General features: G+C 40.1%; 2 protein-coding genes across 2 annotated transcripts; one reads left to right on the top strand and one right to left on the bottom strand.

Moving 5' to 3' along the window:
- The first annotated feature begins 2,468 nt into the window (after positions 1-2,468).
- Positions 2,469-9,878, top strand: NOPCHAP1 (NOP protein chaperone 1). The gene is made up of 4 exons (XM_058568524.1): positions 2,469-2,612; positions 4,523-4,609; positions 8,220-8,356; positions 9,275-9,878. Exons 1-4 carry the CDS (start codon positions 2,498-2,500, stop codon positions 9,500-9,502), a joined length of 567 nt encoding a protein of 188 aa, XP_058424507.1. The 5' UTR covers positions 2,469-2,497; the 3' UTR covers positions 9,503-9,878.
- A 7,284-nt stretch (positions 9,879-17,162) lies between these two features.
- Positions 17,163-70,485, bottom strand: ALDH1L2 (aldehyde dehydrogenase 1 family member L2). Its single transcript, XM_058568521.1, has 23 exons — positions 70,434-70,485; positions 59,849-59,993; positions 56,317-56,551; positions 54,530-54,695; positions 52,729-52,830; positions 52,425-52,514; positions 50,656-50,790; positions 49,411-49,536; positions 48,752-48,843; positions 46,802-46,949; positions 41,897-42,016; positions 41,185-41,312; positions 39,342-39,492; positions 37,022-37,092; positions 36,830-36,935; positions 30,475-30,562; positions 29,435-29,528; positions 27,904-28,003; positions 27,192-27,290; positions 25,207-25,372; positions 23,456-23,561; positions 20,639-20,838; positions 17,163-18,371 (listed from the first exon to the last, which is right to left on the bottom strand). The coding sequence occupies exons 1-23, from the start codon at positions 70,479-70,481 to the stop codon at positions 18,316-18,318; spliced, it is 2,772 nt and encodes a 923-aa protein (XP_058424504.1). The 5' UTR covers positions 70,482-70,485; the 3' UTR covers positions 17,163-18,315.
- Between the last annotated feature and the right edge of the window lie 1,604 nt (positions 70,486-72,089).

Here is a 72,089-nt window from a genome sequence, read left to right as displayed (position 1 = left end):
CTGCTACTTCGTTGTTAGTGTACAGAAATGCAACTGATTTTTGTATGTTGATTTTGTATCCTGCAACTTTACCATATTCGTTTATTACTTCTAAAAGTTTTCTGGTGGATTCTTTAGGGTTTTCTATATATAAAATCATGTCATCTGCAAATAGTGACAGTTTCACTTCTTCCTTTCCAATTTGGATCCCTTTTATTTCTTTCTCTTGCCTGAGTGCTCTGGCTAGGACTTCCAGTACTATGTTAAATAGGAGTGGTGACAGTGGGCATCCTTGTCTGGTTCCTGTTCTTAGAGGGATAGCTTTCAGTTTTTCACCATTGAGGATGATATTAGCTGTGGGTTTCTCATATATGGTCTTTATTATGTTGAGGTACTTTCCTTCTATACCCATTTTATTCAGAGTTTTTATCATAAATGGATGCTGTATCTTGTCAAATGCTTTCTCTGCATCTATTGAGATGATCATGTGATTTTTATTCTTCATTTTATTAATGTGGTGTATTACATTGATTGATTTGCGAATGTTAAACCATCCCTGCATACCTGGAATAAATCCCACTTGATCATGGTGTATAATCTTTTTAACATATTGTTGTATGCGATTTGCTAGTATTTTGTTGAGGATTTTTGCATTGATGTTCATCAGTGATATTGGCCTGTAATTTTCTTTTTTTTGTGTTGTCCTTGTCTGGTTTTGGTATCAGGGTAATGTCAGCTTCGTAGAATGAGTTAGGGAGCTTCCCCCCCTCCTCAATTTTTTGGAAGAGTTTGAGAAGGATAGGTATTAAGTCTTCTTTGAATGTTTGGTAGAATTCACCAGGGAAGCCATCTGGTCCTGGACTTTTATTTTTGGGGAGGTTTGTGATTACTGTTTAATCGTCGTCTTCTTTTATCCCTTAAGACAATCCTGTGAAATACTGTTACCCTGGTTTTACAGAGGGGGAAATTGAGGTTCAGAGATTGATCTGCCCAAAGTCACAGCTACTCCATGAGCGATTTGGGACTGGATTTAATCCAGGGGTGGCTGAGTCTGGAGCACCTGTTCAGTTAGAAACAAGCAGAAAAAGGTTGGTCCAAGATTTCTGCTTCTGCTTGGAATCCCGCAGCAGAGGGGTCTGGGCATACTGCAGGTGGTGGATAAATACTGTTAAAAGAGTGAAGAGGAAAGGAAACAATCATTGAATTTTTCAATCAGTGAAAGAGTGAAAAGGCAACCTACAGAATGGGAGAAAATATTTGCAAATCATATATCTGATAAGCGGTTGATATCCAGAATATGTAAATTACTCCTACAACTCAACACCAACATAACAAATAATCTGATTAAAAAATGGGCAATGAACTTGAATAGACAGTTCTCCAAAGTAGATATACAAATGAACAAAAAGCACAGGAAAAGATGCTCAACATCACTAATCATTAGAGAAATGCAAATCAAAACTACAATGAGGTATCACCTCACACCCATTTGGATGGCCACTATAAAAAGAATAAATAAAATAACAAATGTTGGTGAGGATATGGAGAAATTGGAACCCTTATGTACTGCTGATAGGAATGTTAAGATAGTGCAGCTGCTATGGAAACCAGTATGGAGGTTCTTCAAAAATTAAAAAATAGCATTACCATATGATTCAGTAATCAAACTTTTGGATATAAATCCAAAAGAACTGAATGCAGGATCTTGAAGAGATATTTGTATACTCATGTTCACTGCAACATTATTCATAACAGATGAAAGGTGGAAGCAGCCCAAATACCTATCAAGGGATGAATGGATAAAGAAAATATGGTATATGCATAGAATGGAATATTATTCAGCCTTAAAAAAGAAGAGAATTCAGTCACATGCTACAACATGGATAAACTTTGAGGACGTTATACTAAGTGAAATACATCAGTTACAAAAAGACAAGTACTTTATGATTGCCCTTATATGAAGTATCTGAAGTAGTCAAACTCATAGAAACAGAAATTAGAATGGTGGTTTCCAGAGGCTGGGGGGAGGGGAAAATGGGAGGTTGTTCTATGGATATAGAGGTTCAGCTTTGCAAGAAGAAAAAATTCTAGAGATCTCTTACATAACAATGTGATTAGAGTTAACACTTCTGAACTGAGCTCTTAAAAACAGTTGAGATGGTAGATTTTACGTTACGTGTTTTTTTTACCAAAATTAAAAAAATTAAAAGAAAAAATAAATTAAGAGGAGGGCAATCTCATGGTGTGCTGTTCAGGGCAGGATTTGTTTAGCTAAAATCCAACGTCGCCAGCTCTTTCATCCAATGACAGGGCCTCCAGAGTCCCAACCTTCCTTTTCCCACGATAGGAATGGCCTCGTGGCTCCGCCAGGTGTCGCCCTCGCTGGGGCCGCCCTCACCCCGCCCCTCTCCCCGCCCACCTCCGAGTTTCCTCCAATCGCGGCCCTGGCCACGCCCCCTGCCGGAGCCTCTTTCCTGCATCCGGGCCTGGGTGGGCTGGCTCTGAAGCCAGGAGAGGCATGGAGGTCCACGGCGAGCCACAGTCCAGCCCGAGCTCTACGTCGTCCCCCACGGACGGCTCCGGGGCCTCGGTCTCCAAGGAGCTACTGGCGGCGGGGAGCGGCGGCCGCGGAGGTGACCGGCGGGTGGCGGCGGCTTGGGGCGCGCACGTGCGGCGGGGGGCGGGCCGCTCCCTGCCCAGGACCCGCACCCCTGGGAGCAGCCCCCGGCGTGTCCGCAGGGCTCCAGCGTGCCCTCCGCCGTGTGTGTGTGTGTGTGTGTGTGTGTGTGTGTGTGTGTGTGGAGGGGGGGCGGGGGTAGGCAGGGGTGGTGGATAGGATGGAGGGGTCGGGGGCAGGCGCCCGGCCGCGGGCCCGGGGGTGGTGGTTCTATTCTGCACGGTGGTGGGCGCCCACTTTGCCGAGCTCCGCTGCACGACGCCTCTCCCAAAGGGAAGGCCTTAGGGTCGGCGGTCTGGGTCCAAGCAGTTGGCCAGTAGAGGGGGGCGAATGTTATGGATTAACTCCCCTCCCCCCCAACTGCGCACAGAACCAGTGGCCCTTAGTGTAGCTTCCTTGTAGAGGGAGACATGGGTCCAGGAAATCCATATAGGATTTCAGACACTATAATAGAGAATTTAAAAGCATCGGTTCGAATCCCAGCTCCACAAGTAATTAGCTGTGGGCCTTTGGGAGAGTTGTTTACCTTCTCAAAGCCTCAGTGTTCACATGTGGAAAATGGAGCTGGTAGTACCTATAGAATTTTTGTGAGAAGGAGAATGCACCTAAGGGCTTGGGCATATTCTCAGTGAGTGTTCGCTTGAAGAAAAGGTTCTGTGAGAGCCCAGAGCATCCAAAGGAGTTATGATAATAATAGCCAGAGCTTGTGTAGTGCTTCATATGCCCCAGGAATTAACTAATTTAATCCTCACAATAACCCTGTGCAGAAGGTTTGTGTTATCTCCATTTTATAGATGAGGAAACTGAGTCATGGTGTATCATACAGATAAGTGACTTGCCTGAGATCATGTGGCTGGGAAGTGGCAAAAGTGGGATTTGAATCCCATCAGTCTGGCTCCAGAGTCCATGCTCTTTACAGTAATCCAATTGCTAGGCCTCAAGTCGTAAGAAACGAATGTTTGTTGAGCTCTGCTTTGGGAGTGGACAGGATTTTTGTACCAGAGTGAAAAGATTTTGCAAGTTTTGGAAAGGAGATGTGCAAAGCTTTGAGTTTTGAAAGACGGGTCTTGTTCTCTGAATTCTGATGGGCTGGAGAGTTGGATTGATTTGAGGAGGAGTGAATGATGAGTCTGAAAAGGTGGAGTTGGGGGACAGAATTTCTCCAAAGGGCTGTTGGACATCTTTGCTGAAGGGGAACTAACCAGGCAGGCATGTTCTAGAGATGAAGAAACGAATGCTCAAAGAGGTTAGGTAATTTGCCCAATATAATGCAGGTGGTAACCATTTCAGTCACTTAACCGTTATCGTATTCTGTACTGCTTCCTCTGCTCTGTCATTGCAGACCTGCATTTGTCACTGTTGGGTTTCCAATCTAGATCCGAAGGTGCAGTTTAGTGCGTTGGTGACACACAGATGTATGAGACAGGCTTAAGAAAGGGGAGATGGGGGGCCGGCCTGGTGGGGTAGTGGTTAAGTGTGCGCCCTCCGCTGCAGCGGCCCAGTGCCCGGGCCCCAGGCACAAGCCGATGCACCGCTCGTCAAGCCATGCTGTGGCGGCGTCCCATATAAAGTAGAGGAAGATGGGCACAGATGTTAGCCCAGGGCCAATCTTCCTCAGCAAAAAGAGGAGGATTGGCAACAGATGTTAGCTCAGGGCTACTCTCCCTCACAAGAAAAAAAAAAGAATGGGGAGATGGATGTACATAAAGAGCTAAAATGTTCTAATGGAACTTGGAGTGCTTCTTTTTCTCAAAGCCTTTTGGGAAGTGAGGAATGGTCAAGAGTTGAGAGTGGTCATGGAAGGCTTGCTGTGATGGGCTCCTGTTTCTTTATGCTATAGTAAATTAAATGTGTTTGTGTTTTCAGGTATATGGGACAGGTTGCTCATCAACTCCAAGACTAATTCCAAGAAGAATCCCACTCTTCAAACAGTTCGGATAGAGAGGAGTCCCTGTAAGTACCCTTCTCTTGCTCTCTCTTTCTCTCTTTCTCTCAAGAACCCTCTCTGATGTTCACTTCTACCTAATTAGTTATTTGATGGGACAGTCTCTGCCTTCACAGTCAGATGTCAAACCACAGAGTGTCCGGCAGAGCAGGTCTTACTTGGGATTTACACTGTTAGGTCAGTACACAAGGATAGAATTTCTTACATTATTTCCCTGCTTTAAGAGGGTAACTTTTCCCAGAAAAACTCGTGGGATGAATTTTTGGAAATCAAAAACAATTATTGTTAATCTCTATGGGAAATTTTTTTAGAGGTTGCTGAGCCCCAAATTTACTAGACAAATATGGAAAAACACCAGCACATCCCATTAAATTGGACACAATTTCTTAAATGATAAATGTTACTTATACTACTAAATCATAGAGCCAGTTCTCTTCATTAATTACTCTATAATATTGCTGTACTGCACAATCATAAATATGTACCACACTCAGACTTTGTTCATATAGCATTCATGTAATACTCACCATCTGTGTAATTCACTCTTTATGTTTAAAAAAAAGAATAAAGACAAGAACTCAGTGAAAACAATGTAAATGATGCATGAGGTTCTGTGAGTAGACTAAGAAATCATGAGTATTCTGAGAGGGGAACTTAACCTTAGGATGCAGTAAATTGGCAACAGGTGAAATGGCCGCATGGTGGCTTTCCATTCAAATACAAGTTTTTGTGTGGATATAGGTTTTCATTTTGGTGGGGTACATACCTAAGAGTGGGATTGCTAGGTCTTTTTTTTTTTTATAATTTTATTTATTTAGTTTTTCCCCCCAAAGCCCCAGCAGATAGTTGTAGGTCATAGCTGCACATGCTTCTAGTTGCTGTTTGTGGGACGCGGCCTCAGCTTGGCCGGAGAAGTGGCGCATCGGTGCACGCCCGGGATCCGAATCTGGGCCGCCAGCAGCGGAGCACGCGCACTTAACCACCAAGCCACGGGGCTGGCCCATGGGATTGCTAGGTCTTATGGAAAGTATTTTATAAAGATGAAATTGCCAAACTATTTTCCAAAGTTGGGTATACCATTTTGCATTCCCATCAGCCAGGTACCACACATGGTGTGGTGTTTTTAATTTTAGCTATTCTAGTGTGTATGTAGTGGTATTGCATTGTGATCTTAATTTGTTTTTCCGTAATGACTAATGATGTTGGACATCTTTTCACGTGCTTATTCACCGTTTATGTGTCTTTGGTGAAGTGTCTGTTTAAATCTTTAGCCCATTTTAAAAATCAGATTGTTTGTCTTGTTAAAAACAACATTTTTTGTACTGCAGGCCTGCTGGTGATGAATTCACCAGCCTTTATATGTCTGAGAAAGTATTTATTTTGTTTTGGGTTTTGAAAGATGTTTTCCATGGATATATAGTTCTAGGTTGACAGGTTTTAAAATTTTTTTAATCTTTCAGTACTTTAAAGATGTTGCTCTGCTGCCTTCCAACTTGCATTGTTTCTGATGAGAAGTCTGATGTCATTCTTATGTTTGTCATGTATGTAATATTTCCTTTTTTCTCTGGCTTCTTTAAGATTTTTTTTTTTTTTTTTTTTTTTTTTGTGAGGAAGCTTGGCCCTGAGCTAACATCTGCCAATCCTCCTCTTTTTGCTGAGGAAGACTGGCCCTGGGCTAACATCCTTGCCCACCTTCCTCTACTTTATGTGGGATGCCACCACAGCATGGCTTGACAACTGGTGCATTGATGCGTGCTGGGGATCTGACCTGGCGAACCCCAGGCTGCCACAGTGGAGCACGTGCACTTAACCGCTTGCGCCACTGGGCTGGCCCCCCTTTAAGATTTTCTTTATCACTGTTTTTCACCAATTCGATGGTGATGTGTTGTAGTTTTCTTTGTGGTTCCTGAGCTTGGAGTTTGTTGAATTTCTTAGATCTGTGGGCTTATAGTTTTCATCAACTTTGGGAAATTTTTGGTCATTTTTTTCTTGAGACGTCTTTTTCTGTCTACTCTTATGTTGTTGTGTGCTGGATATTGTTTTATTCTGTTTAGAAGAACTACAGCTGGCCTGGCTTCAGGGTTTAGCATGTACTCTTCTAGAGGACCACAGAAATATCTGGCTTCCCAGAATCGTGGTTCCTGCCACACATGTGGGTACTTGTTTTGCTCCACATGATTCGTTAAAAACCAAAGCAGAACGAAATCGCCTGATCTCCGTCTGTGGTAATAGATTTAAATCTACAGACACAGAAATACCTTTATTTTTATCAGTAATTTCTCTTCACATGTATCTGAAAGGGCACGAGAGCTAACATTGACTCACTATTTAGTATGTGCCAGATGTCGTGTGGGACTTTGTTAGTACGTGACCTCCTGTAATCCTTCTAGGAGCGCTATTTTACAATTAAAGGCCATTTTTTTACTTTTACCATCATTTTCTTTTCTTCCTCCATACTCTGGACATTTTAGTCATCTGTTGTGTAGCTGTGTCAGTGACTTAACAAGTTTTGAGAACTCATCATGTGCATAGTTAGGTGCTGGGCCTCTTTTGAGAGACAAGGGGATTAGCTATCCCTTGTTTGTTGACTCCCCTGTACTAAGCGTAGTGCCTGGCAATTATCACCCCTGGTTTACAAATGAGTAAACTGAGATTTCAAATGATTAAATTAAATGTATTAGTTAGGATTCTGGTGATTGAAAATGACTGAAATCCAGCTCAGATTGCCTTAAGCAAAAAAAAAAAGAAATTATGTTGGCTCATTTTATTGGGGGAAAAAGTGATTTCAGATACATCTGCATCCATGTGCTCAGTGTCATCAGGAGTCTGCTGCTCTGTGCCCCTTAGCTCTGCTTTCCTAGGTATTGGCTTAATGTAGAGCAGGCTTTTCCCCCATGTGTGGCACGTTGGCCAGTTTATCAGCAGCACCAGACTTACATACAGCAGCTCAGTCAGTCAGTCATCACTCAGAAAGAAGGTTCTCTTTCTTAACAGTCAAACCATGTCCCAGGGTGATCTCGCATTGGCCCGACTAGATCATGGTGTCACTGTGTATGCCACTGAACCGAATCGTGGTGGCCAAGGTTGTGGAACATATAGGCACACATGGGGTGAGGGGCAGGAGTGACTGAGAGTGACAGAGCCTAAAAGGAAAGTCAGGGTTATGTTATCAGAAGAGAGGAGAATGGATGTTAGGCAGGTAAAAACAACCACTACTTAATTAACATGCCCAAGGTGATTCAGACAGAGTAAGAGGTGGAACTGAGATTCTATTAATAACCTTGTCAGGCTGCCCCCAAAGCCTGGTGCACTTAACTATTAAGTCACACTACCTCCTTATTCAGTTACTGTTTGTTGGATGCCAGCCTTCTAGGAGGTTACAGATCTGGGGATATATGACAAACAAATAAAACATTGGGAAACAATTAATTGCTGAATTGTGAGGTCCTATGGATGGAGGTTTTTCAAATGGAAAACATTAGAAAGATTTTTCATTATAATTGTTATTATTATTACTATTAGATTCAGAAGTGTTTTACAGGAAATTCTGGATTTTAAAATTTGAAGTTTGACCAAATACTAACATAAATCTTGATAAACTGTATTTTCTCTCGTTAGTATTGGACCAAGTACAGTCCTTTCTCCCACAGATGGCCCAGGCAAATGAAAAGCTGAGAAAAGAAATCGCAGCTGCACCACCTGGTCGTTTCAATATTGAAAATATTGATGAGACTCTTGGAGAAGTTATACAAATGGTAATTCGGCTTTGTTTTCATTTCATGAAGTAAAATTACCAGTGTGCCGTGTCACCAAAAAAAGAGAGAACATTTCCATTTTAATTCCGAGTGTTACTTTCCTTCCTTCCTAGAAGGTCAGCTCATGTTTCCAGTTCAGCGTAGGTACTTGGTCATTTTATGATTAAGGATCTTATTGATCAGTAAGCTTCCCTGGGTGAAGTTGAAGGATTTAGTAATACAGAATCTTAGGAGGGCTTTTTCAAATCAAATATTACATTTGTTATCTTGAAGTGTTCATTGACTAACTGAGTTTTTTTCTACCACTTAAAAATATAAAAACCATTCTTAGCTCATGAGCTAAACCAAAACAGGCAGCAGGCTGGTTTGGGGCTACAGGCCGTAATTTGCCAACGCCTGCTCAGAAACGTAAGGATTCTGTTGCTGTTGTTGCTGAGTCTCTAGGACGCAGTATGATGCCTGGCTCGCATTAATATTTGTTGAGTGAATGTTGACTGTATTCAGGATATAGAGAATTGGGTTGTGGGGGACTTTTTAGATGTGTAGTAAATGTAAATCATTAGAGTGGGCTCTGGTAACTGGAACAATACAAGTGCCACATTGTATTAAAAACATTTCTGAGGCAGCCCCGGTGGCCTGGTGGTTAAAGTTCTGTGCTTTACGCCTCAGCGGCCCAGGTTCGTTTTCTGGTTGCCGAACCACACCACCCGTCTGTCAGTAGCCATGCTGTGGCGGCAGCTCACATAGAAGAACCAGAAGGACTTACCACTAGGATATACAACCGTGCACTGGGGCTTTGGGGGAGGAAAAAAAAATTCTTGTCCTTTGTGCTTCAATATTTGTGCTAAATGTTGTTCGTTCCCAATGTTGTTTTTACAACTTTTTAGAAATAAATTTCCCATGTGGTGCTTTTTGCAGGATGTGGCCTTGTTTGAGATGAATCAATCTGATTCAAAAGAAGAGGACAGTTCAGAAGAGAGTTCACAAGACAGTTCAGCGGACGGTTCAGAATCTGAGGACGAAGATGACAGCAGCGATTCTGAAGTCACCATAGACAACATTAAGCTTCCTCATTCAGAAGATGGAAAAGGCAAGATAGAGGTTTTGGACAGTCCTGCCAGTGAAAGAAAAGAAATAGTGAAATAAATGGTCTAAGAATCAGGTGACCTAGGCCTGCTAATTCTGTGAAAAAGAATGTGGTTCGCGGGTTGTTTTGCATTTCAGCTACCTATGGTGCTTTTATGGAATATTGGATGTATCTTGTTTCTCGGAGAAACAGAAGCTGGCTTTTAAAGAGTTGGATAGGATATTTGGGAATCTCTAAGAGTAGCCTGTCTTTGATCTCATGCTAAAGAGATTTGGTTTAGAAAGCTTAACTTTATGTATGGTGATGAGTGAATTTGTTGGCATCTTCTTTCTTCAGCATAGACTTCAGAAATATCAAACTTATGTTAAGGTAAAAATACAAATCACCTGTTTGTTTCTGCTTTAAATTATCCTCTTGGATAAAACAACCTAGGGTTTTTTATTTAGGTTATCATCAATTCAAATTTATTTGTTACCATCAAAATGGGTTCAATGAGGAAGAAATTTTTCACAAAGAAAAGAATCACTTATATTTAGCTGTCCTCAGGCAGATCTACTTTGATTTAAAAAAAATATTCCTTTGCAGTTTGAGCTGGAAAACTTGTGCTCTGTGGTTTAATCACTGCTGGTGACTCTGCAGCCATTAAATGCATGTAGAATTTACTGGTTGGAAAAATTTGTGGGTTTTTTCTTTTCTTTTTTTCATAAAGCAAATTTTTTTTTGTTTCAGCTATTAAAACTATTCCACACGGTTGCTCATGGTTTGAAACTTATCAAATGTAGAAAATAAGGGACACCACAGGAGAAATAGGGCACAGTACCAAAGAAGGTAACCACTGGTTTTCCCTTTCAAGGGTCAGCATGATGCTATGCTGGACTCGCCTTTCTGCATCATCCTTGACCTTATTAAATTTGTTTCCGAGTTCATCTACCGTGGGACTGGCTTTGCTCAGGATATAGACCTGAGAATTTAAAGGATTATCTCTGAGGGGTTGAGCTGATGGACTTTTGCCCCCTAATGTTTTAGGGCTCTCTTTTAACTATTTTTTCCTACTCCTCACATTAGCCCAAGACATCTTTTAAATATTCAGAAGATAATTTCAAGTGTCTTTCTGGTATTTCCCATTGGAAATTGGAACCGTCTCTTCCAGGCTGTCCCTTACAAAATATATGAAGAAATGAACAAGATCTGGATATGTGATTTCTCAGCTGGAAAGGGTGTTATGTTTGTAGCACCAGACACAACTGTGATGTATTATTGGTGTAAATATTTAAAGATTGTCTTGTACCAGATAATATATTATGCTACATTGTGGAAAGAGTTGCATTTGTCTGGTTCACTACTTAGCATGGTGCATGGTACGCATTAGGCACTGAATAATGTTAATAAATGAATTAACGGGTATACGAGGGTGTACAGGACATTTTAAGCCATGGTAGGCTGCTCCAGGCAGGGGGATATGAAGGTGTAACTTCACAGGAAATACACTAGAAATAGACTGAGTGATCAGTGAAAGAGTCTAGTTAGTCTAGAAATACATACTCATTTGTAGAATTTTAATATTTTTCGCCTGCCATGGCTATCTTATGTAATACAACTGGGCTTTCTATACAGTAAAAGTAGTCAACTAAATTCAGGTCCTCTGGACATTCTTATGACATAGGAGAAAAGGGAAAAACAGAAATTTAATATATGGTAAGGATGTCATTTTAAGTAAATGTAAAATGGATGAATTACTTAATACACAATGTCAAAACTGGCCAACGATTTCAAACAAGGTTAGATTCTAGCTGCATACCATGTGCTAAGATAAATTGTATGTGGATTAAAGATTTAAATATAAAGAAATAAAATTGTGAGTTCCATTCTAAAACATAGGTGAATATTTACTAATGAAATTGGGCAAAAAGTTTTTTTAAGAGCAGACTATCAAAGCCTGAAATCATAAAGGAAAAGAGCACAAAACTCATCCACATAAATAGTGAAAACTAGTGAGTGGCGAAGAAATTTAAAAGGAAGGGACAGACTGGGAAAAACATTTGCAATATAAGACAAAGAATGAGTGTCATTAATATATAAAGGGCTCTTACAAATTAGTAAAAAAACAAGTAATATCACAATAGTGAAAAGGCCATAGGACGTGAACAAGTAATTCACAGGAAAAAAATGTTCAACCCCTTTGATCAAAGAAATGTAAATGAAACCAAGATTGTAATCTTTACCTATCAAATTAGCAGATGAAACAATAGCTGGTACTTACTGAGCCCTTTCTGTGTGTCAGCCACTATTCTAAGTGTTTTATGTTTAAGAGTTACCACCACTCATAAGATATATTTAAATTTCTTGGGTTTTACATTTAACATTTGTGCACTTTGTGTGTGTTACACCTTAATTAAGCTGTTTTGTTTGTAAGCAGTTTGCCTTACAGTCTCCTGGAAACTAAATCACCATTGGGCTTAGGTTGGTCTGACCCTGCCTGATGCTTAGGAGTGAGATGATGGCAACCAGTGGAGAATGGTTCCATCCCTGCTAAGAGCGATGAAATGTTCTCCTCAAACTTGTGGGGTATTATCTTTCTATGGCTCTGTGACCGTTATAAATCAGAAAATTAGATGTAATGGTCTTTGAAGCAAAAATTTCATTCTGAATGAATCTCGTGTCTATTTTTACAATTGTGTATCAGTTATGGTGTTTAGAAAAAAACTGCCTTGCAAAGTAGTTGGTATTGTGCCTGTATCCACTACTCTGGGATGAAAGGCAAGAAGAGAGGTGGAGTCTTCTTTTCATTTGTATTCTCTCAGTGGGAATGTACAATACATGTTCACTAAATTATTTGTCTTCTTTTTATGTCAGTAAAGTAATTCATCTTAAACATCAGTGGTTTCACAGTCGTGGAGAAAAAAGACAGGGTATATATGACTGGTAGACTTTTCCCAAAAGTTTAATGTTGGCATCTCTGTGGTTGACTCCTCATCATCGTTCATGGAAAACCCTTGCCAGTGATTGGTTTGGAAATGGGCACATGACAGAACCTTCCCAAGGAGGCATGAGCAAAGTCTTGTTAGTAGACTTTTGGCAAGGAAGGTATTTCTCATTCCTAAAAAGGAGGCACGTGAAGAGGTGGTTCCTTTCTTCTGAAAGGAGAAAGGACGGGATATCTTATAACTGGATATGATTCCTGGAACTGCTATCTAGTGGCCATAAATAGAGCCAGGCCTTGAGGGTACAGTCAGCACACAAGGATAGCAGAGAGAAGCAAAGTACATCATTGAGGGGCCGGCCCGGTGCTGTAGTGGTTAAGTTCACGTGCTCCGCTTTGGTGGCCTGGGGTTTGTGGGTTTAGATCCTAGACACAGACCTACACACTGCTCATCAAGTCATGCTGTGGTGGCGTCCCACATACAAAATAGAGGAAGATGGGCACAGAAGTTAGCTCAGAGACAATCTTCCTCAAGCAAAAAGAGGAAGATTGGCAGCAGATGTTAGCTCAGGGCCAATCTTCCTCACCAAATGAAAAAAAAAAGAACATCATTGAGTCACTGTGTTGAATAACTGTAGACTGAGCTATCACTGGACACAATAAATTTCCTAACCGTTGAAAGATTACCACCTTATGAGGTATTCTGCTTAAACCCACTTCACAGATGAGAAAAGTGGCATGGAGATGCTAAGTAAATTTCTTAAGACCTCACAATAGGTAAGTGGGGGAGCCAAGTTTTAAGTTCAGTCAGCCACACCTATTCATCACGAACTTACCAGACCAGTCACTATGCCACGAGCACAGGCTTAGGGGCTGTCTGGATCAGATCCCAGCCCAGCACTCACCTCAGTTTCTCCATCTCTAAAATGGGAATAACAGTATCTTCCGTCATGGGGTTTTGGTAAGAAATTAATGAGTTAATACACATCATGCGCTTAGAGCAGTCCTCAGTAAATGTGAGGTATTATGATGCTACAAGCACAATACACATGGTGGCAAAAACTTGGGGGAAACTATTAGTAAGATTATAGGTTGTTATATCCTTTGACACAGAAATCCCACTTCTAGGAATTTATCTTAATTAAATAATTATAGCTTTGTTCACAAATTTCTATAGATTTATTGCGACGTTTAAAATAGCAAATAGCAACAATATGTCCAACGTATACGTGTACATGTCCAACAATAGAGAACAAGTTGAATTAAAGCCACTGAAGATATGAAGAAGTATGTTTATTGACATAGAAAGATGCTTGTATATTAATTGAGAAAGTGGGTAACAAAGTTATACAGTATTATACTAATTCTTTAAAAAAGTATGTACTCATCGAAAAAGTCTGGAACAATCTCAAAGATCATCTGTGGTTATTTCTGTGTGGAGAGTTTATGGTTGAGTCTTACCTTCCTGTTTTACATATTTTTTACATAATTAGGTATTATTTAATCATTTACAAAATCCACTTGGGTATTTGCGTAACAGTAATGATAATAATCCCCCCCACCCATCATGTCCCACATGTGGTAATCTTCTAGCCCAGGTTTCTTTCGACAGCTTTTATTTTCTTGGAGGGCAGGTATGGGGGAACCTGACTTGGTTTCTCACCCTGTCTCTAGCCACTTGCACAAAGCTTTTGCAGATAATGTCCATTCTGCTTGGTTTTTCAGGTCGGCAAATATTTACTGTGTGCCTGCTCTTCGCTGCCCAGGCCCTGATGTAGGCATTGGCAATAAAAGTCGTCTCAGCTCAGTTAAGGACCATCAGCTTCATGGCCTGAGTGCCTGTTCTGCCACTTCACAGCCATATGATTTGGGCAGGTTATGTAACCCCTTTCATTTGAAAGCAAATATTTATGGGGGTCCTCCTGCATATTAGGTGCTGGAGATAGAGCATTGAATGAAAGAAGCACCTACTCCGGAAGCTTACTTTCTAATGGGGAGAGATTGGCGATAAATAAATATATGCCAGGTTGTGAAAAGTGCTGTGGAAATAATGCAGGATAAGGAGAGTAAAGAATGACAGGGCAGATGAGGTATGCGTGTGTGGCATGTGCTAGAAAATATGTCTTTACTAAGATGACAATTGAGGAGAGACCTGAAGGAAGTGAGGCAGCCAGCCAGGAGGTTGTATGTAGGGAAAGAGTTTCAGAAAGAGGCAGTGGTGTGTGGGCACTGGCTTGTGCTTGTTCTGATTGTGCACATCTCTCCCCACCTCTCTGTTCAGTGAAGTCAAATTGGTAGCTTGAAATCAGCCTCAATGAGAGCATTTAGACACAGCAGTCCACAAATGCTGCAAGAGTTGGGTTTTTTTTTTCCCCCCTAGAGAGCCATTTGTTATTTACCAGGACACCACGGGGAAGAGGGAGCAGTAAGTGCAAAGGCCCGGAGGTAGGAGTGTGCTTGGTCTGAGGAACATCAAGGCAGCCAGGGTGGCTAGACAGAGAGGGAAATTGATAGGGGATGAGGTCAGAGGTATCCAGGAGCAAGGTCGATAGGACTTCGTAGGCCATGGTAAGTACACTGGACTTTGTTCTAAGTGAGTTGGGGGCCATTGGAAGGTTTTGAGCAGGGAAGTGACACCATCTGACTTAAGCTTTGAACAGAAGCACACGGAAGAATCAGGAAGACCAGTTGAGAGACTTGGGCCATAACCTAGATAAGAGATGATGGTGGCTCAGTAGTGGAGCTGGTAAGAAGAGCACTTCAATTTACTCATTTTTCAGATGTTGTGAAGACAGCATTTAAAAGTGGTTAGCATAGTGTCTAGGACACGAGAGACCCTCAGTAAATGAGAGCGGTTGCTATTATTATTGACAAAATGCCCATCCTGCAGGTGAAGGAGGGGTGCTCATGTCTAGGTACGAAGGCAGATAATTTCAGCACCAAGTATTAAGTACTATGTTCCAGACAAGTGAGAGCACAGAGGAGAGATAGTTAAACCAAGTTGAGGGTAAGAAAGGCCAGCAAGAGTGTTTGGGCGAAAGGGCACTGCTTCAGCAAAGGCTTGGGGAAGAGGATTAGAAGGAATGTAGAACTGCATAAAGTGTCCACACCTCCCCAATTCGGGTGACATCAGATCACAGCTTTATCCTTTAGTTTAGCAAAATAAACAACGATCTGAAGGAACAGGGGTAATCTAATTATTCAGTGTGCTAATTAAATCACCTGGTAGGCTGTGGCTCATTATGTTCCAATTCAGATTCACAGGTAATTTTACGAATTCCACAGAGCCTTAGATTCTGATCAGCAGATATAAAAGTTCAAGCCAGTAAGAACTTTAATGTTGTTACCCGCCCCCCCGCCCCGCCCAAGCCCCAGTAGATAGTTGTATGTCATAGCTGCACATCCTTCTAGTTGCTGTATGTGGGATGCGCAGCCTCAGCATGGCCGGAGAAGCGGTGCGTCGGGGCGCGCCCGGGATCCGAACCCCGGCCACCAGCAGCGGAGCGCGCGCACTTAACCGCTAAGCCACGGGGCTGGCCCGCCAGTAAGAACTTTAGAACTCGCTAGGCAAAAGGAGTTCTTAATCTGAGGCGCAAGCATGGGCTTTAGGAGGTCTGTGAATCCCTTGAGGATATTTGCAGAATTAAGTGTGTGCACATGAATTTCGGGGGGTAGAAGTGGGACAGAGGGGTCCACAGCTGTTATCAGATTCTCAAAGACGTTTGTGGCTCAAAGAAGATTAAAAACACTGCTACTGAGATTAATCATAGAGGGTAAAACCAGTCCAGAAGAAGGGTATGTTTTTGTTTGCCATTTTATCTATCATTAAAATATTTGGTAAAGTGCTATTTTAATTCTCATCATACCAGTTAAAACACTGCATTTAAAAGTGGTTCCTTTGGGGCCGGCCCTGTGGCGTAGCGGTTAAATATGCGCGCTCCATGACTGGCAGCCCGGGTTCGGATCCCGGGCGTGCACCGATGCACCGCTTGTCAGGGCGTGCACCGATGCACCGCTTGTCAGGCCATTCGGCCTGACACCGCCCGTGGCGGTGTCCCATATAAAGTGGAGGAAGATGGGCGCAGATGTTAGCCCAGGGCCGGTCTTCCTCAGCAAAAAGAGGAGGATTGGCATGGATGTTAGCTCAGGGCTGACGTTCCTCGCAAGAAAAAAAAAAAGTGGTTCCTTTACTAATAAGGTCTTTGTCCTTTTTTTCAAATTTGAACTGTCAGTTTGGACCCAGAGAGTATACGTTATAATTTAGAATTTCAGCTCTGCCAAGCTCTGATGGTCAATGAGCTACAGTATAATAACCAATGCTTATGGGCAAAACGTGCTCTATTGATCCTGCCAGGATCATACCTGCTGTTCTTCCCTTTGAATGGTTTCTACCTCTGGTTTTGCACTGCTGCTTATCGATCATTGATTCCCTGTATTCCCCTGACGTTAAGTTGCCAAGTCTCCAAAGTAACAAGTACTGCCTATGGGCTTCTTCAGAGCCAAAGAAAGAAAAATTCACCTTTAAAGTGAGGGTGAATAGGGGCTGGCCCCGTGGCCTAGTGGGTAAGCTCAGCATGCTCCACTTTGGTGGCCCGGGTTCTCGGGTTTGGATCCCAGGCCCAGACCTACACCACATGTTAGCCATGCTGTGGTGGTGTCCCACATATAAAAGAGGAAGATTGGCACAGACGTTAGCCCCGGGCTAATCTTGCTCAGCAAAAAGAGGAAGATTGGCAACAGATGTTAGCTCAGGACCAATCTTCCTCAAAAAAAAAAAAAGGAAAACAAGATATCCTATGAAGGATGAGTGAACTGCAGAAAGAACAGAAAAGCAACCCTTTTCCTTGGACCATTGTCATTCCCGTGCTGCTGTATCAGGCACTGCGTCAGAACAATGAATGAGAAAAGGGGTATAGGAATTGATGACTACTGAAAAGTGTTGTAGGGAAATTAATTCATTCACCTAGTTAGTGTATCTCAATACATACTTTAAGTTGTGATGGGGGAGACAGTTAACTCCTATTGAGTATTTACCATGAACAAAGCACACTGCAAGGTGCTTTCCTTATATTATTGCATTGAATCCTCATAATAAGGCTCCTGAGGGAGGCATTACTGTCCCCATTTTACAGATAAGGAAGCTGAGGCTCAGAGAAGTTGCGTAAGTTTCCTGAAGTCGCATAGATGGTAAGATCGTACGATGTGAACCAAGATCAGCCTCCAAAAGCTATTTACTTTCTACTATATCATACTGTAAAATTCACTGTAAAAGCTATTGAGTAGAATTTAAACTATTTGGGGCCAGAGATCATGCCATTAAATTTTGTATACTCCTCAGAACACAGTAGAGTACCTGCTACCTAGTAGGTACTCAAGAACTGTATGTGGGTTGGCCACCCATCCCAGTGGGTTGAAAAATAGACCCTCAAAGGCACAAGGATGTATCTTATTTCCAATTATGAAAAAAAAGAACTTCCTTCACATTTGTTACAGGATATACTGTTCCTTGAGAGCAAAATTATAGTAAGTCTTTTAAATATCCCCATGTGTATGGTTCAGAGGTTAAAACCTGTACATATCACACAAGGGTTCCAAAAAATGCACCTTGTGTATTACAGCTGCATGACATCGACATTTTCAGGATGAACAACCGTGACTAGATTAGTCTTAGTGGGGAAAAAAGGAGCTTGATATTTTACAAATAAGTGTGATATGCAACATAGTCAAAACCCAACCACTAGAAATCATTTTAAGGTATAAAAGGCATAATAGAAAATACTCAGGCACATGTGAAAATGCTTAGACAAGTGGCCTGACCCTCCTCACAGTCTATGTGCGTACTTTCTGGTTCATGGCCGATCCCTCCTTCCTCAGCACACCCAGGCTTCTTGAGTGTGTGGAGAGTTGAGGAGTGGTGCTGTCTGCCAAGGGCTTCCTGATGATGGCACTGCTCTAATATTCCAGCGTCACCGTCTTGGTTTTGAGGTATTCGTTTAGAGCTTCCTCACCTGGGGAAGAGACAAGCAGTTGATAGACCATGTTCACAGGTGTACGTGATGTCACCAGGCTTTCAGACACAAGTGTTTAGGGGCATAGGTCACTAAGCAAATAGAATGTGTTTCTCAAACTTTAAATTTCACGTGAATCACGGGAAGATCTTGTGAAAACTGCAGATTCTGATTCGATTAAGTCCGTGTAGGCCCCAAGATTATGTGTTTCTAACCATTCTCTGATGATGCTGATGCTCACGGTCCACACGTTGAGGAGCAAGGGCCTAGACCAGCTACCAGGTCTTCTAAGGACCAGAGTGTTCGCTTGGTCAGTCTCCCCCCAAAACCTTTCTCCTTTATTTCCCTGCTTGATGACAGACTCTCCATCTCTGCCCTTTGCCCACTTAGGCTGAAAAGAAGTGATCAGGATACTGTCCTTCAATTACATTAAATGAAGCACAGTCGAGCAGAGGAAAGAAAGTTTGAGATCATTTAGTCTAATCTTATTTTATTTATTTATTTTTATGTGAGGAGGACTAGCCCTGAGCTAACATCTGATGCCAATCCTCCCCTTTTTTCTTGAGGAAGATGGGCCTTGAGCTAACAACCGTGGCCATCTTCCTCTACGTTATATGGGACGCCACCACAGCACGGCTTAACAAGCGATGTGTCAGTGCGCGCTGGGGATCCGAACCTACGAACCCCGGGCCGCCGCAGCAGAGCGCACGCACTTAACCGCTTGCGCCACCAGGCCGGCCGTTAGTCTAATCTTATTTTAAAGATAAGGAAAATGCAGTTTTCCTGATTTACGTAGTATGTTAGAAATGCAGAAGGGCTTATCCAGGCAAAAAATAAATAGGTCTGCCTTTCTGTTTCTATTTTGAGCTGGTGCAATCATCGATTTCTACAGCAAAGGTCATGAATACCGCAGGTGAAAATAAGTAGGTGATTCTGGAAGCTGAGCTAAACCAGGGGTTCTTAACCTTATATTAGAATCACCTTGGGGAGCTTTTAAAACTCCTGATCCCAGGTCACACCCCAAACCAATGAAATCAGCATCTTTGCAGTTTTTTAAAGCTCCCAGGTGATTCTAATCCAATGTGCAGCTAGGAACCACTGGGCTAAGGGAGTTTAAAATTAAGAGTCAAAGAAACTGTTAGGCAAATTCTACCGTTTTATAATAAAACATAGACCCGAAGCTCGTTAATTATCAAAAGACAAGGGGAACTCTGTTGCCTCACTTTACAATAATAATTTCCCTAAGGAAATCTCCCACTGTGTTTTGGATCCAGGGATGAAAGCCAGATTGAAAACAAGAAAAAAAAATGACTTTACTTTCAACTCAAGGAGAGCTACTTTTACTGCTGCAAATACATTGCTGAAAGTCATCAGGAAAGCGAAAATGTAAAAATACCCCAAATTAACCAAACTTATATTAGCGGACTATAATTTCAGTAAATTACAAACATTTCAGTTTTTGAAAAATGCCAGACTGACTGTGGGGAGTGAGAACCTGGGCTCCACAGCCCAGGTTTTGAATTCTCTTTGAATTCTCTTTGCCAGCGGCTGGCTGTTTGACTTTGGGCAAGTTACCCAACCTCTCTGAGCCCCATTTTCCTCATCTGTAAAATAAGGATCATAATAGCACTTATCTCCCAGGCTATTGTGAGACTTGCTTGTGCTATTACAGGTAAAGTAGTTGGAATAGGGCCTGGTACATATTTAGCATTCAAAGGAAGCTATTACTTGAAATGCGATAGTGTCACTGCCCACGGTGAATTATATTTTGGGCTTTCTAAAAACATTAAATTTGAGTTCCCAGACTCCCAGAAAACCCTGCCAGTTGCAGTGTTGACGCTGAAAGACTGCCAAGCAGCTCAGAGGCAGGACTTATTCTTGGAGCTAGTTAGTTACTGCCCTCCACCCATTTTCCTTTCTTGCTTCCACTTAGTCCCATGAAAGCTAAACCAAGTTCATGCTGAATGTCAGGGAAAAAAAACCCAACATAGTTTAGCTAAAAGATAGTGTCAGAGTTTCTTTTTCCTTTCAACATTAATCTCCTTTTAAAAAGACACTTTTCCACACAATTTGTGTACTTTTCTGTATGTACGTTATGTTCAATAAAAATGTTTAACGTTTAAAAAAAATGAGTACCCTTGTAAACCCAGATCCAACTGCCATGTAGGAAAAACCTTCAAAATAATACACACGTGGTGCGTGAAATACAGCAGACTTTTCTCTGATGTGTGACAAAGGGAACACGCAGTGGAAAAAGTAAAGCTTACCTAAATCTTTTCCGAATCCAGACTGTTTAACTCCACCAAAAGGGGCCGCCACATCCGTTTTGTTGTACGTGTTGATAAAAACAGTTCCCGCCTCTAGTTTCTCACTCACATACATAGCTTTATTTATGTCTCTTGTAAAAACCCCTGAGGCCAAACCGTACTCTGTATTATTTGCTCGCTGCAACACTCCATCGATGTCCCTACAAGATGTTTTTAGGAAGACAAAATTTCATTAAATGTCAAGCAAAACACTCATTTTATGTTTGAATATTTTTCCCCTCCACGCTAGAAACAGGAAGATGTTACTGCCAACCTGCTTACATTTTTATATATGAAATATTCCAGGCTTACACCCAAGAAACTCCCAATGAAATATTACAACTCTAGTATTATTTTTCAATATATATCATGCAACACCTTTTAAAATCTGATCTGAAGTCATCTTTTCAATCTTCTTCATTGGTTCTCCTTGATGATTTCTCCATTTCTTCTCCTTTCCCTTGAGTCCCATTTCTAGATATATTCTCAGAGCACCCCACCTCTTCAGATTTTGCACACCCAGTTCCAGGCTCATTCAGTGCCTCGCCCTGAAGCCTTCCCAGCTGCTACAGGGTCGCTGTTGAGGCTGTAGAGTGTAGTGACTCAGCCAGAGGGCTCTGCAGCCAGACTGCCTGGGTGACCTCAGGCAAATGACTTCATCTCCCCACGCTTTCGTCTATTGTTGTGAAAAATGGAAATAATAATAATAGCACCTGACTTGTTGTCGTGAGGATTAAATGAGCTAATAGTGTCTGGAACACAGTAATGCTGAATAAAAGACAGCTATAATCAGGAAGCACATACTCCTCCAACTCAGTATTTTGGCTTAACTCTCTCTATATTTGTGGTTCGCCTCTCAACCAGACTGGATGCTCCCAAGGGCAGAGACAACATCTTATTCTTCTTTTGTTTTTTTGCTTGAGGAAGATTAGCCCTGAGCTAACATCTGTGCCAATCTTCCTCGTATCTTATATGTGGGTCACCACCACAGCATGGCTGATGAGTGGTATAGGTCCACACCAGGGATCTGAACCCACAGGCCACCAAAGTGGATAGTACTGAATTTAACCACTATGCCACGGGGCCGGCCCCCATCTTATTTTTCTTTATACCATGGTGTTGCATCATCAAATGAGAGTGAATTCGATTAATATGCTAATTCAGTTAAAGGAGAGTAAAATAATCCCTTAAATCGGTCCGGTGATTTCCCTGCCTTTTGATCTGTATGTGTCCATGCCCAAGTCAGTGGAGATGTGAACCTGCTCATGTCTCAGTTGGGTCCAGTTCCAACACGCCTGTCATAGTGCAAGTATCTCACCTCTATGAGTGCCATCCTAATGTTTAAAAATGCACAAAGTTTCTAGAACATGGCCAGTAAATGAAAGCCAAGTATTTCATCTAGTGCTCCAGCAAAGAAACAGGATCTGTTCCAAAACTGGAGGAAAAATTAGTTGTGCTGAATCTTTTGAGAGTCAGCACAGGCTTCAAGGTGGTGCCTTCCGAAGGGATTTCCAAAGGTAATCTTGACCCTGCATAATTTTAAACTCACATGAGAAATTTGGAACCTAACTTGGCGTGAACTGAGGCCCTGCTAAAACTCTCACACTTCTTGATGTATTGCACATGGTAGGGACCCCAATATTTATGGACTGGATTAAGGCAGAAAGATGGCTTTATGCCATTGTTCTTGAGGACTATTGAGACGACATAGCTTCATAGTACACCTTGCCTACTTCTAGAATAACAAGTATAACAATGGCAGCAGCAGCAGCACATACTTGACTTATTTAATCCTTACAATGATCCAAAAAGTAGATACTGTTAATAACCCAATTATATAACTGAAGAAACCAAGGCGCAGAGTGATTAAGTGGCCCCCGCTCTCCTTGTCTGTCTCCTCCGTTAGATGGTAAGCTCCTTAAGGACAGGAACTGTGACTTATCTAGGTTTATATCCTCCAAATCTGGCTTCTAATATCTGCATGTTTAACACAAAGACTATCCCATGGGGGAATTTATAACGAGGAAAAGAGGGTAACAGTATCCTTGGATCAGTGTGTCAAAAGATTACTCACTATAGCTTAGTGTCCCCAAGAGTCTCTTACAATATGTCTATCAAAGACTAAGCCCTCTGAACTTTGTATTCTGTTTTTTCCACCTTTTCATCAGTTGAAGGAAAACTGAAGCCAGAGTTCTGAAGAACAGTACACAGTATATCATGAGAGTTTGTTGTATTAAAAATTCTTACATGAGCTCAGTTACATATGGCTCTCTTTGAAATGCTGAACACTTTGGAAAGTTTCATGTACTATAAGAAACCAGTATATCATTTACAGTTGATTATATGGCGATTGTGGACATTTCTATAAAAGTTGAGTATTAGGCTTTTGGGGGCATGATCCCCTATGAAGGCAGCACTCTTTCTTTTGGAAAATCAGATTCCACAGATGCTGCCTTTCCTAGGAATGTAAATGTGAAAACTAGTTCTGTTATTTTCAGTTATTTACCTTGTTCCAGAGACATTTCAAATGTCAATTGTACAAAAACTAAAATTTAGTCAGCTAAAATCCCATAATGTCAGCCATCAATGTAAGCTAAGAAGCAAAAATATATTACAATCTACATGGGTTAGCATTCTCATCTAATTATTTAATTAAGTCAATTATTCTTATGGTAGAGAATTACATGGCCATTGATTTTATGCTCTGTATATAGCACAACAGCAAAAGAAAAAAACTCATCAAATCAAAACCTGTTAAATTGAGCCTGAAGAACATACCCATTTTGGAATTTAGAAATGACCATAATAGGCCCAAAGGATTCCTCTTTGGCAAGATACATGTGGTCTTCCACATCCGTGAAGACAGTTGGTTCCATAAAAAAGCCTATTTGATAAACAGAAGAAAAGAACATCAAAGGAAAGAATAGAAAAATGAACAGTAAAATAAATATTTATTCACATTTTGCTATATTTGATTCATTTTTCCCTTGCTGAAATAGTTTAAAGCAAATTCCCAAGATTACAACTTTTACCTCCAAGTATTTCAGTACAAATCTGTAAAAAATAAGGACATTTTCTTACATACCATAATACATTATCACAGGTAACAAAATTAATGCTAATTCCTTGCTCACAGTTTATATTTCGATTTCTTTTAACTTTTAATTTTTTTATTAAGGTTTAATTGACATACAACATTATATTAGTTTCAGGTGTACAACATAGTGACTTGATATTTGTATTCAATATCTGATTGTCTGGTAAATATCTTTTTATAGTTGATTTGTTTGATTCAGGATTCAAATAAATTCTACACATTGCCTTTGGTTGTTAGATCTCTTAAGTGTCCTTTAATCTAGAACATTCCCCCCTTTATCCCTGCCCCTTATTTTTCATGCCATTGACTTGTTAAACAGACTGAGTCAGTTGTCCTGTAGAATATCTTCCATTTTAGATTTGTCATTGCTTCCTGGGATGATGTTTAATTTGTTCCTCTATCGGCTGTATTTCTTGTAAATGGAAAATTTGACCTAAAGGCATGATCAGATTCAGGTTGAACATTTTTGGCAAGAATACTTCATAGGTGATGCTGTGTGTTACATTTTGCATCCCATAGGATACATCATATCCAGTTGTCTTGCTTTCACTGATGCCAAGATTGACAATGGTTCCAAGTGGTGACAACTTGACACCTCCAGTGTAAAATTGTGTTTTTGTCATTATAACTGGCAAGCAACCTTGGGGGTGGCACCATGCAAATACCCAGGCCCCCAACAACACTTCACCTAATAACTTCAGCCTCTCTTGATGATCATTGCCTGAATCAATTATTTCATTCAATTAGGGGGTACGAAACAGTGATTTTTCTATTCTATAATTTTTTCTACATTTATTAGCAGGGATTCTTCTGCCAAAAAAAAGTCTCTTTTATTAGCTACACGGTTACCCAGAAACTCATTTCATACAGGATACACAGGATAAAAGTTGAATTTTTTTCCTTCTAATTACCAATTTTCAGAGCAAGGTGTTGGTGCACAACCTACCTACAGCAGTGAAAAATGAGTTTTTACAGATGTTTGTTTTTCTCTTCTTTGGGGTATCATGATATTGAGCCATTCACACACTTCTGTAACAGGTACTGCTTTAGTCAACAGGAATGAATCCTTCCCAGGCTACGCTGGATCAGACAAAGTCTCACCATGCCGGGAACTAAGGTCACCAGTGCCTGAATAACGCAGTTATCCATTCCACTTGGTTACTGTCTCATCCATTTTGTTGTTTGATTTTCACAGCCTTGTAAAGCAGGATGTGCACATTTCATCCCATTTTACAACTGAGAAAAACTGGGTTGTCCAAGGTGCCACTGCTTATAAGTGGCCAAGCAGGATCTATAAAGTAATTCTTCTGATCATAACATAAATGCCACTGTTTACTTTTGAGGCAAGATGGTGCCGCAAAGAAAACTGTTACCATCCATTCCAACTTAACAAGCCAGGTGCCCCGTATACCTCCTACCAGGGTGACCTTACCCGGCCTTTGGACTTGTCTTCCGCCATACACCAAGGTGGCCCCCTCCTTCACTCCAGTTTCACAGTATTGCAGAAGCTTTTCCAGATGGGCCTTATGATTCTGAGGCCCGTGGTCAGTAGATCTGTCAAGTGGATCACCAATTTTCATCTTTTTAATTTCTTCCACCTACATGTCATCCAGTTCACAAAACACAATTGACTGTTAGTAATAATAAGAGCTACCTTTGACTGAGCTTGTACCATGTGGTGGGTGTTGTATTAAGCAATTAAAATGTATTGTCATTTAGTCTTCAAAGCAGCACTGGAGGTAGGTTTTATTATTTTCATCTTACAGATGAAGAAACTGAGACTTAGAGAGGTTAAGTGACTTGGACAGGGGCACACAAGCACCAAATATTGTAGAGTTGTCCTGACTTCCAAGCCCAAGCTTTTAACCAGAGTTCTACCACAACATAAGCTACATATGCTATTTTAAAATTATCTTGAATGTTAATCTACTAAAATGGCAAATCTGATGTTCTGGAATTTTTACTGATACAGCATACTTACACTCTTTACGGCAAAAGAATTTCTAAAATGGCCACATTGTTATCTTTTTTCTCTCCCCAAATGTGGCAGACTACCCTTGTGAAATTCTCACGGTATAGCCATGCCAGAGGAATTGCCAGAACGTTCCAATGAAAAAACATCTTTATCACACAATGTTCATCATTGACATGTCTTTGTGATCGCTTCTTGTCCTCCTCGGTTATCTTAATCTATTTCTGCATTTTCTAACGTTAAGTCCGAAGCTAGTAAGAAGAAAGAATGAGAGTTCCCGTGACCCGGCAGGGCCATGAATTTAAATGTAGGCCTGGCAATAATTCCTTAGTAAATGCTCAAGAAATAGCTGCTGAATGAATAAATGAATACAAATCGCATGTGTGCAAAACATCTTTGTTGATGGACTGATACAGTAAATCCTTGATATTTCTGGTCTCGGAATTTGAAATTTCAAGAAGTTGTAGTTGTGAAAGCCCATTATATGTAGTATTGCCACTGTATTTTACTGAGGCACAAAACTGAATTATAGGGATGTTCAGGAGGTAGCCACTGCCCGCCATCTGCCTCTCCACAGGACTTCCTTGTTTTCCACTCTCATGAAGAAAGAACGCCTTTGCGTCTTGGGGGTGGGTGGGGGAACTGGCTCTGAAAAAAAAAGCTAGGTGCTGGTTTTCCAAATATAAACAAATTCATGATTACTATTACCATCATAATGACATAATGCAGTATAGTTTAGAGTTTATTTCAGCCACGGAATTCATCTTAATAGTTCTATAAATGGCTTTTAGTCCCATATTTATGGAATCATGATTAATCTACAGGGGTTATTTATCTATCTAACCATCTGTCTGTCTGTCTGTCTATCTATCTATTTATTTTAGTGGAGAAAATTATATGCTGTCCTGTTAACTGTAAATTGAAGATTTGTAAGGATCTAGTGGTATATCTCTCACAGTCCATTTAGGGAATTATTATAAAAATCTAGGAGTATATCTCCCACAAGTGTCAATGATCTAATATACTATAAATGCAGAGCAAGATATAGGTAATAATAGCTCTTATGTATACTTTATCAGGTTTTTTTATATAGACATAACTTTTTACTGTGAAAAGTTATAAACACATATAAACGTAGACAAATAATACAATGAACCTCTATATCCCCATCACCCAGCTTCAACAGTTATCAACTCATGGCCAATTTATTCCTCCACTCACTTCCTCCCCTCCTGGGTTATTTTGAAGCAAAGTTCAGACATGATATAATTTAACCTGTAAATATATCAGAAAGTAGCTCTAAAAGATAAGGACTGTGTTGTTTTTTAAAATATATAACCACAGTACTATTACCATACCTAAAAATTCATTAATAATCCCAGAAGTACTTTTCAAGTAAAAGCAATTTTTCTACAATGCATAGAACAAATATGAAGACAACTTACCACTCTTGTCACAAATTCATCATGGATGGATTCTTCCACAAACAATCTCCCAGCTGCAATACAGTTCTCTCCTTTGTTGAAAAATACTGCTCCCATGCCCTTTGGCAGCAGAAGAGAAAACATTGTTAATATTACTTGGGAAGTCAATATTTTCATAGAATTGCACATGCTGAGAATTAGATGTTATTGGAAGACAGCAGACAACAAAGAAAGGTCAGAGAAAACCACAATCCCTTGGCCTAGTTAGTGATGAGAACTCCTTGGAAGTACTCAGTTTTGATCTAGCATGTTTTTAGGGATTTTGTTTCTCCTCTTCCCCTTTTGGTCCATGAGCACTTTACAGAAACACGTGTAATAATATGGATATACCACTACGGACAAATATTGTGTTGCAAGAAAACCTAGATTATTCTATGCATGTAAATGTAATACTTGTATATCAAATTTTGCTTTTATATCAGTTTGTATAAATCATGAATATTTAGAAAGACTCCCTTACCCCCTAAGTTTTAAAAACACCTTAATGAGATAAATTATAAAGACATTATTTTAAAAATTAAGTGCTCTGAGTATTCCCAAATCTAAGCATAAAGAAGATGGTTTCTATTTATGACTAGACAATACCCAATCTCATTCTAAGTTTCTGATAAACAAGAGGTGAGATGTGTTTTAGAAATGGGCACTTATTTCCTTGGACTTGACCCACTCTTACCATTCGCACGGCATTGTCAAGTTCACAGTCATTGAATATTATAAGTGGGGATTTGCCACCAAGTTCAAGGGAAACTTTCTTCAAATTGCTCACAGCACAGCTAGAGAAAAATAAATGGGAAATGAGCATTTCGTCCGTCTATCTATCAGTCTCTCTCTCTCTTGCTTTTTCAACCATAAATTACTATTTGGCATGGAAAATATAACTGAGCATCAGGAATATTAAGAAACTTATTCAAAGACAAAACATGAATGGTGGAATGGTGAAAACTGTTGAAGCTGGGTGATGATCACATGGAATTCACTATGGTATTCTGGGTGCTTTGTATATATTAGAAATTCTCCATAATAAAAAGTTGTATCTTTTAAAATTCTGTGGTCAAATGAGTAGAGATCCTCATAGGTAAATTCAGATTCTTTAGGTATAAAAATTTTTGTTACATAAAGGCCTGGCAAGGACTTTAAGCTCTAACCAGACTACCGGAGCTTTGGGAAAAAAATACCAATCTTTAGCAATATATTGTTTATTTTCCCCTTCTTACAAAGGTATTTTTATTTAAAACATTAAAAAAAATACCCCCAAAGATTCAGAAAGAAGAAAAAAATCACAAAATTCCCTTTCATGGCTCAATAATAATTGTTTTTACCACTTTTTTTTTTTGTGTGTGTGAGGAGATCAGCCCTGAGCTCACATCCGCCAATCCTCCTCTTTTTTTTTGCTGAGGAAGATGGCCCTGGGCTAACATCGGTGCCCATCTTCCTCTACTTTATATGGGATGCCGCCACAGCATGGCTTACCAAACAGTGCGTCGGTGCGCGCCCGGGATCCGAACCAGCGAACCCTGGGCCGCCGCAGTGGAGCGCGCGCACTTAACCGCTTGCGCCACCGGGCCGGCCCCTTGTTTTTACCATTTTGATATACTTATTTCTAGTCTGTGTCCAACCATAGACTTTGCCTTATTTAACATAATTGGGATCACCCAAAATATACAATTTTATACCTTATTTTCTTTCCATTTACCATTTTAACAACATTTTTCAATGTTATCGAAAACGCTCCCTGGACATGACTACACAGTATTCCATTATGTTAACATGCTTTAACTGCTGCCTTATTTTTGGCATTTAGATTGCTTGCAATTTTTAAAAACTAATGTTACTGCTTTTTAGGAATTCATTTATAAACAATCCAGATTTGTCATTTCTATGTCTTTTGAGTTTCTTACTTATGCTCCAGAAACACTGTGGGCCACAGCTTTAGTACAGAAAATGTTTTGTGCTGGATTGTTAAAGCTGCCAGCAGGTAGCCAAATTCCAATACGGCTCTAGCTATGTTGATTTTGGTCTTTACACATTGGAAAGTATTTTGTTATATTCAAACTTTTCAATACCTTGCAGTGATAAGTAGATTTCTCTCCTAAATTTGATGTGTTTTTTCTTCCTCCAAAAGCACCCTATTTAAAAAAGCTACAACAAAACCAAAAACCTGGTTTAACAGGATTTTTGGCAAATCAACATCCTAAAAGCAATACCTCTTCATGATCTGTTTGCCGATGAGAGTAGAACCAGTGAAACCAAGCTTGCGGATATCAGGATGTTCAGAAAGGCGTTGTCCTGCTATGCCACCTGTAGAATTAGGGAAGAAAACATGAATTAAAACATTACTCAGGGGCCGGCCCCGTGGCTGAGCGGTTGAGTGCGCGCGCTCCGCTGCTGGCGGCCCGGTTTCGGATCCCGGGCGCGCATCGATGCGCCGCTTCTCCGGCCATGCTGAGGCCACGTCCCACATACAGCAGCTAGAGGGATGCGCAGCTATGACATACAACTATCTATTGGGGCTTTGGGGGGGAAAATAAATAAATAAATAAAATCTAAAAAAAAAAAACATTACTCAGGTTCTTATGGTTAGGGTAGCTTTAAATTCATTGAAGTAGATTTCTAAGCTCTCATTTAAATTTTAGTTTTACATTTTCTGTATTCATTACAATCTAAATGACAAAAATCTAAGTAATATGTCCTCCATGTAATTGTGAGCCCCCCAAAAGATGGGTAAGCCTTGATTTTTTATCTTCCACAGTAATTTTTTTTTTTTAAAGATTTTATTTATTCATTTTTTCCCCCCAAAGCCCCACTAGATAGTTGTATGTCATAGGTTCACATCCTTCTAGTTGCTGTACGTGGGATTCGGCCTCGGGTTGGACGAAGAAGTGGTGCCTTGGGGCGTGCCTGGGATCCGAACCCCGGCCGCCAGCATCAGAGCGCGCACACTTAACCGCTAAGCCACGGAGCCGGCCCCCAAAGTAATTTTTAAAAAGCGAAACGGGCCACCTTAGGGTAGTTTTACAATGTTGTACAATATCTGCCCTTCCCACCCTGCTTACCCATCATTATATTTCCACTTGAAGATTTTTCAGCACGTGATAAGTGCATTCATCCTTAAGTTAACTGTTTGGTAAACTGTATTTAGTCTAATATAGTTATAATTCAGGATAAGACTCCAGTGGGAAAACAGCCATTCGGCTACCCCTGTACCATTCATTAGCTATAGCGAAGTGGCTCCTTTGATGCTTACCTGAGCCTGGGATGATGTTGATTACTCCCTTTGGAAAGCCTGCTTTGACGGAGAGCTCTGCGAACTTCAAAGCAGTCAAGGGTGTGACCTGAGCAGAAGCAGACAGCAATCACCTTCTTCAGACTCTGTCCTGTCATTTAGACCAGGATCCTGCTTTCCCCTTATGGCCGCACTATAGTTCATCTTATTTTTTCTTTTATTTTGACATAATTTCAGACTTACAGCAAAGTTGCAAAAATAGTACAAAGAATTCCTATATATTCGTCACCCAGATTCCTCAAATGTTTACATTTTCCTACATTTGCTTTATCCTCTTTCTCTCTATATTGTTTTCTGAACTGCATAAGAGTAAGATATAGACATGCCCCTTTACCTCTAAATACCTCTGTGTGCATTTCCTATAAACAAAGAATTCTTTTACCTAACCACAGTATGATTATCAAAATCAGGAAATTAACAACTGACAGAAATCCTAATTTACAGACCTTATTCAGTTTTCACCAATTGTCCCAATAATGTGCTTTACGGAAGAAGAAAATCCAAGATCATACATTGCGTTTAGTTATCACGTCTGTAGTCTCCTTTAATCTGGAAGGGTTTTGGAGTTTTCTTATATATTTCATTACATTAACATTTTTTATAAGCACAGGCCAGTTATTTCAGACAATGTCCCTTCGTCTGGATTTGTCTGCTGTTTCCTCATGATTAGATTCAGGTTACGCACTTTTGGCAAGAACACCACAGGAGAGACGCTGAGTTCACCTAAGTACATCATATCAGGAAGCAGATGATGTCAAACAGTCCCAATATTGGAAATGTTCATTTGGTAAAGGTGGTCTGCCAGTTTTCGTCACTGCGAGTTACCTTTTATACTTTGTAATTAATAAATATTTTATAGGAAGATACTTCAAGACTATCTGAACACCCAGTTACTCCTCCACTAGTCTCATCCACTAGTTTTAGTATCCATTGATGATTCCTGCCTGAATCAACGATTGTTACCATAGTTGCTAAATGGTGATTTTCTATCATTCCTTCTACACGTATTAATTGACTTTCCATTAAAGAGCTTTCCCTTCTCTTTAATTAATTGATTCATTAATTCACGTCAACTCATGGATTCTTACTTTTCAATAGGTTATAATCTTTTACTATTGTTATTTCTTTTGATGTTCAAATTGTTCCAGATTTGGCTATTGGGAGCCCCTTTAGTACGGCTCCTGGGTCTTTCTAATATGTCCCTATCATTTTGTGAGCATTTCCTTGCTTTTTGGCCCAACAAGATGTTCCAGGCACGTCTTGTATTTTGCCTGCTCCAGCCATTTCTTCAAAGAGCCTAGGTTTCATTTAGTGAAGAATGGTATTTAAAAACTATGATATAATGGGAAATATATATTTGGTTTTTGTCTCCGATTCCTGGCACACAGTTCCTAAAACCTTGGACTCTCTAGAGTGAAAAGTGTTTTTCATATACTAACGAGATGACTGGTAGCTGGAGGTCCCTAGGTAGCTTCAGGATGGAGTCTGGTCTCCACAAACACCAAGCTATGATTAGAGGGTTGGAACCTTCAGCCCGACCTTAGGGAAGTGGAAAGGGCTAGAGGTTGACTTCAATCACCAACAGCCAATGATTTAATCAATCATTCCTAGGTAATGAAATCTCCATAAAAACCCCTGAACAATGGGGTTTAGAGAGCTTCCTGGTTGGTGAACACATCCATGTGATGGGAGGGTGGCTCACAAGAACTCCACGGGGACAGACGCTCCTTCCCCACTCTCTTCAGTGTGGTAATGTTATTCATTTGAAATATGGTTTAATTAATTTGTTTTTGTTTGTACTCAATTTTAGGGTTTTTGGCCCATATGGGTTGATGATATTTCTTTTCTTTGTTCATTTATTGTCATTGTTGAGGATGGGAAACACGCTTCCAAAAGTGAGAACTGTACAAAAGGTACATCCAGAGAAGTCTTGTCCTCCCAGTCCCTTTCCCTCTGTCGTTGCCACCCCATCCCCCATGTCCTGTAGATAATCCATCTCATTAGTCTCCGGGTTATCCTTCCTACGTTTCTTTTTGCTCAAATGAACACATAAATCGTTTCTTATTTTCCCGTCCTTACACAAAAGGTGGCATAATATGGATCTCACTTTAAACATCCATCACAGCAATGCATATCTCAAAAGCAAAATGAAAGTCATATTTTCACACTCTTAAAAACCAATGCTGATTAAGTCTTAAATTGGTACTTTGTTAGCTTGGTCTCAAAAAATGTAATGTTCAAGAAGATCCATTGAGGTGTGAGTAGAAAATCGTGGAACTTTTATTTATATATCTTAACTGAGAAAGCTATGAAATAAATCAGACATAACTAACATTTATTATATGGCTGGATAAGGGTACTCTCGCTTGGCCTGAGTGAAGGTCAGACGGTCACGGGTCACAAAGGTGTCTGCAGTGTCCTGGGAGAGAACAGGCCAAGGCAACGACTGTTTCCTCACTTGCTCATCTGCTTTCAGAATATTGCCACGTGTTGAAGTTTACAGCCTGTTTACACGGCTTCACAGACTATATTGTTATTTTAACTAACTCAAGCTTCATCAAATGGACAAGTGGCTGAAAAAGAATCTGCATAGAAACTGCATAATAAATAATAACACTAACAAGGCAAACACAAGCAAACAACAAGAAAAAGGCAGGGCTAACACTTTCCCTCCTTCTAGTAACATGTCCATGACAGTAAAATGTGAGGTTTTAAAAAACGGCAATCTGGGGGCTGGCCCGGTGGCGCAAGCGGTTAAGTGCATGTGCTCCGCTGCGGCAGCCTGGGGTTCGCCGGTTCGGATCCCGGGCGTGCACCGACGCACTGCTTGGCAAGCCATGCTGTGGCGGCGTCCCATATAAAGTGGAGGAAGATGAGCACGGATGTCAGCCCAGGGCCAGTCTTCCTCAGCAACAAAAAAAAGGAGGAGGATTAGCAGATATTAGCACAGGGCTGATCTCTTCACCAAAAAAAAAAAAAATGGCAATCTGGTTAGACTCAATGAGAAGTCGGCCCTAAACATTTGAAATGATCAAGAAGATAACTGAGGGGCCAGGCAGGGGCGTAGTGGTTAAGTTGGCGTGCTCCGCTTTGGTGGCCCAGAGTTCGCAGATTCAGATCCCAGGTTTGGACCTACATACCACTCAGCAAGCCATGCTGTGGTGGCGTCCCATATACAAAATAGAGGAAGACTGGCACAGATGTTAGCTCAGGGACAATCTTCCTCAAGCAAAAAGTGGAAGATTGACAACAGATGTTAGCTCAGGGACAATCTTCCTCACCAAAAAAAAAGAAGATATTTGAAATAGTGGATTTACATCTACTATAGTTAAAGATGATCCCAGCCCAAGGTATACATTATTATGCTTTGGTATGAAATCGAGATTAAAAAGACATTTAAAAACTAACTATCCTGAATTAATGATAATTCTTTTTAGGTAAGAACAAAAAGATTTTTTATATCATTAATAAACAAAACAAATTGTTTCTCTATCTCATCTTTTTTCATCTCTATTGATTTTCTTCCATTTGGCTATCTAGTTGTCCCAGCAGGATTATAGGTTTAAATGATATATGGGAAAGCATCTAGCGGTGTTCTGGGTAAGAGCAGGTCATTGCTAAATATCAGGTTAATAAAGGTGTCAGAACCTGTCAGATCTGGACCATTCCAGGCCATGGGAATCTGCACCTTCTTATCAAGTTAAAGGGAAAGAGCCATCTAATTCAGTCCTCCTGACATTCACACAGGCCCTTAATACTGTAAATGATTTCATACCATCATTGCATAATATTATGCAATAAAATAAAAAGATATCTCCAACATAACAATGGCAACTTTGGGTCTTTCATTTTTAGGATTAAAATTATCATCAATCATTAAACTATCAGATTTAAATTGCAGATAGAGCCATACTGTAATTTCCATGGGGACAGAAACCTTGTGCGTCTTTCTTATTGATAATTTGCCTGACAACAGTATGTACTCAATAAATGTTTGTAATTTTTGAACATTATATATAATCACTGGAAATCTTCAATGTTTAGCACTCCCATTGGACACTAGGTATGTCTCAACCCTGGCTGTACCTTAGAAACAAATGTGAAACTTTTAAGCAATACCAATGCCTGGGCTCCAACCTAGACCAATTAAGTCAATCTCTGCCAATGGGGCCCTGATGTCAGTATTTTTTAAAGAGAACTTGAGGTGATTCTAATGTGCAGCCAAGACTGAGCACCACTGGGCTAGGTTATCTGCCTCCTCTCTTCACTCTACTAGCTTCTTGTTGTTTAACAAGTGGTACGGCTTGGGGGAAGGAGCACTCTTATAGAACGCTGGTGAGTTGGTACAATTCCCATGGAAGGATTTGTCAATATCTATCACGCAAATACGTGTATCTTTTAACTAAGTGATTCTGCTATTAGGAACATATCCTATAAATATACTAGCACGTACACATGGTGCCATATTTACAACGTTATTAACTGCAGCATAGTTCATAATAGCAAAAGTGTGGAAAAAATCTAAATATCCATTAATTAGGGATTGATTAAATAAAATATGGCTTATCTATACAATGTAACATGATGGGATATTGTTCATACAATGGAAACTGTTAAAAAAAGGAAGATTTTTGTTCCTTTGGTAAGTATGTATAGAACGCTACTATGTTTATTTTGTTTATTTTATTTTATTGTGGTAAGAATACTTAACATGAGATCTACCCTCTTAACAAATTTGTAAGTGTACCATACAACATTATTAACTATAGACACAATGATGTACAGCAGATCTCTGGAACTTATTCATCTTGCATAATTGAAACTTTATGCCCGTCAGTTAGCAATTTCCATTTCCCCTTCTCCCTTCTTTGTGTTTTTTTAATGAGGTAAAATAAACAAATATTTATATATGTTCGTATATGCAGAGTATCTCTGGAATACCTAAGAAACTAATAAATAAAAATAACATTGGTTGCCTCTGTGGAGGTAAACAGGTTGGCTGGGAGAATAAGAACAGGAGGGACACTTTCACTATCCATCTCTTTGTACTTTTTGAATTTTGAAATTTTTGGATGTATAACTATTTTTCAAATGAAATTATTTTTAATGAGTAAAACAAGATAACTGTGGTCATGTGACTATGTAGCTATGCCAAACGAAATTGTATTCTTTTAAGTCTTAAAAGAAAAAAATGAAAGAAGAGCTGGTAGGTAACAAACTGTAAACACTTCTGGAACAGAGACCAAGTTTTCTCTATGACTTGCGCACCTCAGAGTGTCTACTACTACGCACTGTACGCAGCAAATGCTCAGCCAGTTGTTAAGATGGCTACCATATATTTTTTTTCAAATGCTATTATTACATTAAAAGATTTTTTTGAGACCTCTATCATCTGAATTATACTTTTTTTATTATTTACTTCTTATCTACAGGTATATATTTTCACACAATTGCCAGGTACATTCTTTTTTTTTTTTTTTAAAGATTTTATTTATTTATTTTACCCCCAAAGCCCCAGTAGATAGTTGTATGTCGTAGTTGCACATCCTTCTAGTTGCTGTATGTGGGACGCGGCCTCAGCCTGGCCGGAGAAGCGGTGCGTCGGTGCGCGCCCGGGATCCAAACCCGGGCCCCCAGCAGCGGAGCGCGCGCACTTAACCACTAAGCCACGGGGTCGGCCCCCCAGGTACATTCTTTTGCCTGGTTTTCCCTCATCTTCCATATCTTTAAAATATTTTCAATAGTTAAAATTTGAATGCCTGTATAGTAATTTTTCTTTTGGTGTTTTATAATTACTCTAAATAATTCCCTAACTATTGGGCATTTGGCATTTTGCAAGAACTGAATTGTTTTGTAGAAATTCAATGGATTTCACTGATGTATATTATGCTTGCTTTCATTGTCATGGAAGTTTTAAATTGTGGAATCTCATAGGATGCATTGGGTAGCTATTAAAAATGAGTATTTACTAATATGATAAAATGCTCATAATATACGTAAAGATGTCATAATATACAATTCCATTTTTGTTTAAAGACCTGACGTTTATAAATATATGCCTCTGGGTTTTTTTTGTTGTTGTTGTTGAGGAAGATTCACCCTGAGCTAACATCGGTGCCAATCTTCCCCTATTTTGTACATGGGTCACCGCCACAGCGTGGCTTCCCATAAGTGGTGTAGGTCCGTGCCCGGGAACCAGACCCTGGCCACCGAAGCAGAGCACACTGAACTCAACCACTAGGTCAGCCCCTGTATGTCTCTGTTTTTAAGTAAATAGGAGAGGAGAAGATTTTATACCTGGCCCCTTGCGTCTTACCTGTGCTGGCTTCAGCACTAAGGTATTGCCTGCTGCCAAACACGCAGCACTCTTCCATGCCAGCATCATCAGCGGGTAATTCCAGGGGATGATAATGGCACAGACACTGAAGGAGAAGAAAGACGACATCCTTAGTTGTCTCAAACTAACACAACTCACACGAATCACTCAGAGGCACTCTCCTTGTCTTACCCAAGGGGCTCCTTCTTGGTGAAGGTCAGATTGCGATTTGGACGGGCCTGGTTGATTGGAATTGTAGAACCCTAAAGAAGAAAAAAAGGTGCTACTGATTTTACTAATTTAAATTAGTAAATTCAATCTCAAAGAATCCATTTTCTGTCTACTTTTCTTATTTTTTCCTAGCTGATGTGAAAACCCACTGTTCGATTTAAAGAAATATATCTGCACCCAAAAAGAAACGGCTGCTTCCTTCTCGAAAGAACTGAGACACAGAAGAATAAACATAATTCTAACTTAGCCACCTTCATTCTCAATTTCTTGGCATGGCAGAGAATGTTAATTGCCTGCCCAATATCCATTCTCCTCTCTATCCTTAGTAACAGAAATCCTACATTGATAATGAGGATGGCAATGTGCCCAGATAAAGTACTGTTTCCCAGTTTCCATAGCAGATAGGGACGGTCAGTGCAAGATGTAAACACAAGACATTGGAAGGGGAATGCCCTTTAAAGTAGGCTGACTCAGCTCAGACAAGTGCCCTTTACTCTTCCCTCTACTCTCTCTTCTTCCTTCTTCCTGCTCAGAATGTTGCTGAAATGGCTGGCACTGCAGTGGTTATCATGAGACCACAAGACAGCCTTGAAAGTGGAGGTCACATGGTACTAAGGAGGTCACAAGGTACTAAGGCCTGGCACACAGGGAGGAGCCTGTGTCTCAGATACTAGCCCTGACTGCCTGTCTTTGGACTCCTTGAAAGTGAGAGAAAAACAAACTTCTTATTTGAGTTTTCTGTTATACACAGCCAAACTTAATCTCAACTGATTCACAATAATAGTTTTTAACTGAAGCTATTTGATTGTTTTGCCACATAAAATATTATTGCTGTGACTAATACAAGTGTACAATCTCTTATCTGAAATCCTTGGGGCCAGGGATGTTTTGGGATTCAGAATTTTTTGGACTTTAGAAACATAACATAATGCATATACCTTATGTTCTATCATCTATAACCCCCAGTAGGGTCTGGGGCAGCCCCCCATAATCAAACACATTTTTATTCAGTGATACATATGAATATTCATTCTAAATGATATAAATAAAGATTATAAATAGACTCATGCAGGTTCAGGTCAGATTTTGGCACCAAATGATTTTGAACCAATCAAAGAAAACAATTTTCAGGTTTCAGAGCTATTTGGGTTTCATAATTGAAGATACAGGATGAACCTGAACCACCAGTACTAAATACTAACATATGTCTGACTCGGTGGCTGAACAATAATAAAAACTACATTTATGTACAAGACCTACTACGCTGCAGACTTGTCTAATTCTGTAGTATATAAATATTCATTTCTAATCCTCATTACATAACTTGCAAGGTATGTATTATTGTGATCATTTTACAGATGAGGAAAGTAAGGCTCAAAGAGGTAGAATAACTTGAACAACATCAGCTGGAAAGTGGCAAAGCTGAGACGGACCCAGGTCTCTATGACTCTATGTTAGTATTGGCGGCAGCAATGTGCCCAGAAAAAATATTATGTTCCTCAATCTCCTTAGCAGATAGAGAGGGCCAATGGGAGATATAAGCACAAGGCACTGAGAGGGTGGGAATGCTTTTTAAAGTCCTTTTACCTTTCTCTCCCTTCCCCACTTCCTCCTTCTTGCTGCTGGGAATGTGGCTGTGATGGCTGGTACTGCAGTGGTTATCATGAGTCTATGAGTGGCATGCATTCTGCTGTTTGCTGTGAGCCCTATCTTTCTCTTTTGTATCCCCAATGCTAAGGCCAAATGTAGTGGCCATTTATAATCACACATGTGCTATTTATTTTCTCACAGTAGAAAGGAAAATGAAATATTTATTGTATCCATGTCTTTAAAATTTTTTTTCTTATACCCAGCCTGCTTAGCTCATCTATGTCAGCTCTCTGGCCTCTGGAGGCATATGAGTTTGTAATCCCTCCATGATACCAGGCTTCTCCCTACACATCCAGAAGGCTATTAGATGCCCTCAGGAGACATTATAGTAAAGTACAAAGAACATCATTAGACTTTAGGTTCAGAAAATCTTGAGTTCAAATCCTAGCTCTAAGGTTTACTTACAACTATGTGACCGTGGCAAGTCATTCACTGTCCTCAAGCCTCCATTTCCTTACCAGTAATAAAGGACAATAGCTATCCACCCACCTCAGATGATTGATTTAAGGATTAGACGAGAAAACCTAACCACATAAGAGGTGGCTCTGACACAGTGTCTTTACAAACTAATAAAGGATCATCTCTTTTCCTTTTGGAACGATCTGTATGAAGACAAATAACACTTGTGTACCTGAATTTTGTCACACCAGCCAGCGAAATATCTGAATGTTTGCACTGACATTCCAATGTGAGTCTTCAGAGCCAAGGTGTAGACAGCCCCTGAATCGAGGGCTTCAATGGTTGCCAGCTCTTCTTGGTTCTCTTCCAGTAGGTCTGCAAGTCTGTATGGTCAGTGAAAGAAATTCACTCAGCAAATATTGATTGAGCCCCTCTTATGTATAAGGCACCATCTTAAGGGCTGAGAATTCAGAGGTTAACACAAATGGACCCGGTCTCTGTCCTCATGGAGAATATGGTCCAGCAGGGAAGACAGACATGAAACAAATAATATCATAAATAATCTGTTTCGAGAGTTACAAAGGAGAAGCAGAGGGTGTTGGAAGTCTGTATAACTTGTCTCATAAATATATAAGAAGTAGAAAGTGATTGAGCCATGGTATCCAAGGAGATCCACGGAGATCACTGATATCCAAGGAGATCCATAATAGAAAACAGTGGGACTGTGGCTAGTTCAAGAATATACAGGGAGATGTTAGAGTGCAACCCATACCCCTTGAGAACCCATGAACACTTGATTTCTGGTCGGTTCAGAAATATTTCCAACACTAACTGAAGAGGACAAGATAGAAATACATGGAATGAGTTACAGACACCACAGCAGATTTTTGTCTGGTGTCTAGTTTCTATGGGAAGATAAACCTAGGACTGTCCAATGACTATAAAATAGTCAAAATTCATCTTTTGTGTTCACCTCCGCCATTTGCTTTCCTTCCTTTAGTGGTTCTCTGAGCTGTTTCTTTTGGATCATTCCAAAGTCAGGCTTGAAATCCTCCTCCCCTAATGTTGCTTCCAGACCCTGCTTTAAGAGATCTTTTAACCAAGGCCCGCTATTTGGCTTTTGGTAAGTAGAAAATTGAATTTATGATTGAACCCAATGATTCTTGGCATACTCAGGCCTCAGTATTTTTCCTCCTTCCTCCTATTCCCTGCACATCATGTAGATTAAAAATTTGTCTTTGAAAACAACAGGGTGCTGGATATTCTCCATTTGCTGCTGTTATCCATTCTCCTCCCTGCTCTGTGACCCGGGAGGATAATCTTTATAAGCTACATCACCTGCTCCACTGCTCTCTCACGGGGCTTGGCCAATGAGGGGCCAATGGGCAGCACCCCCAGGAGACTGGTGAACAGAAGGCAGAAGTGGTAGGGGATGTGAATCCCCTGGCTGCCTCACTGATGGCTGTGTGTCAGCAGCTGCTGTGTCCCTCCACCAAAACCACTGTAGTGTGGTCTTCTCCAGCTACAGATCTTGCCAGATTCTAATAACAGCTCCTTCCTCTGTTTCTTTAGACCTTGGAGTCATGGTAGCTTCCCATGTTGCTGCCCCCGCTTGGGTGTGTCATTATCCTTTGCTGGATTCCCTTGATCTTGCCTGCATCTTTGTAAACAGTCCTTTATTAAACTTCATTTCCTGCTGGGACACTGACTGATACAAGCAATAATACAAAAATCAGACACTCACATGTATGGAATTTTGTATGATCAACTACAGAAGACACATTATTATTATTACACCTATTATTAGGTAAAATAAGTTTATACTAGACTGCTTTGAAGAATCTTTTAAAATCTTGGCAATGTTAGCCAATATCCAAAGGTAGCAGACTTGAATATTTTTGCATATTGTAAAATATTTATTTTTATTATATTCTTAAAATATTTTATTTTATTTATTTTTTTTTCTTTAATTTTTTATTGAGGTCACATTGCTTTATAACATTATATAAATTTCAGGTGTACCTCATTACATTTTGATTTCAACACTACACAGTCTTGAGTTTTAAAAAACATACCTGTACATCAGTCTTCCTCTGTCTCGCGCATTCATTCGCCCCCATTCACCGTTTTCAAAAGCATCTTTTGCTGCTGCTACTGCTTTGTCAACATCCGCCAAAGATGCATAGGATACTTTGCATATTGTCTATTTCAAGATAAGTAAGAATAGGTTCTAGGTTATTTATATAGAGAGACATAAAAATATGCTTCTTGGAATTAATATTACATTATAAAATCCACAGAATTTTATGATGGGAAAATCAACACATCCTGTAAGATAGTAAAGAAAAAGAAGCAATTTTAACATGAAAATTGTGAGCCTGAAATTTGGTACTTCTCATGCCACGCCAGACGGTGGAAAGACACATTTAGGAAAACTGTAACCGTTTCTTTTAGTGCCTTAGGGAAGCTGACTTTCTTGCCATGAGCTTGCGAAGTCTGCAGATTTTTTTTCCACATATAGCTTCACGTGCAGATGTGCTTCTGATGTGTATAGATCTAGCTATCTGTCTAAAATCATCAAAAATATTCATTCTATAAAATGGGTTACTATAGTAAACAGCAGCCAGTTCCAGAATTGAATAGTTGAAAGAAATGCATGAAGTACATTTATATTAAGTGCTTGGAGGCAGAGTGATAAGGTAACTTCTAAGACTGTCTGTTTTACAACTGTGTATAAACTAAAAATCCATGGCCAGTGGTCACCACGCACACTAAGTAATTACTCACAGATCCGTCTGTTGGGTTGATGGTGTCGTAAGTCTTTCCATCATCAGCATCTGTGAACTCTCCATTTATGAAACACTGATATGGCATTTTTACTGTCATTTGATTGACCTCCTTTGAAACCTAAGAAAGAGAATTATATTAATAGAGTCAGTGGATTTCTGTGCTTATGCATTTGATACCAAATAGCAATAAAGAAGCTTATTCACTAATGCAGAGGGAAAAGTCAACGGGATTCTAGTTCCTACTGTCCAGGAGAGACAAGCATATGTAGGATTTGGGCCTCATGATGCTCAGATTGGCCACTGAGGTCAGAGGTTAGCATCTGTGATGACCGAACTGCTAGAAGTTGGGCTTCGCAAAGATCTGATTTTCTCCCTTGTACAGATGAAAGATCACTCAAAAGACCTCCAGATAATGGAAACACCACCATCTAGTGGCAATATCTATGCAGTGCAGCCATTGCTTTCATTTAAAACCCTGAAATTGGCTTTGTCAATAGGTTTCCTTTTACACCGGTGCCAATTTAAGATTTCTTTCCTTATGTTCCTCCCCATTTTCACTTTCTCTTACATATGTGTTGCCTAAATTGTACTCTCTACTATTAGCTAACAGATGAATTCAGGTTAGTCCATTAACCTCTATGAACTTCAGTTTTTTCAACAATAAAGTATGATACCTGCTTTTTACAATTATTATGAGAAATAATTGAGATAATATACGTGATTATCTCATTATTGGCATAAAATTCTATATCAACGCAAGACATTAAAAAGGAAATTTAATAATTTAAAAAATCATTTCATCTAGAGAAATTAATGATGCTTAAAAAAGAAACAAAAAATAGCAAGAGGGTATCTTGCCTTATCCCATAGCAAGAACTCATGTTTCATGAAATATTTCCATTGTGTTTATGTAGGATATAATGAAGGAAACTTAATCTGAATTGATGTGTGCAGTTCCTGCATATAGTCCAGTTTTCTAAACTCATCATTCTGGGAATATGCTAAGTGTCTTACTTGTATTATCTAATTTGATTCTCTCAACAATCTTATAAGGAGATATTATTATTGTCCCATTTAACATATGAGGAAACTGAGGCTTAGAGGAGTTAAGGAATTTGCCAAAGTTCACACAGCTAGCAAGCAGTGTTACTTGGATTCAAATCAAGGTTGGTCTGACTCCAAAATTCATGGTCTTAATCAGATGATGCTAAACTGCTTTCCAAATTTACCTAAATTTTATTAAAAACAAATGGATGAGGAGCACTTCTGGAATAGTAAATTAAGGATCTCTGAAAAATCCACTCCTTCATAAAAGCAATGAGAACACTACAAAATATTATCAAAATCATTTTTCTCAGAACTCTGGAAATTAATCAAAGGCTTCAAAGGATCCATTTATTCAAGAAAAATAGATGAATCTCTATAAGAATAGTGAGCTTTGTGATATATTAATTTGCCCTATTCCCATCTCTCTTGATGCTTTGCAGTAACTTGAAAACCAACATCTTTGCAACTATGGTAGCTGTGAAAACCAGCAGCCTATTAGCCACTGGAGAGGGGAAAAAATGGGTCTGGAGCTCTCCCAAAGCCTCACCCCCAGAGAGTTATTACTATTTGGCCTGGAAGTTCTCTGAAAATCTCCATTCTCAGGGCTTGTCTTTATTTGACCTGACTCAGAGTTGGCTGTGCACAAACAGCCTTATCCCTTGGGTATTGTCCAAAATAATCAGTGGCAATTGTTTAACATTGCAGCTGCCTGAGGCAGTAATACCAATTGGGGCTAACAAATGTGTGACGAAAGAACTTAAAAGGAAAAACAGGCATGAGATATCCATAGGAAGTTTTAAAGAAGCTCTGGCATATTCCTGGGAACCTAGAAGGCCAACACATGTGCAGAACTTATGTATGTGCCCAGGAAAGACCCGAGAAAGCCCTAATCTCTTACCTCTGGTTGACCTGAGGCTCTGTGCAAGCAGGAAGTGTGTGAAGACAAAGGCAGAGCTTTAAACAGCTGCTGGTGCTTTAAAGGTATATTCCAACACACCTAGAGTCTCTCATTAAAGGCTAGGAGACTTATTGGTTCAAAGAATTTAAGGACATCTACGTCCAATCATTAACTGACCACTAAGTTAACCAAGCAGAGACTTTGATGATGGCAAACAACAAAGATAGGCTTTACAGAATTAGTCCAAGAAAGTCACTAAACAGAGAAAAAGCAGCAACAACAACCAACAACTACAACAATCCCTGTGAAGGTAGGGGGGATCTGATTTCCAGAGTTGCCACATTCTATTATTTAAAATGGCCAGTTTTCAACAAAAGATTATAAGATATGCAAAGAAACAGGAAAGAACGGCCCATACACAGGGAAGAAAAGCAGTCAATAGAAACGATCTCTGAAGAAGCCTAGACATTAGATTTATTAGACAAAGATTGTAAATAAGCTTTTATAAATACGTTCAGAGGACTAATTCTTTATGTCTAAAGAATTAAAGGAAAGTAAGAGAACAATGTCTCATCAAACAGAGAATATCAACAAAGAGATAAGAATTATAAAAAAAAGAACCAAACAGAAATTCTGGAGTTGAAAAGTGCAATAACTGAAATTAAAAAATTCACTAGAGGGGCTCAACAGTAGATTCAAGGGGGCAGAAGAAAGAATTAGCAAACTAGACAATAGGTCAATAGAGATATCCAGTCTGAGAAACAGGAAGGAAAAGGAATAAAGAAAAATGAACAGAGACTCAGAGGCCTGTGGGACACCATCAGATGCATCAACACACGCGTAATGGGAGTCCCAGAAGGAGAGGAGAGGGGGAAAAGGGCAGAAAGAATATTTGAAGAAATAATGGCTGAAAATGTCCCCAATTTGATTTAAAAAAAAATTAATCTGCACATCCAAAGAGCGCATCAAACTCCAAGTAGGATAAACTCAAAGAGATCCATCCTAGACATATCATAATGAAATGGTCAAAAGACAAAGACAAAGAGGGAACCTTGAAAGCAGCAAGAGAGAAGCAACTCATTACATAGAAGGGATTCTCAATAAAATTAACAGATGACTTATGCTTAGAAACCGTGGTGGCCAGAAGGCAATAGGATGACATATTCAAAGTGCTAAAACAAAAAGACTCAATGAAAAATTACATATACAGCAAAAATATCCTCCAAGAACAAAGAAGAAATTAAATTCTTCCCAAATGAACAAAAACTGAGAGAATCGTTAGCACACTGCCCTTCAAAAATACTAAATGGTGTTCTTCAGGCTGAAAGGAAAGAACACTAGACAGTAACTTAAATCTACACGAAGAAATAAAGAACACTGATAATGGTAAACATAAAAGTCAGTGTAAATGTATTTTTGTTTTTATCTCTTTTCTTCTCCTATCTGATTTAAAAGACAGCTGCATAAAGCAATAATTAGAAAACTATATTGGTAGGCTTATAACGTATAAAGAAGTAATTTATATGACAATAATAGCACAAGTGAGGGGGTAGGGAGCAGAGCTATATTGCAGCAAAGTTGTTCTATACTATCAGTATTAATCTGAATTAGAATGTCTTAAGCAAAAAAGTCCATTGTAATCCTCAAGGCCACCACTAAGAAAATAACTAAATATATATAGTAAAAGAAACAATGAGGGATTAAACTGGCATACCAGACAATATCCATTTAACACAAAAGAAAGCAGTAAAGGAGTAGAGGAGCCAAAAAGGCATTAATCAAGACATATAGAGGCACAAGTGGCAAAAGAACAAATAGATAAATTAGATTTAACCAAATTTTAAAACCTTTGAGCATCAAAGGAGTGTATCAAAAAAAGTGAAAAGAAAGCCCACAGAATGGAGAAAATATTTACAAATCATAAATCTAATTAGGGTCTAGAACCCAAAAAATATAAAGGCCTCTTACAACTCAAGATTCAGGCAAATGTCCCAACTAAAAAATAGGCGAAGGATTTGAATAGACATTTCTCCAAAGAAGATATATAAACGGCCAATCAGTGCATGAAAAGATGCTCATCGTTAGTCATTAGGGAAATGTAAATCAAAATCACAATGAGATATCACTTCACACCCACTAGGACAGCTAAATTAGAAAAGACAGGCAATGGCAAATGTTGACGAGGACGTGAAGAAAGTGGAAGATTCCTACATTGCTAATGGGATTGCAAAATGGTATAGCCACTTTGGAAAACAGTTTGGTAGTTCCTCAAAAAGTTAAACATAGAGTTGCCATATGACTCATCAATTCTACTCCTAGATATATACCCAAGGAAACTGAGTATGTACCTTCACACAAAAACTTATACATGAATTTTCATAACAGCATTATTTACAATAGTCAAAAAATGGAAACAAACTGAATGTACATCAACTGAGGAATGGATAAACAAAATGTGGTGTAGCCACACAATGGAATATTATTTAGCCAGAAAAAGGAATGGAGTGATAATATACTCTACAACAGGGATGAACCTTGAACCATTATGCTAAGTGAAAGAAGCCAGATGCAAAAGGCCACATATTGTATAATTTCATTTATATGAAATGTCTAGAATAGACAAATCCGTAGAGACAGAAAGTAAATTAGTGGTTTCTGAGGGCCGGGGGCCGGGAGAGGAGAGCAGAGAATGATGGCCAATGCATGCAGGGTTTCTTTTTGTGGTGACAAAAATGTTTCAATAATAAGATGGGGTGATGGTTGTACAACTGTCAATATACTAAAAATGACTGAATTGTACATTTTAAAAGGGTGAATTTTATGGTATCTGAATTATATCTCAATAAAACTGTTACTTTAAAAAGGTTATAAATATAAAAACAAATGGATGAAAGGCACAGAATCCTCCTATAGTATATGGATCTTGATGCAGATTTTAAACACCGTGGAAAAGCTTACATAATCCACCACCAGCTCTGCTTCTTGATCTTCTCCTCTCAGTTTCCTCACGACTTTCTGGATGAAGTCTTCAAACTTGGTGGCCATATAGACATCTTCGTTCTGTAACTGAAGCCCACCACACTTCTGTCTGATCTCTTCAACCAGCCTTAAAGTAAGAACCAACTCATGTTACTCACATTTTTTAAAGGGTTTAGGGGGACTGTATTATTACATTTGTCAAGTTGCTTTGAAGTAACACTTATGTCACATGCCTATTTATATCCTATGAGATCTTCTATGATAATAGTCAGAGAAATTGGTAAAACTGGGAGAAAAAAAATTAAAAAGTGTTCTAGATGAATAGTGGCAATCTCTTCTGTTTTTAACTTTATACATGACTAAAAATAAAAGAAATCAAAGCAAAAACATTTTAATTACCTGCAAGCAAGATAATAAGGGGCACATAAAATCAGCTCCTTTCCTTTCAAATGTATTCAAGGAATAAGAAATAAAGGAAATTTCCTAACTGTAAAGATTATGAGAAACAAAAGTCATACTGTAGAATATTTTCTCTAGATCATGTGTAAGAATAAAACAAACATTTGTTTGTATGACATGGTTAATATAGGTACTAACGAGAATCAGGTAGCAGGTCAATATAATTTTTGAAGTCCTTTCCAATCCTTTGATTTTTCACCATTAATTTTTCAAATTACCGCTGTTATTTGACATTTCTTGAATAGCAGTGGTGTACTAGATACAGTATAGAAAGCCTACCACAGCTGCTGTTCAGTGATTTATTCTCTAAAAGAGATGAGGTGCCTTGGTAGTTCAAGACAATAGTATCAGATGATTATGCTAAGTCATACACTCAAACAGGAAATGCGTAGTTCCTGCAGGAATATCTTGCTGGCAAAAAAATAATATTAAAAGTATGGTATTGAAATGTTTAGTTGAGCAAATTAGAAGTTTCCAGGAGCTCATGAATCACAGCTGAGAAATCTCTAATTTGAGGAACCAACTCTCTTGACTTCTGACAATGATATTTGCTCTTGAAATGATCACTTTTTGATTACTGGAACAAAAACGCTCCATGAATGAAGGGACTCTGTCCTGTTCATGACTGTATCCCCAGTGCAAAAACTGTTCCTAATATGCAGTAAGTGTTCAATAAATTTTGTTAAATAAATGAGTGACTAATGAATAAACAGAATATTCATCAAGCAATTGATCAAAGCAATATTTCCTTGCTTTGTCGAAAGGAAGGATTATGTCAAGCAGAGTAACATTCTTTACCCTGTTTAATTAGTGAATGGCCATAGTGTGGCTCTCAAAGAAAAAACACCTCTGCAAGACTCTCTGCTATTAGGATACTGGAACATTGTGCCATGGTGGGTCTGGGGTGAAGGGGAAGGTTCTAGGACTTCCAAGATGTAACCTTGATGTAAACCTCTGTAGAGAAATTCTGACTATAGGGTGATTGTCCTTACTCTTACAAATAGCCTGATAATCCTCATTCTAGATATACCATCCTGGGTAATTTGGGGGGATAAGAAAAAAAGATTTGGTGGAAGAGTGATCAATGTTAGGTATCCTTCTGGATCAGACCATATAGGAAATTCCCGATGAACATTCTCACTCAGAGCTCCCCAGTTCCAACATCATATTGGAGGAAAATCAGCTAAGAAATATAAACACAAATTTTTAAAAGAAACAAACAATTAGAAGGGTTGGTTTTCTAGGTATATAATAAATACGAAAACAACTCTTAGTTAGCAATAAAGAGAAGGGAACAAATATATGAGTTTGACCACGGAAACAAACAAACCAAAAACGATGAAGAAAAGAGAAATATAGTAGATGGGTAGGATAGAGTGACAACATCCAGAGAAAAGGATTTGGATTTGATCCAAGTCCAAGTCAAAATCCCCGGTGGAGGGGTGTGGGTCAATCAGGTGGTGATTTTACCTGACAACATCCATTGATCTTGCTCCAGATTTAAAGAAGTCTGTTGAGTTTTCAATAACAGGGATGTTGCTTAAAATTCCAGCCCAGATGACCTACACAAGGGAAACTTTTATGAGGCAAGTACCATGTAGAACACTGTGGCAGAGATTAGCTAGCTCCTCACCAAACCTATCTCTTCTTCATCTTGGATACATGGCTTGATGACGCTTCTCAGCCTCTCTTCAAGCCAGATGCAGCGGTGAGACTGACGTCTAGCCAATGAATATGAGTGGAAGTGACCTGCATTCCCAGTCCTGGCCCATGAAACACCTCCCTCACACAATTCTCTGTGTTTTTGCACCCTCTTGGCTGTCGGGAGTGGAGATGACCTCCAGGGTGACCTTGAAGAGAGTAGAGCCTGGGCCCCTGAATGACTCCACCCCTCATCCTCATGTTGTAGCTTCACCCCTAACCCCCCTGCCAACCTAGAACTGCCTTGGATTATTTATGTGAGTGAGAAATAAATTTGCATATACATTTTGGCATTGATTTCCTATTGCAGCTAAGGCAAAAAAGGAAATAAATTTCCATTCCCACTACTTGGAGGACTGACGGTACCAGTTACAAAAACGCTTAAGTTTTCCAAGGTAAGAGTAATATAAAGGATATCAAATGTTCACCTTAATGGTCTCTGCCACCTTCAACTCTTCGGCTGTAAGTTCTACCACTGATGTCTCTCCCGCTGAAAAGTACTGGGAGGCAGGAATCATTTTTCCATCTTCGAACTGCAGATTTCTTACCATCAGCTACAAAATAGCAACAAAACAAGTGGAAGAATTGAGGATTATGACAATTCAAAAGTGAGATTGGTGGGAGAAGGAGCCTTGTATATTATATGGATATAAGGACCAGCTTATTTGGAAAATATAAAAATATGGATTAAATCACCGTTATGTGTAAAAGAACTGAAATGGCATTCCAATAAAGGCAGCAGAAAGGATAAGTTAAGTCTAGGGGTAGATACATCTCAAAATGGATAATAAGCCCCTGAAAATTTGACATTTGGATGTAGGTATTTGGACTAAAACCTACCATAACTCCTATTAGTACTACTGTTGCCATCATTTGAACATGTACTCTGTTCCATGCACCGGGCTAAGTAGGTATATATGTGCTGAAGTTTCTTACTTAATCTCATAAATCCTGATGGAGGCTGGTGCCACTGTTATCCCCATTTTACTGAGGAGGCAATGAGGTTAAGTAATTTGCCCAATGCCACACAGCTGGTGAGTAACAGCATTGGGGTTAGAACCCAGAACTAGCTGGACTCAAAAGCCTAAAATCTCAGTAACTGATCTATCCTGAAAGCTACCAGAAAGTAGCTGTGAGCTGCAAATTCCATTTCGCTTTCTTCATTGTGAAGTTGCATGAGGGCCCACAGAGGCCCAGAGCCTACACTCCCAAGCACAGGCCATGTAGCTGGGTGCATGCCGCATGAGGCGAAGGCAATGAAGAGGGCCACATCCATCTCATTTGATCCTCCCAGACTCTGGCAGTGGGGAGGCAGACAGACAAGATCACTCTCTCTGTTTTACAGATAGGGAAACTGAGACTCAGAGGGGAGAGGCATCCTGCCTAAGACCAGTAAGTGGCAAAGCCACTGTTTCCTGACTAAATTCCAAGCTCTTTCTACCGTATCACAGAGCAGACAGTGCAGGTCCTTGGGGCCCATCCTGAGAAGGCTTGTCCTCATCAAGGCACACAGACTCAGCTCATCCCCGGAGAGAAATGGGGCACAGATATCTTGAGCCTCCCACATCCCACTGCAAAGCCAGATTACCTTGTGAAAGCTATTCCCTTAATAACTTGGGTTATAGAAGGAAACCAAAAAAGTTATTTTATAGGTGACCATATTGAACACTCACTGCTTTTCCATCGTTACCAAAAAGAACAAGTCCGTTTTTGGTAACAAGACCAGGCTTCTTGGCACCTTTAATTTCCAGTGGTTCTCCAGGAGGCACGGAGCTATTCAGCAACGATGAGCCATAGAAAGTGACCATCTAATAAAGAGACCAAACTCAGATTGTGAAATAAAGAAGGCTGTTCACAGGGGTGTGTGCAAGCAGGACTTCCCGAAAAAAAGCTGAAGTTGGAATCATCATTTATGATAAAATTGGGACACCCCAATGTGAGAGACTATATCAGGCACCTGCAGAAATGACACAAAGCAAGAGATAGTCTGAGAATGTGTGATTGAAGAGTTTAAAACATGTCCCACATCCAGGTGACCCAAGTACCCATTTATCACTTATTTACATCGATACAAAGGGGAATGATAAAAAGCTCTCACAGACTGTGCAGCCTGAAGGTAGGGTTTCTGGAGGACGTGGAGGTGTTGGTGGGGGTCAGCGAGGGCAGATGCAGAGTAGTAAACAGACATTACAATGCAAAGAGATGCATGATGGGAAGTACAGGGTCCTTTGTGGGTCAGTTCCTGGAAACAGACTAGATACAGACTGTAACCAAGAGAACTGGACAGTAATCAATTTGTTATTATAATTATTGTTATAATTCTACGACTATCCACTATCATTTATTGAGCACTATAAGAGTTAACATTTATTGAATACTTATTCTATGCCAGGGACTAAGTACTTAAATGAATTAACATGTATTAACTCATTTAATCTTCACAATAACCCATAACCTATAAAGGAGGCACTATTATTAGTCTCATTCTACAATGAGGAAACCAAGGCACAAGGTTACACACCAAATAGTGGCAGAGCCAGAATTTTAATGGAAACATCTGGCTTCAGATCCCACACTCTTAACCACTGCACTAAACTTCCTCCCTTGGTGCCTCATGGATCCCACATATTTTTGTTAGCACCTAACATGCACTGAGAACCCTGCTTCAGTGCTGAGATTATCAAGACAATAACATGAAGCCCTTGTCCCCAAGGGGCTCATAGTCTATTGGAGGAAAAGGGATAGGTAAATAAAGAGACATCTACAATATGTAATATGCTATGTCAGAGGTAGGCAGAGGGTTGTTGGAATGGAGAGGAGGGACACTAAATCCCATCAGGCTGGGTGTGTGAGGTCAGAAAACTTCCTAAAGAGGTGAAACCTGAGAATCTGAGTTGAGTTGGGATTCCCCAGGGATTGGAAGGCCCACCTTCCCTGCCTCATCTCTCCCCACGCCTCTCACATCTGCTCCTCAGACCTGCGGCTCCAGCTTCACTGAACTCTTCTGTGAGTCCTTGACTGCGTAATACACCCTATCTCTGGGTCTTCATCTCTTTGTCTCTTCTTAAAGAGACAAAGTTGACCTCTTCTTAAAGTGCAAGCAAAGCAGTCAGCTTTTCTAGAAGGTCTTTCCTAACACACTTGAGTCTAGGCCACAATGATAATATTTGTCTAACTGTATTACAAGTGTTTACTCACTTTTCTGCTTTCTCCATAAAATTGCAGTTTCCTTGAGAGCTGAAGCTGTGCCTAGTGTCTACTTCACAGCAAATGCTTGATACACGCAAGTAAAGAGGAGGCTGTTTTCTTTTAGCTGGTCACATAAACCTAGAATCAGAGGCCCTCCTCATGACCAAGAGAAGGACCAGAGGAAGCCTAGACTTACATGTAACACCTCTTACAAATGCAATATGAAAAAAAATAATTGGTCTCTAGAACATACCTGTCCGTTTATCTCTGTCCAAGCTCCAGGGACTTTATCATGACCTCGGATCCAGTTATGTAAAACTTCAGCAGATTGATCCCAAGAAATCTAGAAACACACAAAGCACAGGCTGAGCTTCCTAATGCTGTGAGTCTCAAAGGCAACAGAAACATTTCTCTCCATCAGTGGCAGATGTGGGTAGGGGTGTGGCAGGCTGGCTTGCCTGCCGATCTACCTTTTGGTAAGGAAACGGTACATTGGGAACTACTTAAAGGTAGAATGCCATGAACTTTGAGATGTATTACTGAGTTGATATAAATACCTCAGCATTTTCCTTTTTCTGGATACCTTCATATGTTGCCCCTTCTTCTGGCTGGGGAATACGAGGAGCTTTTCCATCAGCTATGAGTTGGACAGCTTCTACCTAAATCCAAAAACATTACCAGTGTTAGAACCCAGTGGTCAATGATGGCATAGTCTGTTTAACTGAAGTTTCTATTTAATAGAATTGCTACATACAAATCTGGCCAGAGAGTCAGACTATGATAATAACTACTTTCTTCAGATCCACCTATGTGCCAGGCAGTGTGGTAGCTACTCTATGTAAAACATCCCTTGTAACATCACACCAATCCTGCAAGGTGGATATTATCATTCCTATTTTACAGATGAGGAAACTGACGCTTAGAAAAGTTAAACAACTAACTCAAATCACAGAGATAGCTTGTAGGTGTCAGAAGTGGGATCTGCATTCAGGTCTATCTACTGCTGACATCAAGCTTGTACTCTTAAAAATGACTCCCTTGTTTAAACAAATTTCAACCTCCCCTTGGTGACTCAATGGAAAGTTCAGGAATATAATTGTAAAATAAGTCATTGTGGGTTGTTGCTGTTCATCATGATGATTCCAGAAAGTGATCCATTGTTATATTTAAGGAATTCAATTTGCTTTCTAGCTTAGGACACCTGGAATAAAAAAATGCTAAAATCTATCCATGAGTTTGATGGTCTTTGGGATGTGTCCTGCGTTCCCTTCCAAATCGTATTTATATTTGCCTTGAGTTGAGAGCCTGTCTCCTTCACTGGGAGGCCTAGATGAGCTTGAGTTCTGAGATTTCTCTCTAAGTACTCACTGATGCTGACCAACCTCCCCGAGAGGGAGGGAGCCACCTGGGAACAGGGTCAATTCCACCCACTTCTGGCTATAATATCATCAGGTACAGGATCCGAGCTTGAGCGAATGCCACTGAACACACAAAGTACTATTTTGATTGTAATGATCATTGTGAGCACCTACGGTGTGCCACATCCTTTACACAAATGTCATTTAATTTTCACAACCACCCTATAAGCCAGGCAGTATTATCCAAATTTTATAGGTGAGGAAACCAAGGCTAAAGAGGCCAAGTGACTTTCCCATTGTCATACAAAAAATAAGTGGTAGAATGGGACGTTTGGTGACTTTCTGACACCAAAGCCCTACTCTCTTAATCATTAAACGACACAAATCAAGCACTGCTCTCCTCCCTCCTAAATCAATAGCTGCTGCTTTATAGCATCTTACTGTCCATCTCTGTGTTGCTACTTCTACCACATCAAACTCTGGAAAACATTCAATGACACTGAAATTATCTTTAATATTTTTATAAGCTAATATATTTTCACTTTGTAGTGTACACGCTTTGAGCTTTTTATCCAGAGCACATCTGAATAAATAAAGCAACACCAAATTTCACCCTGTTACCTAGACTGATTTCAAATACTTTTGAAGGAAGTCCAAATTACACAGTAAAATTTCTTAAGATTCTGTACACTTCTTAATGATTGGAGGTAAAGGGTTGGAGATTCAAGTATTTGGTAAAATAAATGAACAGTTTGATGGCTACTTCATCCATTTGATCACCACTCTCAGAAGAACAAGTCAGCTTCATAGACTAAGAAATTTTAAAGTTCAGATTTCCACCCTAAATATACCACCCTATTGGTAAATATAAAATCTAATTTTGTTTTTCTGCTTTATATTTTTTGTAAAAATCCAAATGAACAAATTCTCAATAAAAGAAAAATATTTCCAAAACTTTAAAGGTTTTCTAAAGTCTTCTTGATGGCCTAAGTATACTGACCATGGCCTTGATTCCTTCAGGATAAAGGAATCGATTATAAAGTGCATCCACTGTATCATTGGGTTTGACATCACATGATCTCTGAAGAAGGATGGGTCCTGTGTCTAAACCATCATCAGCCCAGAAAACAGAAAACCCAGCTTTCTTATCTCCCATAATGAGAGTCCTGTGAAAAGAAGAGTTTCAACTTAAAATGTTGGTTAACTGTATCATAAAGTGATGGAGATGTCAGCACGCATACAAAGCAGTACTTAATGGTACTGTTATTTTACACATCCTCTTATCTGTAGTCTTTCTTGTTAACACATACTAATGACTTATAGTCTACTGAAAAAGGCATTAGAGTCCATCATTCCTACCACTCACTGACTCCCACGTGTTGGCTTTCTACTGCAGCATCAAGTAATTTTGCCTACCCAGGTCCAATTCCTACAGGGTAATTGACCCTGTATTAGGCAGAATAAGATAATGGAAGACATAACAGAGGATACTCAGTACAATGTAAAGAGGAGAACTGATTAACTTAGGTCGTGTAATTCAGGTATAAACATCACTTAAAGGTACAATTAGCTCTAGATTTTCTGTGTAAATTGTGGTAAAAGATGATTGGTGAATTCAGTTATTTGTATTTTGTTCTCTATAAAGCATAGCCTAGGAAAATACTGGCCCTACAGGAGCTTATAATGCATACAATAAGCTGGATATGTGGACAAATACATATAGAAGCATATCAGAGAGTGGGCTCATATAGACAAAGAATGAAGTTGTAGATCAGCCATGCTCATGATCTAAATCATTTTTACTTCTCTGAGCCACTAATTAAGCAAGCTCTAAATCAGTCAATCCATCACTCTTTTCAGAAATATTGAGGAATTAACTGGCATTATGTTATCAAGAGCCTTGAAAAAATTCATATACGTTGACCCAATGATTTTCCATGTGGAAGCAATGTGAAAAGAGAAAAAATACAAGTTTAAGTACAAAGATATCCACCACAGTATTATTTACTGAAGCAAAAAAGAAATCAACTCATGTAATCAGACTTTAAATACAATGAAGTGTTTTTCATCACATTTAAATGAAGTGTAGATTTTCTGTCTATTCAATAACTTGACACTGAGAGATATCAGGGAGATGTGTAGGTAAAGCAGAGAAGGGAGAGAAGGTGGGAAAGGCCCTCCTCAACCCACAGCATAGTGTACCTATGGTATCGGGTACCTACATGTACCAGACATTGTTCTCGATACTGGGAAATACAGCAATAAAAATGTTAGAGCACACTCCCTTCTTCCCTCAAGAAGCTTAAAGTTGAATGGCAGAAGACAGACAATGAAGAAGATCATTTCAGGTAATTCAGCATTTCCTGAAATGTACTTGAGATGTTTCATGCAAAAAAAGTTCTGTGGTCAAATAAGTTTTAGAACACTGGGTACTCAGATTCCCTCTTGGAGATTATGATGCTCACATTAAAGCACATATTAAAAGCTTTAAGAAGTCCTGCGATAAAGAAATCCCGCATAAAGCAAACTTGTCTGACCATAGAACCTTTGTTTGCTCAATACCTAGTTACATCCAGTGGAGCCAGTACTCCATACACTATTCTTGGGGAATGCTGAGCTGGCTTATGCAGTACCTCTAGATCTCAAGGGAGTTCGTGCAATAGTAGCAATCAATCAGGACCTCACAATTGTTCAAGCAGACCTAGTTCCTTGATCACCTAGGTAAAAACAGAAAGATTACAGACAATAGAAATAGGTCCATCTTCTCTGTTGTTAAAAATATCTCACCAGTTGATAGCAGAGGCTCCTCTGTGCCTGGGAAGGATGGACGGGTGATAAATGATGGAACCGTGCTTTGGGCTGTCAATTACATCCATGGGGATGAACTGCGTGCAGAAGGGAAGCACGTTGAGCTCAGCACCCACGGATCTGTAGGCGTCTGCCACCTCCTTTATGGTCTTGCCTTTCATTCTCCATCTAGGGAACTTGAACACAGGGGTCCCATCTTTCTCTGCAGCCAAAGCTGAGCATGAAAGAGAAGATTATTTTCATCAAAAAATTTTAGCCATAATTTTATATTGCTATGGATTCACACACTGTAATTTTACAGCTTCATGAAACATTTACAAATAAAACATGGTGAAGAACAATTTAGATTCGGACCAGGATTTGACCTGTTATAACTTTATCATGATCCATCCACTTTCTAATGTGATTTTTATCTATATATTTAAAGCATAATACGTTTGAACTCAAAAGTTTGTGGCTAGATAACATTTTGAGATTTTAACTGAAGCTTTTTCTTTTTTAGATCAAAAATTGTTCCTTTATTACTGATACAGCTGTTTAAAGAACATAGCATTTTGTTTGTTTGTTTTTTAGACTTGGAGCCGAGTGCCATTACCAAGTACATTACTACCTGAATTAGACATACTCAGCCTCTGGCACAGTTGGAAAACCTTGAGTCCCTGCCCACTTCCGTTTCCTGGGAGAAGTCCCTTTTATCACAGGGCAAACTGTAGATCAGAACACATTCTCCCTGCCTAATAGGCAGATCCCAACAGATAAAGGGAGAAAGTTGCTGAGCCGAGCTGAGCCTGTCTACTTCCTTCTCCCAAATTCACCAATCAGATAAGTTAGTGGAGGAGAGAAGCCAAGGATGAAGAATACATGCTCCCCATAAGAGTTTTGCCAAACTGGAGCAGATCCAAGGATCTTTCCTGAGGAAAATGCTGTCCCTCCCCAAAGGAATGACCCCATCGTACCTCTGTGTGAAAATGGAAAGGCCCTCAAAGCACAGACAGCATAAGCCCATTTTTTCCAGAATAAAATATCATTCTTACTAACTACATACTTAGGTTTTTAAGTATACATATTTATTTTCCATCAATAACACAAATTAACTACATTTTAGGCAATATCCTGCATTTTTTGGTTCCCTTTTCTCTCTCCCCATCCAATCATCAACATTCACTGACTCCAGAAGGGATGATGCCTCCCCCACAAAGCCTAAATTCTGCAGCCTAAGTCCTGAAAGACTCTGGCCATCAAGGTGACGACTTGATCAATCCATTTGGAAGAATTTGAGAGACTAGTATAATAATGTTCGCAAAATGTAAATGTTCAAAAAACTATAAACAACTCAAATGTCGGATGATAGGAAAATGGATAAATGGTGGTAAAAAAAAATGTGGTGAAATCGGGAGAAAATTATGAAAGGTTAGCCTGGGCAAGAAAAATGGGGTGGAAAAGACTTAGAAGTCTTCATTTTAAAAATTTACTTGACTGAGACAGACTTGAAAGGTCCAGGTGTTGTTCTCCCATATTGATTGTTGGCTGCCCCAGGGCTATTTTTGGCTGCTCTAGTTGACTATTCTGACAACAAGCATAGTTAGCTGTTGTCATTATTGATGGCTTTTTATGAACCAGGCACAGTGCTGAGCACTTTACATGCATTATCTCATTTAATCCATGTGAGACGGGTACCCTCGAATTAAGCTTAGTGAGTTTAAGTAACTCGCCCAATGTCATGCAGCTAGTAAGTGGCAGAGTCAGAATTAATTCCATGACTCCAGAACATATCATATGCTCTATCACCTCCCAGGCTACTCTATAAGTTGGGTTGGTATTTTTTCTTTCCTATGTTATGCCTGGAGCCCAACTCATGACCAATGGAAAAGGGTCCTTGTCCTGGGTGGGACCAGACACTAGGAAAAGTTCATTTCCCAGGACACACTCTGAAAGGAGGTCTTCTTCTGAAGTTCATGTACATGGCAGAGACTGCTAGCTGCTCTGCTTCTCCCTTTAGCAAGGATTCCTCTACTTTGGCTGAACATATAGCCACCCCAAATAAAATCTATATTTCACAGCCTATCCCACAAATAGATTTGGCCTGTGACTAAGTTTTAGCCAATGAGATACAAGTGCGAGTAATATGTGCAACTTTGGATTACATCCTTAATGAAAGGCTTGCCCTCTGCTTCCCCTCTTTCGCTTCCTGCTTGCTGAAATACAGATTTGATAGCTGGGGCCGAAGCAGCTACCTTGGACCATGAGATAGAAGACCAGAGTTGATAATGGTAAAACAACAGGTAGAAGGAGCCTGCATTGTAATAACAACTCTGATGGCCAACCCAGACTTGAGAAGTGGACTTCTATTTTTCTTAAGCTAATATTATTGGGGTCTCCCTGATTTGACAGCTCATCTGATATTGCAAATATAAGTCCTCCCAAATGTTCCCCCTCACAAAGTTGGTGGAATAGATAATGGTAGGACAGGTAGTCTCAGTAATAGTAATCTGTCCCCTTCTGCGTTTGCAGTCAGGTATGAATTCATGAGGCAGCTTCCCTCAGAATTCCCCAGGTTATAATAATGTTTTTTTGAAACAAAAATCATTTCTAGATAAAGTGATTAAATTCAGGTGCATATGTGCTCTTGACCCAACTTTTTTTAGCTTGACTCTTGAAAAATAGTGTTAAAATATAATATTTTTTAAGTAGTAACAAGAATGAGGATAAACTCCAGAGCTGCTGCTTCTGAGAAAAAAGGTAAAATTTAAGGTTATCACAGATCATTGTTTTCCAACCAACGTGTTGATCGTACCAGTGGCATATGAAGATCCAAGTCATGAGTGAGGATTTCTAGTTGCTCGTTCTTATTCCCTACCTGTACTATTTGTACACTGTTTCTATCTCTGTGTCTTGCACCCTTTCTTCACATAACCATAGCTTGCAAATCAGAATTCTATTGAAGGTTTGCTTTGAGGACAATTCTCTTCTTTACCCTACCTTAATAGCCAAGCAGCCACAGCTATAATTTGTTCTGAGATAAATGCATTCTTTATGACTCCCATCAATTTCTGTTATTAGATGTGGCTTTCCCTTCATTTGCATTGGCACCTCTGCATCATACATTATTCTAGATATCTCATAGCGCCTTTGGAAAGTCACAAATGTAATTCAGGAAAAATATATGCCTGGAAATTCCTCTTATGGACCTGAGGATTTCCATGGAGGTAAGTGGAGAAACTCTTAATACAACAGGGGCCTGCACCTTTGTCTTGGGATCCACAGAGAAGGGAGGATTTTTGAGTTTGTAACCACCATGCAGATAGACTTGGCCTGAGAAGGCTTTCAATAGGCAGAGTGGATGTGTGACAGCCCAGAGGGGAGGTGTACCATCTGGGACTTTGGGGCCTGTGGCAAAGAAGAGGAAGTACAGAAATGCTAATGAGGGATGAGGGGTCTGAGCTGGGCCCTAGGCGGATAGTTGAAAGGCCAGAGCAGAGTCCTTGATCCAGTTGTTTCAAGATACACTCACCCAGCGGGTCAGCTTTTCCATCCTTGTCTGGAACTGTGAACACTCCCACGACTCGGTGGCCCTCTTTGCAGAGGTGGCTGTAGACTTCCTGTCCGAAGAGGCTCTGACCAATAAGTGCCACCTTCAGCTTGTTTTTGAAATAAACCTGTGAAATGATCAATGATGACAGATGTTGGCATGGATGGAAGACATATGGATAATAAACATTCTTTTTTCAATTGTACAAGATGACTTGAGGACTACAAAAGGCTCAAAGATCTATAAAATAAAGTTTTTATTGACATACACTAAACCCAGACTACATTATGTAGAGAGGGTAGTGAAAATAATTTCACACTTCAGTATTCCTCCTTTTCCATTTTCTCTAATGCCCTTGATTATTCATTATAATTATTGGGATTGCATATATTTTTACAAGCCACTTCAACTCCTTAGTGAAATGAGGCTAGATGTTAACAAATAAGTGCAGGTTTCATAGTTAAAATGAGTTTAACTCTGAGCAAGATCTACTTCAATAAGACAATGCTTTTATGCCCCTGCAATATAGAAATAAGAAATAAGTAATGGACTCATCTCCTGCCTCCAAAAGAGGCCAAGAGCTAACACCTAGTATAACAGAGAGGTTATAAAAGCAGGCCCTAGAGCTTTTGAGCATTTGACCTAGAGGTCAAAACCTAGTGCTACCTCTTATTAGTTGTGTGGCCTTAAATAAGTAACTAACTTCTGTTTACCTTTTTTTCCCTCATCTGTAAAATGGGAATAATAACAAAAGCAACCTCACACAATTTTGATTGAAGTAGATGACTTAATATGCAATAGGCTTAATACAGCGTCTGACACAAAGCACTGTTTAAGTAAAAGCTTAAATAACGTTTTAAAGGATTTGCCATATACTAGACACTGTTCTATGTTTTTTCATATAGTCCAGAATTCCAAAATCCTTGGTAAGTGGCCCAAACTCATTTGGCCTCAAAACATGGATTGATCTAATAGAATGTTTCTTATAGGTTTCTTATAAGTTTGTACAAACTCATTTGGCTTCCAAACCTGACCTGAATTGACATAATGCTATTTATAGTCTTTATAAAAACTATATGATCCTCAGCAAAAAGAGGAGGATCGGCATCGGATGTTAGCTCGGGGCTGATCTTCCTCACACACACAAAAAATAATAAATTAATTTAAAAAAAACTATATGAATATTCATACATTTTGCTGCATAAAAATCAATGTGTTTGGTTACAGATACTGTCCTAGACCCTGCTGTGAATTGTATGTAATGTACTATCTGTATACCATACTAACTTTCTAAAATGTGAATAATTCTGAATCTCAAAACACATTTGGCCCCCACAAGTCTCAGATAAGGAATTAAGGCTTGCACATCATTTCATGTAATTTGATCCACACAACTATCCTATTTTATTATCCCCCATTTTGCACCATTTTATGAATGAAGAAACAAAAGCTTAGAAATGTCAAGTACATCTCTAAGGTCATACTGGCTAAAAGAGGGAGCGCTGGGATTTGAATCCAGGTCTGTCTGACTCCAAAGCCCACGTATGTCCCTAAAAATAAAATAATTAAAATGAGCTACCACCACCTATCTCTTCCATCTTCTTTTTAGAAGATTAACACTGATGCATAGAAATACAGTGATTATCAAGAAATATAAACACCATATAGATAAGAGTAGCACTAAAGGGGTTGAAGTTTTTAAGAAATTTAAGTCTTTAAGCAATTATACCTTATGTAAATTCTCCCAAAAGGAAGCCTTTTCACAATGCTTAAGGTAACATGTTGACATGATGATTGTTAAGACAGTGATGAAAAGCTATCAGGTGAAGCAGACTAGATACAGGATTGTGGGTGTAGAGACGGTAATCAGAGGGTCACGACTTCCTGTGTGCTTCCCATCTTGGTAACAGACCAACCTCAGCTCCCCAGAACTCTTTCCACCTTTCATTCCTCTACGTTAGAATATGGCTGCACAGGATTTGGATTTAGAATTTTTTTCCCTTCAATCTAAATGAGATTCTTTAATGATCTGGAAGGTCACTCTAAATTAGTAAAGCCTCACTGAAAATCTAACTTGAGGAAACAATTTTCTCTTGTTTTCCATTCTATTAAGGGCATAGATGGCATCCCTTTTTAGGCATTAACTTAAAAGCATGTGAGTTCACACTTTCCCTGTAATTGAGCTGATAATTAAACAATTAAGGTTTTACTTTAAAAAATCCTTTTCCAGGGCCAGCCAAAGTTTCTATCTCAAAAGAGCCTAGAGCTTCAACATCTAGTAGACACTTGCAAGCAAACATAAACTCTGTAACCACAGCACAATTTGTCTACATACAATGCATAACTATTTCCTCTCATCAAAAAATCAAAATATCCTGTAAATAGTCTCTCTTCAGATCCTATAATTAATGCTGTTGCTTGAAAAAGAACCAACAAGTTGGCTATCTTAAAAAATTTGGCTTTACCTCATACCATTACCAATGCTAGATATTTTAAGACATCTAAAATACTACTCTTAAAACACACAAGAGCCAAGAGGCTGAGCTGACTCGAACGTAACGTGCTGCTCAGCTGTTATCTGGTTACTTGGAGCTCAATTTCAGATTCAACACTGCCCCAGAAAGACAGCGTTTAAAGAAACCATATCAGTATCTTTGGAAATCCTGCAGTCACTGAAACACTTTCGGAGCTTAGTGCTAAAGCTGAAGCTACCAGGTGAGTATCTAACACTGAGAAATTCTCAGATTTTATGATTTTAAGCGTGTCGATAGTGAGTTAGCATAATTCCAAAAAACTGCACTGGGCTATTGTACCTTAGTCTTATTTCTCCAAGTATGACCTGAGGACTGACCACCTGTGTTGGCAGAATCAGCTGGGAGGATATGTTAAAAATGTGGATTCCTGGGCTCTCCCCCAGATCTACTGAGTCAGACTCTCACGCCCAGAAAGCTGCAGTTTAACAAGCTCTCCATTGCCTCCCAAGCACACTAAAATCTGAGAATCTCTGCTATATGAGGAGTGTGCGTCCACCAACTACAAAAAAGATTCTGCCCTGGGGAGTTTGGGTCAGGACGGAAGTGTGGAAAGAATAGCAAGCAATTTAAGAGACCCTAGTGTGTGCCAAGTATTTCAACCCAATGACTGATTTTGATTGCCCAATGACTCCTGGAGACTGGGATTACTAAGCCATTTTTACAGATGAATAAATTAAAACATAGCGCGGTTAAGATACAGCCTGGAGTCAAATAGCCGCTACGTGGCAGCCCTGAGATTCTAACTAGTTATTACCCCAGGGCCCACCATTTTTCCATAACACCAGCTATACGATCTTGAGCTGGGTCTCATCAATCAAAATCTGAACAATAATGATTACTTATTTTATAAGGTTGTTATAAGGATTTAGTGGGATAAAGCATGTAATGCATTAGTGTAGTACTTGGCAATAGTATATGCTCAATAAATGTTAACTGTTATTATTGTTATACCACAAGTTATACCCGGATAAATAAAAATGATGATAATGGGTCTTTCCTACTGAGTGTGTACCACGAGCCCTGCACTATATTAAACGCTTTTCATTAATTCAAAAAGTTTATCAAATGCTTATTACATGTCTTTAAGCCTCACAGTGATCCATTTTATACGTGAGAAAACTTAGGGCTCCGGGAAGTTAAGTGCCCTGCTCACAGACAGAGCTAATAAGAGACAGAGGCAGAATTCAAACTCTGATCTATCGCACTTCAGGGATGTGATTCCATGGCTTTCCTATGTTGAAGGTCCCTCCTCTTTCTTAAAAAAAGAAAAATACGGCAACAGTTTGACAGGTCGAATGTGGGAAATGTTCCATCAGACTTTCTGAGGGAATATCATAGTGGTCCTGATATGGGAGACAGCACCATTCATTCGTGGGGTGAGGCTGGTGACCTGAGAACACTATTTAAGGCACTACAGGTGCCTGTTACACTGGTGAGAAAGAAGAGGGGGGCATAAAATGACCCACAGCATTTCTAAATCTGGGGGATAAGTGCTGGTATCTTGGGGTTCTCTAGAGATGGGATTCTGCATTAGAAGAGCCTTGTGCAGGGAACAGAGCTTTTGCTTTTTAAACTACCAAATACTGCATTCCCAGGCTATCCATATCCTGGTGGAATTCTTCAGGAAGTTAATATGGATTCTGATTATGGTCCAAGGATCAAAAAAAAAAATTCACATTGGTCTTCTATAGAAAACTTAAAGGCACAGTGCTAAGAGTCTGCCCTGATCCGAAGCCCTTTTGTGAAGCAGATGTGATACTACCTTAATTTAAAGAACCACTTGAGCATGATGTAAAATAAGGCCAAAGCTATCCATGTCAGGAATTGTGAGAATTGGCAGTTTTACATGAAGGACCCTTAGACAAAAGAATAAAACAAGGTAAATTTTTCTGAGACAGCGAGATGCCTAACACTTAATGGAACATTCCGCACACAGCGCCCCAAACCGTGCCGACAGTGCACAAGATTTGTTCAGCGAGCATGGTTAGAGTATTTACCATGCTCTGAGCAAAGTCCATGGTAGAGGTTGCAAATCTGTGGCCCGCAGGTCATTTGTAAAGGGACTGTGATAAGATTTTTAGGAGGTTTCACATTAGCAGGCTGAATTTCTGACTTGTCTTTATAAAACAGGCGGTTTCAGGGCCGGCCCAGTGGTTAAGTTCACGCGTTGGCCTTTCGCGGCCCGGAGATCGCAGGTTTGGATCCCGGGCACGGACCTACGCACTGCTTATCAAGCCATGCTGTGGCAGGCGTCCCACATATAAAATAGAGGAAGATGGGCACAGATGTTAGCTCAGGGCCAATCTTCCTCACACACACAAAAAAAATGCAAGAGGTTTGTCAGCCATGGTCTACATTCCCAAGTAGCAACAGTCAGTTGGAGCTGAGCAGTGGCTGCCCCCTGTACTCTGGTCTTTCACTCTATCTAGTTCAAATCCCTCATTTGTCTTACCTGTTTGGCCTCTGTGGGAGTTTTCCTTTGGGACTCCTACACTAAAGGCACAAAGAAGACGTGGTCCCTGTCCTCAGGAGATCACCAGTTAGTATGGAAGACACACCAGTAAAGACATGTTACATCATAGTGCTAGGACAGGAGGGCACAGTGTGGATCTGGAAAGGAGAAGACTTGCCAAGAAGAGAACTCCTTAACTGAGTCTTAGAGAACTCATCTTGGGAGTTGGCATAGAGAAGGGCGGGGATTATGGGAGGGCCTTGGGAATTCCAGGCAGAGGGAGCAGCATTTACAAAGAAGTGAATGAGTGGGCAAAGTGGTCCAATACTGGAAGTCAGGGAGTGACGACAAATGACACCCTAGGGAGAGGTAAGAGACCTATCATGGAGGGCTTTGTCCATGTCAAATAATTTGGACCTTATTGTGAAGACAACGAGATCCACCTAACAACTTTAAGCAGGAGAGTGATATGGTCTTATTTCTATGTTAACAGAGCACTCAGGTGAGGCATGAACTAACTTCCAGTGGGCTCCCCTCTCGTGATTGAGAATTGAGCAGATTGACAGTGAAAATATAAGCTGACCTAATAATCCACCTTCAATATATTCACAGGATATAGCTTGGAATAGTGTAAAAGCCCATGTTACTTATTATAACAGACCCTCATACTAATTGTCAGAAGCAAAAATTAAACTTAGCATAGAGGTAAATCTGTGGAAGATTCAAGGTACTACGGTAAATGACAAACTTGTGCAACTTGATTTTCCTATTGCATAATCATATAAAGAAAGTATTAATGAGGACTTTCTGGGATATTTGGCCAAAATTTTTTTTCATCATAAAAAGGATAAAAGATTTTTAAAAGAGGTATGTCAACAGAGGAGCTATTAGCAGGTGAGGCCAGATGGAGTTGCCTAGCACCTGGAGACCGGGTGAGGCTGGTGAACCGAGAACACTTCAAAGACTTTGAGTAAAGGGAGAGACAGTCCAAAGGACTAGATGCAGAGATGGACTCCAGTCCCCGCTAGAAAGGCAGGACTTCAGTGCATAGCATTTACCTATAATATTCTTTTATTTATTTATTTATTTATTTTTCCACCAAAGCCCCAGTGTATAGTTGTATGTCATAGCTGCACATCCTTCTAGCTGCTATATGTGGGACGCGGCCTCAGCATGGCCAGAGAAGCGGTGCGTCGGTGCGTGCCCGGGATCCGAACCCGGGCCGCCAACAGCGGAGCACGCGCACTTAACCGCTAAGCCACCAGGCCGGCCCTACCTATAATATTCTAATTGTACAGAATTTTTTAAATTAAGTGTTAATTACACATATAACATATACACACAATCTCCTTATTTAAAAATAAATGATCACAGGGGGTGGCCTGGTGGCGCAAGTGGTTAAGTGTGCGCACTCCGCTGCGGTGGCCCGGGGTTCACTGGTTCGGATCCCAGGCGCGCACTGACGCACTGCTTGGCAAGCCATGCTGTGGTGGCGTACCATATAAAGTGGAGGAAGATGGGCACGGATGTTAGCCCAGGGCCAGTCTTCCTCAGCAAAAAAAGAGGAGGACTGGCAGATGTTAGCACAGGGTTGATCTTCCTCACAAAAAAATAAATAAATAAATAAATGATCACAGATAATACTGGAATCCCCTCTGACCACCACTCCCAAACCAGGTCCCCTGCCCCCCTCCACAGAGGGAACTACCATTTTACAGTTTTGTGTGCATTTACATATATAGAAATATACACACAAAATATTATTTTATGTTTTTAAAAATAACAAAAATGAAATCATATTATGTGTTATGTTCCATAACTTTCCTTGTCAGTACATATAATTCATTCATTAAAATGGCTGCACAGTATTCCAAAGCATAGCTGTGTTTTACTTTATTTGTTCATTTCCCTATTGAGGGACATTTTGGCTTTTAATATGTCATTATTACAAATATCGTGGCATGTACAATCTTTGTAAATGCTTCCTGTGCCCATGTGGAAGTGTTTTTCTCAGTTAGATATCTACAAGCAAAATTGTAAGACCATTTTTAAACTTAAATTTCAATGGATAGCATCAAATTGGCTTCTAGAGTATTTGAGGAACTGTTTTCTCATTCCTGCCAACACATGATATTGTCAAACTCTATGATTTTTGCCAACCTGATGAGTGAAAAATTATATCTTTTTCTAATTTGCATTTCCTCGATTACTGGTTTGGTTGTGTGCCTTTTCATATTTTATTGTCCATTAGTATTTCCCTTTTGGTGCATTATCTTTATTATTGTCTGTCTTTATTATTGTACATATTATTACTTATTCTATAGGTGTTATTATTCTTTACCTAAACACAAGTTTAACCATTTGTCCCGCTAACCTATGGACTCCTTGAAAGCAGGAACTACTTATTTCTTGTTTATTGTTTTATCCTTTTTGGTTGTGAGATTCTGAAAAAGTTATTTAACTTCTCTAGGTCTCAGTTTCCTTGTCTGTAAAATGGGCATAACAGTAGTGCTTGCCTCATTGAGATGTTATGAAAATTAAATGAGTATATATATAAAACATTTATAACAGTGCCTGGCACATACTAAGTGCTGTATCAATGCTATCTATTATTATCATTATAACCGCAGGGTTTAAACAAAGTGCTTGGCACATAATACACAATTTAATATGGTTCGAAGTTGAATTTGGAGGTCTTAAAAACAAACTTGACACCAAATCAGGGGGTCAGGCAATAAGAAAACAAGTTAAGGACCTGGTTGCTAGAACTAGGGTATAAAGTCAGAGCTTGGTTCCAAGCAGCAGGGCAAGGTCCATCCTCTTGAATTGGATCATAAGGTAACCTCAAGTCCTGGAACCAGGCTATGAACCCAGAGCCACCAGCCAGATTTGTGCCCAACACTGGCAGAGGAAGCGAAATAACAGAATGGCAAATAAATATGAGGGCTAAATAACTCCTACCATGGGGAGAAATCAAGAAGCAGTGAGCCAGGCAAGATATTGGAGGTGGATAATAATAACTAATTGACAAAGGGTTTTATTGCTCTATATAGTACACTAATTAAAAAGATCCAGCCATATCACTAAGCTGAAATCATTAAATATTTCTAAGTCCACGTCTTTAAGACAGAGAACGGAAAAATTAATTCTATCAGGAAGTTTTATAAACTAATTTTCCCCTTGGATTTTGCTAGGTTCTGAGAGATTTTTTTTTCATTCTTCCTTCATTCTGCTTTAATACCAAACTCAAAAGCACTGTGTGATTTTTTTCAGTTTCTTAAGTTGAAGGTATAATTTACGTACAGTAAAATACACCCTTTTTAGTGAAGTTTTGTGAGTTTCAACAAACACACAGTCATATAAGCACTGCTATAAACAAGATGAAGAACAGTTCCATCACCTCTCAAAATTTCCTCATGTTCCTTTGTAGTCAATCCTTCCCCTAGCTCTAGCCCCTCACAACCACTGATCTTTCTTCTTTCACTATAGTTTTACTCTTTCCAAAACGTCAGGTAAATGGAATCATACGATACATAGCCCTTTGAGTCTGTCGTCTTACACTTAGTTTACATATTTGAGTTTCAACCACGTTGTCATGTGCATCAGTAGATCATTCCTTTTTTTTCTCTGCGTAGGATTCCATTGAATGGATGGATATACCACCATTTGTTTATCCTGTCACCAGCTGAAGGACATTTAAGTTGTTCCCAGTTTTTGGTGGTTATGAATAAAGCCTCTGTAAACATTCATAAATAGGTATTTGTTTGAATGTAAGTTTTCATTTCTCTTGGGTAAATACCTAAGAGTACAATTGCTGGGTCATATGACAGATATATGTTTAAGTTTATAAAAAACTGCCACACAGTTTTCCAAAGTGGCTGTAACATTTTACGGTCCCACCAGCCATGTTTGATTTTGAACAATTCTTATAGATGGATCCCATTTTCTATGGAGTAAAATATCCAAAATTCTTTTTTTTTATTGTGGCAACATTGGTTTATAACATTATATAAATTTCGGGTGTACATCATTATATTTCGATTTCTGTGTAGATTACATCATGTTCACCACCCAAAGACCAATTACAATCCATCACCACACACATGGACCTAATCACCCCTCAAAATTCTTCACTTACCATTCCATGTCTTCCTTTCGGCCATTGAAGAACCTGCCTCTTCCCAGCCATATGTCACTGCTCTTGTACATGTACTCCTGGGTACAGTCAGGTCAGGCCCCTAACCCCAGACCATGCCTGACACTTCCTCACATGCGTGTTTTTATTTACGCCATTCGCCATCTGGGATGTTCACCTCTTACTACTGAAATCTGATGTAAACCCCACTATTGTAACCTTTTCATTCTTCAAGACTCCCTTCTGCTCTCCAAAAAAGACAATCCAATGAAAGGCACTGAGACAGGAGACCAATAAAACAAGCAGGCACAAGGCTCCTGCTCTCTCTGCCATCCAACCCAGATTCCCACGTGCCACGTGGCGGGAGAAAGCAAAGGAAGAGTCCAGAACACTGCTTATGAGAGCAAGCAAAAACTCCACCAGAGCAGATCTCTTTTTCCTTATTTAAAAAAGAGGTAAATACACCCAAAATAACTAGAACTTACTTCATAAGGTAAAGTGAATTCTCATTATTTGGAGTTGTTTGAGGGACAAAAGCTTTTCCATTTAAGCAACTTTGGGCCAGTTCTTGGTGCTACTCAAGAATTCTCTCTGCGTCCAAGTTTTTTACAGCTGGATATGTACACATGCACATATGGCTTTGGCAGAGAAGATGAATCGAGAAGCAAATTCTTTTATAACACAGCAAATATGCATGTCTTATCAAAGAGATAATGTACATAGGGTGGATTTTTTTTTTCCTCCCTATACAACTTGGAGTTTATCTAGATACAGAGAGGCATCTCTCTGAGGCTCCCGAAGTACTGAAGGCAGGGCCAAATGCAACGTGTCCACTCTCGTTTCCTTTTTGGAGGCGCTGATGCAATTCCAAGGCGTGGGGCTGGGTCCGGGCTCGGTTCCTGCGCTGCAGTTTACTAGTGTTCCAGGGTGGCTGCTTCCGCAGCGCCCGGTAATCCTGGAAATCTTGCCGCCTGCAGCTCAGCAATAATGAGCTTGCAGACACCAGCTCTGAGTGCCATTATCTGAAGGGGCCCTGCACGACAGCTGGGAGCGCTCATACTTCTCCGGCTGCCGAGGAGGACCCGGCTGACTTGATACTACTCTCCTCCACGAGACGGTCTCGGTCCTGTACCTTGGCTCCATCTGGTAACTAGGGATCTCACGATTGAAACGCAAAAGGAAAGGAAGCCGACTCTGTCCCCTTGCCAAGCGACTGTTCCCACCCTGTCAATCCCAGCCAGACCTTATATGTTCAAAAGCCGCATCCTCAGCCCCTTCCCCGTAGAACACAATGGCTCGCTTGACAAGTCCTATCCAGGATCCTCCCCGCATCCTTGTCTGCAGTCTCCTAGTTTTAAAAACATTGTTTTGGCTTATAGCAAAGTCTAAACATCACTGTCCACCCCCAGCCCCGCGCCCGGGGACGCCGGCCCGGGCCGGACTCACCCGGCCGGTGGAGAAGCGCCGGAGCGCCTGGCTGCCCCGCCGCAGCATGCCGGAAAGGAGCGCTCGCGCGGGCGGTGCGGGGCGCGGGAGGCAGGCGGGCGGCTCAGCCTGGGCGCGGCCTGCAGCCTCCAAGCCCGCAGCGGCCGCTCTCCCTGCTCCCGGCGCCGCGAGTCCCGGGACCGGCCCACCGCCCCGCCCGTCAGCCGGCACGGCCCCGCCCCCTCCAGCTGGCCGGCTCCGGCGGCCAATCCCGTGCGACTGGGCGGGGCGTGCGCCAGTCTCCAGGAGCCGCGGGGCCCCGGCCGGGATGCTGCGCCGGTGACCACCCGGAGTGACCGCTCCTGACGGCTGCCTTGGTTCCAGTCATGGCACAGGTACTTAGTGGCTGTGGGACCTTCTACCAGTTACTCAAACTCTCTGAGGTACATAGGCATCTGCCGTAACAGTCAATCTGACACCCCAAGTCATGTTCATAACACAGTCCTGAGACAGCAACAGGCATGCCAGCGTGCGTCGAGCTACAAAAGATAAGGCATGGGGATCCTGTAGTCTAGGGATCCTGAGACCTATCTTGTAGGCTGATAAGAGGATTTAATGAGAGACTCTGTATAAAGCACTTGGCAAAGGGCCTGGCACAGAGCTGGTCCCTGATAGACAGATAGATAGATAGATAGACAGACAGACAGACAGACAGATAAGCAGGTAGATATCCTTTTCCCTCATCTCTCTAGAAGAAACGCTCAGACTTGCTTTAGCTGAGCAGTTGTCTCAAACAGAACTCCTTAGCCTGGCATTCAAGGCCGTCTGCAATTTGGCATTCTTGTTTCTCGCTGCTCTTTTGCACATGTGATTCAGCCTAACCGTAGTACTTGCCATTTCCCTCCCAGACAATGGTTACCAGAAAAGCTTGTCACCTGTCACTTGTCACCATCTCGGCATGAACAAATTCCTTCTCTTCTTAAAGGTATAGCTCAAATGCTCCCTCCTGGAGGCATTTTTCCCTATTCTTTCCTCCCTAACCTCCTTATTCCCCCAAAATAATATTTCATGCCTCTGAACTGGGAAGGGTTTTTGTCTCTGCATCTCTTATGACGTCTCAACTTGTTACTGGTATTTATGTACCTTCATCTTCTCTACTGGAAGCTCATGGCAGGCTGAGTTCATGTCTGATTTATCAGGATAGCACTAAGCAGAGCTTACAAAATACTTGTTGAGAGAGAAAACGAGTGAATGAATGAATGAATGTGTTTGAGAAGGTAAGAAGGAGACAAAAAGGACTGTCCTTAAAGCTTGGAGAATGGCGGCTAACATCCGGGGTTTTGCTTTGGGAACTGCCCTTTGCCAACTCCACTCATTTCCCTGACTGCATTTTGTGACTTCTTGCTTCGTTTAAGCTTCCAAATATTGATATTCATTTCATTTGTTCTGATCTATGTAAACTGGGAGGGGTGGGAAAGGGGTGTGGTTTTTCCTAAGTGGGAAATCCAGTTATAGATTCCAACTCCTAACTTTAGAAAACGGATTTATGTTCACCCAAGTATAGTGAAATATTCATGATGTTTAAGATTTTCTTCTGTAAGAACCAAAAGTGTAGTTCTCTTGATAATTGGAGGTTAGGCCAGATGCAATTAGAGAGTTTGACAAACAAAAAAGTCC

This window comes from Diceros bicornis, chromosome 25, assembly GCF_020826845.1.
Source record: "Diceros bicornis minor isolate mBicDic1 chromosome 25, mDicBic1.mat.cur, whole genome shotgun sequence".
NCBI lineage: Eukaryota > Metazoa > Chordata > Mammalia > Perissodactyla > Rhinocerotidae > Diceros > Diceros bicornis.
The sequence above is the reverse complement of the archived record's forward strand: the minus strand, read 5'-3'. Positions and strand labels throughout refer to the sequence as shown.

Bases quoted from the DNA above. Each gene is read 5' to 3' on its own strand.
- NOPCHAP1 (XM_058568524.1), top strand. From the start codon at position 2,498: ATGGAGGTCCACGGCGAGCCACAGTCCAGCCCGAGCTCTACGTCGTCC. The intron at 2,613-4,522 runs GTGACCGGCGGG...TTGTGTTTTCAG, and splicing joins GGGGAGCGGCGGCCGCGGAG to GTATATGGGACAGGTTGCTC. The intron at 4,610-8,219 runs GTAAGTACCCTT...TTCTCTCGTTAG, and splicing joins TCGGATAGAGAGGAGTCCCT to TATTGGACCAAGTACAGTCC.
- ALDH1L2 (XM_058568521.1), bottom strand. From the start codon at position 70,481: ATGCTGCGGCGGGGCAGCCAGGCGCTCCGGCGCTTCTCCACCGGCCGG. The intron at 23,562-25,206 runs GTAAGGTCACCC...TTTATCAAATAG, and splicing joins AAGACAAGTCCAAAGGCCGG to GCTTTTTTATGGAACCAACT. The intron at 20,839-23,455 runs GTATGTTCTTCA...AACATCTTGTAG, and splicing joins ATTTCTAAATTCCAAAATGG to GGACATCGATGGAGTGTTGC.